General features: G+C 38.4%; 4 protein-coding genes across 6 annotated transcripts; 2 read left to right on the forward strand and 2 right to left on the reverse strand.

Moving 5' to 3' along the window:
- Positions 1–18,591: 18,591 nt before the first annotated feature.
- LOC149817878 (flavanone 3-dioxygenase F3H2-like) lies at positions 18,592–21,537 on the reverse strand. The gene is made up of 2 exons (XM_089984959.1): positions 20,707–21,537; positions 18,592–19,033 (listed from the first exon to the last, which is right to left on the reverse strand). The coding sequence occupies exons 1-2, from the start codon at positions 21,535–21,537 to the stop codon at positions 18,728–18,730; spliced, it is 1,137 nt and encodes a 378-aa protein (XP_089841085.1). The 3' UTR covers positions 18,592–18,727.
- Positions 21,538–35,529: 13,992 nt separating this feature from the next.
- LOC149817879 (uncharacterized) lies at positions 35,530–40,979 on the reverse strand. Its single transcript, XM_089984422.1, has 6 exons — positions 40,846–40,979; positions 40,632–40,682; positions 40,497–40,548; positions 39,491–39,549; positions 36,296–36,341; positions 35,530–35,873 (listed from the first exon to the last, which is right to left on the reverse strand). The coding sequence occupies exons 1-6, from the start codon at positions 40,936–40,938 to the stop codon at positions 35,746–35,748; spliced, it is 429 nt and encodes a 142-aa protein (XP_089840548.1). The 5' UTR covers positions 40,939–40,979; the 3' UTR covers positions 35,530–35,745.
- A 1,297-nt stretch (positions 40,980–42,276) lies between these two features.
- On the forward strand, positions 42,277–50,642 carry LOC149817880 (uncharacterized). 3 transcript variants are annotated; one of them, XM_089984223.1, is made up of 7 exons: positions 42,277–42,437; positions 45,141–45,269; positions 45,433–45,483; positions 45,567–45,618; positions 46,564–46,622; positions 49,831–49,876; positions 50,299–50,642. In XM_089984223.1, exons 2-7 carry the CDS (start codon positions 45,177–45,179, stop codon positions 50,424–50,426), a joined length of 429 nt encoding a protein of 142 aa, XP_089840349.1. In that variant the 5' UTR covers positions 42,277–42,437; positions 45,141–45,176; the 3' UTR covers positions 50,427–50,642. The 3 variants fall into 3 exon arrangements, with proteins under 3 accessions (XP_089840349.1, XP_089840350.1, XP_089840351.1); XM_089984224.1 differs by having other exon boundaries at positions 45,145–45,269; XM_089984225.1 differs by having other exon boundaries at positions 42,307–42,407.
- Positions 50,643–51,592: 950 nt separating this feature from the next.
- On the forward strand, positions 51,593–59,225 carry LOC149817881 (endoplasmin homolog). Its single transcript, XM_089986105.1, has 14 exons — positions 51,593–51,609; positions 53,193–53,346; positions 53,445–53,525; positions 53,867–53,978; positions 54,072–54,198; positions 54,299–54,437; positions 55,344–55,461; positions 55,573–55,760; positions 55,848–56,060; positions 56,375–56,540; positions 56,637–56,778; positions 56,881–57,031; positions 57,896–58,300; positions 58,724–59,225. Exons 1-14 carry the CDS (start codon positions 51,593–51,595, stop codon positions 58,976–58,978), a joined length of 2,268 nt encoding a protein of 755 aa, XP_089842231.1. The 3' UTR covers positions 58,979–59,225.
- Positions 59,226–59,497: the final 272 nt, after the last annotated feature.

Genomic DNA, 59,497 nt, shown 5'->3' on the forward strand with positions numbered 1-59,497 from the left:
AAAGGTTCTCTTAGAGAAAGATGGTCCCCCTCAATTTCTGTTTCATCATATCCTTCCTCTGTATCATTGTGAGGAGGTGGCATCTCCTCCACAAAATCCTGAATAGTCGGTGCATCAAGGGGATCTAAGTCAACAAGATCATCTTTACTGGACTCAGATTACTCAGACTTATCAATGTCTTCAATGGTCTGATCTTCTAAGAAGACAACATCTCGACTTCTGACCACCTTCTTATCAATAAGGTCATAGAGTCTGTAGCCAAATTCTTCATGTCCATAGCCAAGAAATATGCATTGTTTGGCCTTTGAATTAAGCTTGAACCTCTCTTCCTTTGGAACAAGAACAAAAGCTCTGTAGCCGAACACTCTTAAGTGTCCTTAGGAAGGTTCTTTCCCTGTCCAAACTTTCTCTGGAACATCTCCCTTCAGGGGAATAAAAAGAGACAAGTTGATAAGATCAACTGCTGTCCTCATTGCTTCACCCCAGAAAGATCTTAACAATTTAGAGTATGACAACAAACATTTGACTCTCTTAAGAATGGTGCGATTCATTCTCTCAGCAACCCCATTCTGTTGATGTGTCATCCTTACAATTCTTTCACGCTTGATGCCATGATTGGTGTAATACTGATCAAATGGCTTAATGTATTTGCCACCATTATTCGAGCGAACACACTTCAACTGCCTGCCAGTTTCTCTTTCAATCGTGGCCTGAAAATACTTGAATACATCTAGAACTTGGTCTTTACTTCTCAGTGTATAAACCCAAACTTTCATAGAGTGATCATCAATAAAAGTCACAAAGTACAATGCACCACCAAGTGTCTTGACCTTCAAGGGTCCGCATACATCAGAATGTACAAGATCTAAAACATGAGATTTTCTAGATGCAATGCTTCTATGAAAAGAAACTATGTTCTGTTTACCATGGAAATAATGAACACAAGGTTCCAAAGATATACCTTCAGCCCCTGCTAGAAGCCCTTTCTTGACAAGGACTTGCAGCCCCTTCTCACTCATATGCTCGAGCCTTTTATGCCATAATTTTATGGACGAGTCAATTTTCATAGCATTCACAACACTCTTGTTGATCTTCGCTTGTAAAGTGTAAATGGAACATGTCTTTGTTCTTCTTGCTACCACCAAGACACCCTTGGTTAACTTCCACCTTCCATCACTGAAGGTGTTATTGCAGCCCTCATCATCCAACTTTCCGATAGAGATTAGATTCAGCCGGATGTCTGGTACATGCCTCACATCTTTCAACAATAATTTGCAACCAACGTTTGTTTTCAAGCAAATGTCGCCTATGCCAACAATCTTCGACACATCTTCATTTCCCATTCAGACATTTCTGAAATTACCTTGCGAGTAGGAAGTGAAGAAATCAACCCGTGAGGTAACATGAAAAAAAGCTCAAGAGTCAATAACCCAATCAGTCTCTTGACCGATCAGATTGATGCTAGTGCCATCACAGATAACCATGAGCTCTCCATCTGTGACTGCGGCTGTGGCACTCTGCTTTTCTTTTTAGCTTTTCTCTTTGCTCTGCTCCTTGAACTTCAACTTCCTACACTCCCACTTCATATGCCCTTTTTTGTGGCAATAATAACACTCGACATTTTTCTTTGAGCTCAAGTGTGAGTGGCCTTTGGATTTGCCATTGTAGTGCAGAGCATTGCTCTTACTTCTACTTCTCCCCCGGTTTTCAATTACAAGCGTCTCGGAGGTAGAAGGACCTGATGACTTTCTCTTGGTCTCTTCATTCAACAGACTGCTGGTAACTTGGGTCATCGTTACCGTTTTATCAGGTGCAAAGTTACTGACTGTGACCACTAAGGTTTTCCAACTCTGAGAAAAGGAACTAAGGAGCACCAAAGCTTGCAACTCATTATCAAAAGTGATTGTCATTGTGGCCAATTGATTCACAATGCTTTTGATTTCATTCAAATGCTCTGCAATAGAGCCGCCCTCTTTATACTTGAGGTTCACAAGCTTTCGAAATAGAAATGCCTTATTCACTGCCATTTTTCTGTCGTAAAGGCTTTCTAGTTTGGTTCAAAGATCATGCACTACAGTTCATGTGGATACATGATGAAAGACACTGTCATCTATCTACTGCCGAATGAAATCGACTGTCTTTCGGTCTAGCTTTCTCCATTCATCGTCTTTCATCTCTTCTGGTTTGCCGCTGACACCCTCAATAAGTCAATCCAAATCTTTACAAACTAAGAGGTCTTGCATTTTAGTTTTCCATATCATCCAGTTTGTGCCATTTAAACTGATCATACGCCTGACATTATTCTCCATGACTCACACACAAATATATGACAAATTGAAACTATAAACCGAAGCTCTGATACCAGATGATGGGGTTAAAATGGATGTACCGGGTCCCCCCTCCCCCCACCGTGAATCGATGAAAACAATAAAGCAATGACAATGGAAGAAATAAAACCAAACCAACAACGGAAACAAAACTGCACACAACGATTTACGTGGTTCCCTCAAGATGAGGTACGTCCACGGCGATCGATAGGTCAACACCTTCCACTATCTTCAAACAAAGATTACAAAGTGGCCAAAAGACATAAGCCTTACAAACACACTAAGGTGTAACAAAATGAATAAAAGAGGATATACCTCACTGAAGAATAAAGAACAAAGAACAAAGAACAAATGATCTGAAGAACCAGCTCCACAAAGCTGTCCTGATATATGTGCAACAATACTTCTTGCTTTGTTCTCTCCACACCCTTTTAGTGTCCTAAAAGAGGTTTTCTCTCTCTTTTGCTTTTTGCTCTGCTATGCTATAGACACTGATTTCTCTCTCATCCATCCCTTATATAGAGGATGAGACCCGCATTAAATGCGGAAGACTAAACGTCTTGCACAACTTACGATGTGCCTAAGCTTCTTATCACAAATCGCTATTCAGCGATAACCACAAATCGCTATCCAGCTGAAGGCACTCACCACAAATCATCATCGACAAATCACTGATCCTCAAACTCTGAAAAACTGAATCGTCATTCAGCTGAGAGGACTTCTACAAATTACTATCCAGCAAATACGAAAAATGTCCTCAAAAAAATCTGGCGTCGTGCTTGGTATTCTGCAGCGATACTGAATGTGCATCGAACCAATGGATCCCACAAAGAAGGGAAACCCAACAAATTGACCCACAACGGCCTCACTTACAACAATATAAACAAAAATACAAACACTTGGCAAACTAAGCAAGTTTAAAAAATACAGAACTACACAGATTATGGGCCCAACTTAACTTATGCATAACTCCCTTAATAGATCACATCTAAGGCTACAATTTGGTGTAAAATTACACTGTAATACAATAGCCACACACCAAAAATGAAGCCAAGATCATACATAGATAGGGAGATACAGACGCACAGAGTTTGTCAAAAAACAAGATTGTACAGTACTATAGAAAACATAGTATGCAAACCAAGTGCAGTGCCACCTCAAGCTTTATTCTACAGATATTAAACTATCACCAGACAGAAGCGCTCATCGGATGCATGCGTGGATTGTGCAAATTAGCCTCGCAAAGTCTGGACAATAGCACAGTAAACAGAATCATATGACAGGATGCCAGAAAATACCTTGGATCTGCTAGAAAACGGAGAGATCAGGTGTCAAGGCTAACATCAAACTTCTAGAGCACAAATTTATCTTTCCACAAAATTAAAGGTCGCCTCAAAACTCGATATGAGCACCAAGATATGCTCATTTCTACCTCTGCTCTGAAATGCAACTCTGTTCTGCTGAAAAATGAGACTGGAAAGATCTAGACAATTTCGGGCTACTAAGACCTCAGTTGAGCAAGAGATTGCTCAGGTAGATTCTAGACACCTCAAATACCACAGATCAAGCTAGAGATTGTTCGGAAATAAGATATGATGGCCAGAATGTTCGGATTGCGGAAATAACTAGCCGAACGAATGAATCTTGTGAAGAACTCACTCAAAAGCACGATCCACACTAGATCTCATATGAATTTCTGAGCTAGGCACTTGGATATATAAATAAGAGCATGATCTATAGATTTACAACATATCTATGGTCAGAAATTACTGAAATTAAGATCTAATGGGCAGATCTTACCTTCTTCTTAGTCAGCGGCTAGTAGATCACTCCTCCTTGGGGTCGATCTTCATGATCTCCACGAATTGAGTTCAATTATGGTTCAGATCACCCTTGATTCATCTTAATTAATCTCTATAGTAGATGTGGAATAGATCAGCAATAACAGTGCCTCACCTCGAGCAAATTGTTGCCCAAAAGATCCAATTGGATGTAACTAATTGGATGTTGGCTACATGGATTCAAATTCTGATGCTTACCAAATCTGGCTAAACAAAGTGAGATTTGGTTGAATATCAGGTAAAATCCGATCCATTAACCTCTCTACTTGGGACAAAGGAGATTGGAACTCATAATAGGGAGGATATATAATTGATACCAGAACCAAATCCATTTGTTCAAATGTTTTGACTGCACCCGGGTGATTCCAAGCTGTGGGCTCGGACCAGGATGCTAACGTGGGTCATAGTGTGGCATGCATTGGTTACTGACTTCAGATTAATCATGAGTAGGGAGGGATGGCGGTAGATCGAGGTGAGGATGAGGGACAAGGTCTCTTTCGCTCTCGCCCCATCTCAAAATCCTGCCTTCCATCTCTGCCTTCATTCATTTTATCATGGGTTTTGATTTTAACCTCCATTCCAGTTTCATGTCCTTCCTCTCCAATCCAAACAGAGCGAGGCAAGGCGGAGCAGAGCAAGAAGGGGTGGGGGCAGAGAAAAGCGGAAGTCCATCCCCGCCTGTATCCTAAACGAGTTTTGATTTTAACCTCCATTCCCATTTCATGCCCTCCACTCCGATCCAAACGAAGAGAGTCGGGGCGGAGCCCCGTATCCCTGGTCCCCTGCCATCCATAACTTGGTTAGAACTTAGAACGCAGAGAAACACAAGAAACCTTCAAACCCCACGGCCACCACAAATATCAGTGTGAGAGAGAGAGCGAGAGAGAGAGATAGATAGATAGATAGATAGAGAGAGAGAGAGATTCTCGTCCAAAATTGGATTTGCTGCTGCTCTCTTGCTTCTTTATTTGCCTCTTCTCCTCTTTGAAATAAGGTAAGATTTGCAGTTTTTGCATTGTTGGTTTGTTGGGTGAGTCCTTTTGGTGCTTACTGTTGTATAATCAGATTTTATCTTGACTATCACACAACCTTTCTTAGAATATCATCTCTCTCTCTCTCTCTCTCTCTCTCTCACAGACACACACACACACATTCATCTTCTTCAATCCTGCAATATGTGATAAAGATTAAAGATGGATTTTGGTGTATGGGTGCGTGCTTGCTGTGTGTGTGCTGAGAGATTTTAGGGCTTATTTTTACCTTCAAGCAGAAGATTGTAACTACGTGCAACCACCCACGAGTGGGATGGTATCGTACCTTTCAGATGATGATACCAGAATTCTATAATTTCGACCACTTGATCTGATTACTGCTTATGCTAGTTAGAATTCGGGGCAGTTGTGGATTTTTTTTGGGTGTCTCCAATGGTTTTCGAACAAATTCTTAGAACCCCATATCTGAGGATTAATCGGTTCTTTGATATAGGAGAAAATCAATCAACTCCACTTGGTTTATAGTGTGGACGTGGGACTATATGATATTTTATGGACTAATCCATGTCTGAATTTCTGATACCTATCACCAACTATCACCTTTGATCCTTGCTCTTTATTCTTCTTGAGGATTTAGGCATTTGGACACTCATCTGAGATTTGCCCGTTGATTTAGCAGTTGACATAGACGAGTGAATCAACGGGCAAAGCTCAGATGAGTCTCCAAATGCCTAAATCCTCAAGAAGAATAAAAAACAAGGATCAAAGGTGATAGTTGGTGATGGGTATCAGAAATTCAAACATGGATTAGTCCATAAAGCATCATATAGTCCCACGTCCACACTATAAACCAAGTGGAGTAGATTGATTTTCTCCTATATCAAAGAACCGATTAATCCTCAGATATGGGGTTCTAAGAATTTGTTCGAAAACTATTGGAGACACCCAAAAAAAATCCACAACTGCCCCAAATTTTGACTAGCATAAGCAGTAATCAGTTCAAATGGTCGAAATTATAGAATTCTGGTATCATCATCTGAAGGATACGATACCATCCCACTCGTGGGTGGTTGCACGTAATTACAATCTTCTGCTTGAAGGTAAAAATAAGCCCTCAAATCTCTCAGCACACACATAGCAAGCACGCACCCATACACCAACATCCATCTTTAACCTTTATCACATATTGCAGGATTGAAGAAGATGAAGGTGTGTGTGTGTGTGTGAGAGAGAGAGAGATCAGGTGTCGAGGCTAACATCAAACTTCTAGAGCACAAATTTATCTTTCCACAAAATTAAAGATCACCTCAAAACTCGATATGAGCACCAAGATATGCTCATTTCTACCTCTGCTCTGAAATGCAACTCTGTTCTGCTGAAAAATGAGACTGGAAAGATCTAGACAATTTCGGGCTACTAAGACCTCAGTTGAGCAAGAGATTGCTCAGGTAGATTCTAGACACCTCAAATACCACAGATCAAGCTAGAGATTGTTCGGAAATAAGATATGATGGCCAGAATGTTTGGATTGCGGAAATAACTAGCCGAACGAATGAATCTTGTGAAGAACTCACTCAAAAGCTTGATCCACACTAGATCTCATATGAATTTCTGAGCTAGGCACTTGGATATATAAATAAGAGCATGATCTATAGATTTACAGCATATCTATGGTCAGAAATTACTGAAATTAAGATCTAATGGGCAGATCTTACCTTCTTCTTAGTCAGCGGCTAGTAGATCACTCCTCCTTGGGGTCGATCTTCATGATCTCCACGAATTGAGTTCAATTATGGTTCAGATCACCCTTGATTCATCTTAATTAATCTCTATAGTAGATGTGGAATAGATCAGCAATAACAGTGCCTCACCTCGAGCAAATTGTTGCCCAAAAGATCCAATTGGATGTAACTAATTGGATGTTGGCTACATGGATTCAAATTCTGATGCTTACCAAATCTGGCTAAACAAAGTGAGATTTGGTTGAATATCAGGTAAAATCCGATCCATTAACCTCTCTACTTGGGACAAAGGAGATTGGAACTCATAATAGGGAGGATATATAATTGATACCAGAACCAAATCCATTTGTTCAAATGTTTTGACTGCACCCAGGTGATTCCAGGCTGTGGGCTCGGACCAGGATGCTAATGTGGGTCATAGTGTGGCATGCATTGGTTACTGACTTCAGATTAATCATGAGTAGGGAGGGATGGCGGTAGACCGAGGTGAGGGTGAGGGACAAGGTCTCCTCCGCTCTCGCCCCATCTCAAAATCCTGCCTTCCATCTCTGCCTTCATTCATTTTATCATGGGTTTTGATTTTAACCTCCATTCCAGTTTCATGTCCTTCCTCTCTAATCCAAACAGAGCGAGGCAAGGCGGAGTGGAGCAAGAAGGAGTGGGGGCAGAGAAAAGAGGAAGTCCATCCCTGCCTGTATCCTACACGGGTTTTAATTTTAACCTTCATTCCCATTTCATGCCCTCCACTCCGATCCAAACGAAGAGAGCCGGGGCGGAGCCCCGTATCCCTGGTCCCCTGCCATCCGTAACTTGGTTAGAACTTAGAACGCAGAGAAACGCAAGAAACCTTCAAATTCCACGGCCACCACAAATATCAGAGCGAGATATATATATATATATATATATATATATATATATATATATATATATATATATATAGAGAGAGAGAGAGAGAGAGAGAGAGAGAGAGAGAGAGAGAGATTCTCGTCCAAAATTGGATTTGCTGCTGCTCTCTTGCTTCTTTATTTGCCTCTTCTCCTCTTTGAAATAAGGTAAGATTTGCAGTTTTTGCATTGTTGGTTTGTTGGGTGAGTCCTTTTGGTGCTTACTGTTGTATAATCAGATTTTATCTTGACTATCACACAACCTTTCTTAGAATATCATCTCTCTCTCTCTCTCTCTCTCTCACACACAGACACACACACACACCTTCATCTTCTTCAATCCTGCAATATGTGATAAAGATTAAAGATGGATTTTGGTGTATGGGTGCGTGCTTGCTGTGTGTGTGCTGAGAGATTTTAGGGCTTATTTTTACCTTCAAGCAGAAGATTGTAACTACGTGCAACCACCCACGAGTGGGATGGTATCGTACCTTTCAGATGATGATACCAGAATTCTATAATTTCGACCACTTGAACTGATTACTGCTTATGCTAGTCAGAATTCAGGGCAGTTGTGGATTTTTTTTGGGTGTCTCCAATGGTTTTCGAACAAATTCTTAGAACCCCATATCTGAGGATTAATCGGTTCTTTGATATAGGAGAAAATCAATCAACTCCACTTGGTTTATTGTGTGGACGTGGGACTATATGATGCTTTATGGACTAATCCATGTTTGAATTTCTGATACCTATCACCAACTATCACCTTTGATCCTTGCTCTTTATTCTTCTTGAGTTTGAGGATCAGCGATTTGTCGATGACGATTTGTGGTGAGTGCCTTCAGCTGGATAGCGATTTGTGGTTATCGCTGAATAGCGATTTGTGATAAGAAGCTTCAGGCACATCGTAAGTTGTGCAAGACGTTTAGTCTTTCACATTTAATGCGGGTCTCATCCTCTATATAAGGGATGGATGAGAGAGAAATCAGTGTCTATAGCATAGCAGAGCAAAAAGCAAAAGAAAGGGAAAACCTCTTTTAGGACACTAAAAGGGTGTGGAGAGAACAAAGCAAGAAGTATTGTTGCACATATTTCAGGACAACTTCGTGGAGCTGGTTCTTCAGATCATTTGTTCTTTGTTCTTTGTTCTTTGTTCTTTGTTCTTCAGTGAGGTATATCCTCTTTTGTTCATTTTGTTACACCTTAGTGTGTTTGTAAGGCTTATGCCTTTTGGCCACTTTGTAATCTTTGTTTGAAGATAGTGGAAGGTGTTGACCTATCGGTCGCTGTGGACGTACCTCATCTTGAGGGAACCACGTAAATCGTTGTGTGCTGTTTTGTTTCCGCTGTTGGTTTGGTTTTATTTCTTCCACTGTCATTGCTTTATTGTTTTCATCGATTTACGCTGGGGGGGGGACCCGGTACGTCCATTTTAACCCCATCATCTGGTATCAGAGCTTTGGTTTCCAGTGTCAGTTCGTCATATATTTGTGTGTGAGTCATGGAGAATAATGTCGGGCGTATAATCAGTTTGAATGGCACAAACTGGATGATATGGAAAACTAAAATGCAAGACCTCTTAGTTTGTAAAGATTTGGATGGACTTATTGAGGGTGTCAGCGGCAAACCAGAAGAGATGAAAGACGGTGAATGGAGAAAGCTAGACCGAAAGACAGTCGATTTCATTCGGCAGTAGATAGATGACAGTGTCTTTCATCATGTATCCACATGAACTTTGGTGCATGATCTTTGGACCAAACTAGAAAGCCTTTACGACAGAAAAATGGTAGTGAATAAGGCATTTCTATTTTGAAAGCTTGTGAACCTCAAGTATAAAGAGGGCGGCTCTATTGCAGAGCATTTGAATGAGATCAAAAGCATTGTGAATCAATTGACCACAATGAAAATCACTTTTGATGATGAGTTGCAAGCTTTGCTGCTCCTTAGTTCCCTTCCTCAGAGTTGGGAAACCTTAGTGGTCGCAGTCAGTAACTCTGCACCTGATAGAACGGTAACGTTGACCTATGTTACCAGTAGTCTGTTGAATGAAGAGACCAGGAGAAAGTCATCAGGTCCTTCTACTTCCGAGACACTTGTAATTGAAAACCGGGGGAGAAGTAGAAGTAAGAGCAATACTCCGCACTACAATGGCAAATCCAAAGGCCACTCACACTTGAGCTCAAAGAAAGACGTCAAGTGTTATTATTGCCACAAAAAGGGCATATGAAGTGGAAGTGCAGGAAGTTGAAGTTCAAGGAGCAAAGCAAAGAGAAAAGCTAAAAAGAAAAGCAGAGTGCCATAACCGCAGTCACAGATGGAGAGCTCATGGTTATCTGTGATGGCACTAGCATCAATCTGATCGGTCAAGAGACTGATTGGGTTATTGACTCTTGAGCTTTTTTTCATGTTACCTCACGGGCTGATTTCTTCACTTCCTACTTGCAAGGTAATTTCAGAAATGTCTGAATGGGAAATGAAGATGTGTCAAAGATTGTTGGCATAGGCGACATTTGCTTGGAAACAAACGTTGGCTGCAAATTATTGTTGAAAGATGTGAGGCATGTATCAGACATCCGACTGAATTTGATCTCTGTCGGAAAGTTGGATGATGAGGGCTACAATAACACCTTCAGTGATGGAAGGTGGAAGTTAACCAAGGGTTCATTGGTGGTAGCAAGAAGAACAAAGGGATGTTCCATTTACACTTTGCAAGCGAAGATCAACAAGAGTGTTGTGAATGCTATCGAGATTGACTCGTCTATAAAATTATGGCATAAAAGGCTCGAACATATGAGTGAGAAGGGGCTGGAAGTCTTGGTCAAGAAAGGGCTTCTAGCAGGGGCTGAAGGTATATATTTGGAACCTTGTGTTCATTATTTCCATGGTAAACAGAACAAAGTTTCTTTTCATAGAAGCGTTTCATCTAGAAAATCTCCTGTTTTAGATCTTGTACATTCTGATGTATGCGGACCTTTGAAGGTCAAGACACTTGGTGGTGCATTGTACTTTGTGACTTTCATTGATGATCACTCTATGAAAGTTTGGGCTTATACACTGAGAAGTAAAGACCAAGTTCTAGATGTATTCAAGTATTTTCAGGCCACGATTGAAAGAGAAACTGGCAGGCAGTTGAAGTGTGTTCGCTCGAATAATGGTGGCAAATACATTAGGCCATTTGATCAGTATTACACCAATCATGGCATCAAGCATGAAAGAATTGTAAGGATGACACATCAACAGAATGAGGTTGTTGAGAGAATGAATCGCACCATTCTTAAGAGAGTCAAATGTTTGTTGTCACACTCTAAATTGTCAAGATCTTTCTGGGGTGAAGCAATGAGGACAACAGTTAATCTTATCAACTTGTCTCTTTCTATTCCCCTGAAGGGAGATGTTCCAGAGAAAGTTTGGACATGGAAAGAACCTTCCTATGGACACTTAAGAGTGTTCGGCTACAGAGCTTTTGTTCTTGTTCCAAAGGAAGAGAGGTTCAAGCTTAATTCAAAGGCCAAACAATGCATATTTCTTGGCTATGGACATGAAGAATTTGGCTACAGACTCTATGACCCTATTGATAAGAAGGTGGTCAGAAGTCGAGATGTTGTCTTCTTGGAAGATCAGATCATTGAAGACATTGATAAGTCTGAGCAATCTGAGTCCAGTAAAGATGATCTTGTTGACTTAGATCCCCTTGATGCACCGACTATTCAGAATTTCGTGGAGGAGATGCCACCTCCTCACAATGATACAGAGGAAGGATATGATGAGACAAAAATTGAGGGGGATCGTCTTTCTCTAAGAGAACCTTTACATTGCAAGCACTGAACGATCAGACGACCCTGCTGATCTCGGGCAATCCGTTGTCATTGCATTTATCGCAGGTCTCCCTCTTTTTTCTTCTTGCGAGAACCGTTTCTCCTATTCGAACAAGGGAGAGCCAACACCCCAAGAGTCACTTCCTCAGACTCCGATAAGGAGGTCTACCACAGAGAAACAATCATCTAGGAAATACTCATCAAATGAGTATGTGATGATTATAGATCACGGTGAGCCGAAAACTTTTGAAGAAGTTTTGGAGGACGAAAATCAAACTGAGTGGCTTAAGACAATGAAAGAGGAAATAAATTCATTGTATGAGAATCACACCTTTGATCTGGTAAAGACATCTAAAAGAAAGAAGGTGTTGAAGAACAAGTGAGTCTTTAGGCAAAAGACTGATGGGAACGACTCAACCCAGATTCAAGGCACGACTTATCATGAATGGTTTTGCTCAGAAAAAGGGAGTTGACTTTGATGAGATATTCTCACCAGTTGTGAAGATATTCTCTATTCAAGCTGTGCTAGGTATAGCTGCACGCATAAACTTAGAAGTTGAGCAGCTTGATATGAAGACTGTATTTTTGCATCTTGACTTGAAAGAAGAAATTTATATGGAGCAACCTGAGGGCTTCATTAACAAGAGCAAATAACACCTAGTTTGCAAGCTGAAAAAGAGCTTGTATGGATTGAAACATGCACCAAGGCAGTGGTACAAGAAATCTGATTCTTTCATGACTGAGCATGGATATTCAAGAACCTCCACAGACCATTGTGTGTTTGTGAAAAAAATTTCCGATGGTAATTTCACTATTCTCTTGCTTTATGTGGATGATATGCTGATTGTGGGCGAAGACATCAGCAGGATAATCAAGCTAAAGTTGGAGCTGGGTGAGACCTTTGCCATGAAGGATTTAGGTACAACAAAACAGATTCTTGGGATGAAAATCATTCGTGACAGTTCACATGGGTTGATCTGGTTATCTCAAGAGAAGTATATCAGAAAGGTTCTTGAGAGGTTCAACATGGACAAAGCAAAGCATGTTAATTGTCCACTTGCAGGTCATTTCAAACTTAGCTCAAGTCAATGTCCTGCAAATGATGAAGAAAAAATCGAGATGCAAAAAATTGCATATGCTTTGACTGTAAGTTCATTAATGTATGCTATGGTCTGTACTCGACCAGACATAGCTCATGCTGTTGAAGTTGTTAGTTGATTTCAGTCAAATCAATGGAAGGAACTCTGGGCAGTAGTGAAATAGATTCTGAGGTATCTTCAGGGAACTTCGAAGTTGAGCCTGTGTTTTGGAAAGGGTGAACATATTCTTGATGGGTTCACAGATTCTGATATGGTTGGTGATGTAGACAGTAGAAAGTCTACTTCTGGGTATTTGATTACTTTTGCAGAGAGAGCAGTCGCATGGCAGTCAAAATTACAGAAATGTGTAGTTCTCTCCACTACAGAAGTTGAGTTCATCACCATTACAGAAGCCAGTAAGGAATTGTTGTGGATGAAGAAAATCTTGCAAGAGTTGGGCTTGAAGCAAGAAGAGTATGTTCTTCATTGTGATAGCCAGAGTGTGATTCACTTGAGTAAGAATTCCTCGCTTCATTAAAGATCAAAATATATCGATGTTCGATACCACTGGATTCGAGATGAGTTGAATAAAAAATTACTGCAACTGGAGAAAGTGCATACTGATGACAATACATCAGATATGTTGACCAAGTCATTGCCCAAGGACAAGCATGAGAAGTGTCGATTCCTAACAGGAATGAAAGAAGCTTCCACATAAGTCGGGAAGGGGGAGAATTGTTGGGTTTTCCTCTTTTGTGGGATCCATTGGTTAGATGCACATTCAGTATCTCAGCAGAATACCAAGCACGATGCTTGATCTTCTTGATGAAATTTTTTGTATTCGCTGGATAGCGATTTGTAGAAGTCCTCTCAGATGAATGATGATTCAACTGTTCAAAGTTTGAGGATCAACGATTTGTCGATGACGATTTGTGGTGAGTGCCTTCAGCTGCATAGCGATTTGTGGTTATCGCTGGATAGCGATTTGTGGTTATCGCTGGATAGCGATTTATGGTTATCGCTGGATAGCGATTTATGGTTATCGCTGGATAGCGATTTGTGATAAGGTGCTTCAGGCACATCGTAAGTTGTGTAAGATGTTTAGTCTTCCACATTTAATGTGGGTCTCATCCTTTATATAAGGGATGGATGAGAGAGAAATCAGTGTGTGTGTAGCGCAGTAGAGCAAAAAGTAGAAGAGAGAGAAAAACACTTTTAGGGCACCGAAAGGGTGTTGAGAGAACAAAGCAAGAAGTGCTGCTGCACTTCTTTTAGGACAACTTCGTGGAGCTGGTTCTTCAAATCATTCGTTCTTTGTTCTTAAGTGAGGTATATCCTCTTTTGTTCATTTTGTTACACCTTAGTGTATTTGTAAGGCTTATGCCTTTTAGCCACTATGTAATCTTTGTTTAAAGATAGTGAAAGGTGTTGACCTATCGGTCGCCGTGGACGTACCTCATCTTGAAGTAACCACGTAAATTGTTGTGTGTTGTTTTGTTTCCGCTGTTGGTTTGGTTTTAGTTCTTCCACTGTCATTGCTTTATTGTTTCCATCGATTCACACTAGGGGGGGGGGACCCGGTACGTCCGTTTTAACCCTATCATAATTTTCTCAAAGGGTCTGTAGTTGCGATGAATCATCCTATTGAGTGCTTAAGAGCACTAAGGAGCAAAATAGTTGTTAAAAGAACCAGGTGAGATGCTTGGGTCTTGAAGCTACATACAAGTTGTCTAAGGACAACTGATCTTTTAGATTGTGATTTGGACCTACCTAGTTGGGCTCACCACTATCTATCCATGCTCGGGTGCAATTTCTCCAGGTTATATATATATATATATATATATATATATATATATATATATATATATATATATATATATATATATATATATATATATATATGTTGGCTACTAATAAAGGTACAGAACTAATGAGTAGAAATCACTTTTTTCTTCAAAATTTTCTGACTTTCTGTAGATCAAATGTTACGGATGTGATCTACATGGTTTGTTTAGTAGAAAACTTGTTTTGAATCATGTGATTATGACAAGTGATTAGGTTTTTAAAGGGGTCAAAAAATCAATGGCCCACAATGTACCAACAATTCATAACTTTAAAGATCACATTTTTACATCAGAAAAGCACGATCCAAGGCTTAATCCTTAGTAAACAAACCATGTTGAACACATTTATGTGGTTAGATTGTTTCAACCAAGATTTGCCCTACTATTTTATCGATGACTTTTTTTTTATATAACTCAAAGAAACCGCACCTGGCTCGCGCTCTGGCTCAGCCTACCATACCTATGGTCATCATGCCGGCAACTTAAAACTTTGAGGCTGTGGCTATTGGATTTTAGTGATTGTTGAATCCATGGCCGCGAGATGGGCAATTAAATATCAGGGTCTTAAATGTGATGGCCGGATTGTTAAGTGGCCTTTTATGTTGACAACCACTATTGAGAGCGAGTGACCAGTAATTTGGACATAATGATAATTTACAAAAAGCCACGTAACTTTTTATGTATTTATGGATTAGTAACATTACCACTAGGGATGCACAACCAACCGAGCCGGCTCGAAGCTCGTCTGTGCTTTAAATGAGCCGAGCTTGAACATGATTCTAAGGCTCAAACGAGCAAACAAGCCGAGCTCGATAAAGCTTGGTAAGCTCGATAAGGCTCAAATACAGTATATATATATATATATATATATATATATATATATATATATATATATATAAAATTCTATTCAACAAGTTAATTATTGTTAGTGTAATGGGTAGGCCGTTGGAAACGAGATGAGCAGCTTGCCTTCTTGGCTTAGAAATTTAGCTTGGTGAACTGAGCTATAAGCCGTCTTGTTCATCTCAGATTGTATTCGATCATTTTACATACTATATATTTATATATTATATATTTTATGCTTATATTATATATATTATATATTTAATATGCATATTATATATGTATTATACATGTATTTTATATTATCAAGCTTTAAAAAAATACTTAAAAGACAATTCTTTTAGAAAATTAATGAGACAGCTCGTAAAGGTCAGCTCGAGCTTATGAGCTGAGCCCGAGCAGGGGTGTACCCTTAACAAGTCAAGCCGAACAGCCCAAACTCAGCTCGATCATTCGGCTTGTTTACCAGCTCTAACTTCATAGATATACAGACATTCAGATCAATCCAACTCCCTTTCGAACGAGGTATCTTAGATCCGACTACCTCTGACCCATTAATTTATATATCCCTAGTTATGCTACATGCCTGGTACCAATGTTATAAAATCTGGGTTGGATCTTCTGAGTTTGGCTGATCCGATCCAATGCCTCAACATGTCTGATAGAATTCATTTACCTTAAATATCAGTCCTGCTACGTTTTAGGAGTTAAAAGGAAAAGATATGCTTGTGATGGTTATGGACAATGTTGTCAGTATCGGGCAGAAAATTGACACAACACTAACCTGAATCGGCTATTTTTTAATAAGTGTAAAAAAATACTTAAAAAAAATATTAATATTCTTTAATGGTTTTAACATGTGTATTGACATGAAATATCTTTTGATTATTTTTTAGCCGATTCAGAACGATTCACTTGAGAATCCGGACTGATTCACCTGAATCGTTGGCCAAACTATTCAGGGCCGATACCGATACTGACAACATTGATTGTGGATAATTTAACCATTTGGGGACTTAAAGAGTAGACTATGATCACTCTCTTAAAAATAAAAATTAAAAAGAAAATGAAACATCAAAAATTTGAAGTTTTCTATCTTACAGATTTGGACTTTGAAAACATAAACTATCCTATGAGGGTTTCCAATATCGTAAAACACCCAAGGAGAAAAACAAGAATTAAACACCTTTTATTTTAATTAACGGCTCCATTCAAAAAGATTTTTAATTTAGGTTTCTACATATGCACGTGGAAAACTATTTTTTATTTTTTCTGCATATTTTATCATGATTTTTTATTTTATCAAATTTAAATTATAAAGTTTTTTTTTAAAAGAAAGAAGTGAATATCATCCATGACTGCATTGCTGCCAAGGTAAAACCCTCATTTTATAGCTGAACTATTCTGTTTTTCTTAATTTATAAAATTGGTTATTTTGTTTAAATCAACATATGTTCATATGATTTTTCAGCCTATTTATTAGGGGTCACTTACTATTTTATGATTATCAAATCTTTTGACACACTTTTCTATTTATATTAAGGGGCTTAAATGTTTGTTTTTAATATTTTCCTAGTTTGTGCCTTTAAGCTAAAAAAGCAAATTCAATCCTATGTTTCAGGTTTTCTCTTCATTCATTCCAAATTGAACCCCCAATAAAATTTTTTACTTGAATTAAATTTTACAAGAATTCCTGCTACAGTCTTGAGTTGTTCCAAATGATATCTTGCAGTGCAGCAAAAATTCTTGGTCTCTCTCAATTAAAAAATATAGTCTGAATTGGTGTAATTTCATAGCAGTATTAGCTCTAACAGTAGACTTAACTTATATTTTGCATATTCATTATTACTATGGGTAGTTCCTACAAAGGATGGGAGTAATGATGTATACAATACTTGAATTAGCGATGTAAATGCTACATAGTTTGTTATCCTTTCGGTCCAATCAGGATTGGGGACTGAACCCAACTCCAATCTGGCTAGAAACCCCTATTTTTTGGACAACATTTTGCCTGTAAACATAATCAGATCTACAGATACCGTGTAATACAGAAGATAAGCCTTGGAGACGGGTTCATATTTTTCAAACGGAGTAATTTACAAAATGCCACCTAACTTATTGACTATTTACAAAAAGCTGCCCCTCATATAGGGGTGTAACTGGGTTGGGTATACGCGACCCAACCCAATGTCCCAAACCGATTGTTCCTGACCTGAACCGATATTGGTGGACCCGTGGGTTTGGTTCAGGTTCAAAATTTAGACCCATAGTGAAAATGGGTCGGGTCAATTGGGCATTGTAAATGAAGACCTGCCTTCCATCTTAAGTTGTCATGACTTAACTCCTAGCTAAACCGTACCATTCTATAAGAAAAATGCAGCATGCTGTCCCAAAGGGGGCTGGCTGGGGATTCTAAGCTTACCAGTAATCACCCAATGTTACTTCCATCTCTGATCTCTGGATGCTCTTTCTAATTCCTTTCTTTTAGTTTTTTTATTAAATCTGTTAATGTCATTATTAATTATTCATTTTTACACAGTAAATCAGAATGCTACACCATGTTAGGAGGCATGCATGCGCGATTGTAGTGTCTTCCTGGACAACCACCAACCAAACCCTGGGATACGCGCCCATGGCATTAGGGATGAAGCTAAGGGGAGACCTACCCAGTGGGCAGGAGGGAATACCAAGGGTTTTACACTAGAAGATACTAGGGAAAAGATGACATTCTTAAGAAACATGGCGTTCCCCATGCATCATATAAGAAAAAACAAACATTAAACCAATCACCTTATGCATTGTATGCTTTTAGGGGGGTGTTTGTTGTACTCTACTCAAGGGAAGCTTAGTTCTTTTTAAAGGGTCAATTTGAAAAGTAAAGTGATTCTTTGCCCCGAGAGGTATGAACCCATTTTGAGAGGGAAAGCTGCATTTTTGCATTTATTATGTGGGTCCTAGGATATATTTTTCATAGACATGTTTGTTTCATCCTTTGCAGGAAATAAACCCTAATGAAAGAGATCCTCTTTCGTAAGAAAGGGCATGAAACAAACGCAACCTTAGATTTGCAGTTGAGCTTACTAGTTTGTGTTTATATTTGGAGCACTGCATGAAGATGGCTACGCTACCTGGCTGGGGATCATTGAATCAGCTTTTGGATACAAGAGCTATATCAATTATAGACATGTAAACAAGAAACTTCACCAGAGAAACTGTAAGAAATAAAAGAACCATCTGATCTGACACATTTTACTACAAACTTTGGAAATTAACAAAGTGGCACCACATTACGAAAAGAGAGTGAAATATATTACCGTTTCCGGCAGTAGTTATTAGTAATTTCCTATAAACTGCTCTGGCTTAGATAAGTATTTCTTCTATTTTTTTGGGCTTGGTGATGATGTCCATGGCCTGTGTCTGATCTTTCTCAAGTTTGGCAATTTTCTTGAGATTGGCAAGCTCGAGATCAAGGCTCATCTTCCTTCTGTACATCTCTGCAAAGGTGATCGGCTCCTCCATTATGGACTTCTCTCCCTCTTTCAGCTTCAATGGATACATGATTGCTTCCGGCGCCGGGTTCTGGAACGTAGCGATAGACAAGCGGCTGCGGTTCGAGTTCACGACTGCCTGGTGGTCGGCATTCAGGAACCTCCCATTGCTAAGATACTGCAATCAAACCCAACCTTGCTTAGGTTCTAAAACTAAGATACAGAAAATGAACTAGTGATCATCATGGACTAATCCACGAAGGACGTAGTGTGCTACCAGTATAGAGATGTCAGTTCGGCGGATCAGGTGCAATCTAATTGCACAATGTAGTGTGCCGCTGCACCTGATCGGCCCTCCGTCTTCCATTGGGCCCCCACAGCTGATCAGGTGCAATCACACTGCACATTGTAAATGTGATGCTGCACTTAAGCACCCACCATGTGATGTTGAGTCCTACAGCTGACGCGCTGCATGAAAAAGATGGAGGGTGGTGAGGTGCAGCAGCACATTATAAATGTGCAATCTGATTGCTCATGATCCAGCCTCCAGCTGACAGGCTGTACCCTAGAGATGAAGGGCAATCTAATTGATTCTTTTGAAAAAATTTCATTAAGATCATATTGAACTTGAAGAATGTAAATTTTCTAAAAGTATGATACTGTCAAGATGCAGAAATAAAAATGTGAAATGTTTAAAAAAGCCAATGAAATGAATTTTCCGTCATCTTGTCATGAATTTTAACTTCTAAGAGAGAGAGAGAGGTTGTGCCATGTGTTTTATTTTTTTATTTTTTTTCTTAGTTTTTTCGCTTTTTTTGCTTTCCCTCACTTCCCCCTCGCTTTCGAAACAATTCCTGGTTCGCTTTAAAGTTATTTCATGCTTTTCGCTTTCTAAAATTTTAAAAGTACCTCGCTTTCCGCTCTTGCTTCCTTAATTGGCAACTCTAGTCTAACCTAATTCAAATAAATTAAATTCCAATGTGGTTGCATTTTTTACATGTAAAAAACTTGTTTGTAATCTTATTTTATCGGATCCATGCTGCCACATTTATATTTTGAATCTGGATTCAACCTTAACTTACCGGATATGATTGACAGAGTTACATCAGCCTCAGTTTTCATGCACGATCGCCAGTGATACTTAAGCTGATTCCATCATGTGACAAAAAATCAAACCCATACCCACATCCAATTATAATCACATATGGTTTTGGCTTACCGAATGCAACTGAACGGAGTCAAGTTTGGTCAGATACAGGATAAAATCCGATTCATTAAAATCCCTACATCCATCCGACACTTGTAAGTGTAGCACAGATCATGTAATATGCCAATTATATGTTTCCTCTGTGTTTTGCCATCTCCAGCGCCCCTTGATGTCATCAACAGAAGCAGCTGTTGATCACCAGGATGGACGGTGGTTAGGCCAGAGCTTGGAGGAAATGTGTTTTATCACATCACTTGATCTGTTCTGTCTATAAATCCCAATGGACCTAAACATTTGTTCACTTGCATTTTGAAGCCCATGTCCAACTTCACGGATCCGATGCCACTGACATTGGGCGCCACTAATGGAGCGTTTAAAATATTAAAAACCCAGAAAAGCAAAAGGTAAACGATCAAACCAATCAAGGGCTTAACCGGACCCACTCAATTAAAAACCCACCTGGTTTCGATACCTAATCCTAATTATATTGCGTCAAGAAAATGAATCTTAAACCCGACCCATATAATAAGCCAAACGTCTCTCTCTCTCTCTCTCTCTTTATATATATATATATATATATATATATATATATATATATATATATATATAGAGAGAGAGAGAGAGAGAGAGAGAGAGAGGCTCACATGGCCATGGTCACCAATGTTGACGACGAAGGCGCCCTTGACGGGCTGGACAGTGATCCAGGTCTTTCCGCCGTCCCGGGTGGCCTGCAGCCCGCCAACCTCGTCCTGCAGCAGCAGCGTGATCGTCCCCGGGTCGGTGTGTCGCTTCAGCCCCAGCGTTAGGTCTGGCTGGGGGCAGGGCGGGTAATAGTTCACCACCACCTTCTGGTCCATGTCCAGGCACGCCTCCTTGAGTGCGTCCGGGTGCAGCCCCAGCGCCTCCGACAGCACCGCTAGCATGCGGCAGGCCAGCCCCATGAGCGCCTCGCTGTACCGCTCCGCCACCTCTGGCCACCCCTCGGGAACGTCCGGCCACCGCGAGTAGTCCCTCCCGGGCACCGGGTACGTGAAGAACGTGACGATCTCGCGCCAGTCCTGTACGGCCTCTCCCTGAAGGTGGCTGCTCACGACGAAGCCGCCGCGCTTCCCGCCGGACATGTCGAACCGGAGCTTCTCCTCCGGGGGGAGGCGGAAGAACCGGCCCGCCATCTCGGTCATGGCCGAGACGAGCGCCGGCTCGACCCCGTGGTCCACCACCTGGAACACCCCCCACTCCTCGCACGCCCTCACGATGGCGTCCCGGACGGCGGACCGGTCGTCCTGGTCCGAGTCGAGCCCGGCGAGCGAGATGACGGGCACGTCGGCGCTGAAGTCGTTGTATGCCACCTTGGGCCGCTCGTCCTCGTCGCGGATGAACGTCGGCCTGAGCGTCGTCTCGTCGTTAAGCGTCGGTAGGAACGGCCTCGGCTTCTCTGATGAGGGCCGTTCCTCCACTGCCACTGCGGGAGCCATTCTCTCTCTCTCTCTCTAACTTTCTCTAGTCACTCTTGGTTCACTCTAACACTGGCTGGATTGTTGGGGACGATGGTCACCGAGAGGGTTGTTCACCTAACCCAAGCGTGAGAGCTATGAACGGTGGAGGGTAGCTGAGGAGAGAGAAAGAAGTGAGAGAACATGGAAAGGGTCATGGTTTTTGTTAAAATAGCTAAGATGACCCTGGTGAGTGCACATTCGCTACGGCCGTGATTCCTCCGAGAGCTGATGTGACATCGACACCCATGACCAACTTTCGTAGGCTAAAAGGTGTATAAAATCACTAGTTGGCCTGCCCGGTGACTCGGACAAAAACTGTTTCGGATTTAAATTGTGACTCGGGCCAGTCAACTCGGAAAACTCAGAGCCCAAGTTTTTTGGGGGGCAATGAAGAGGCCTTGACGACACTAGATGGGTGGTCAGGATTTTATTCCTATGAGCATCAGTTGAGGACAAGGAGCATGGTGATTTTCTTGGGGCAAGGATTTCATTACTGTTGGGACATCGACTGTAAGTACGACATGCTTAGTCAGCGAAATTATGTTTTCGATCTCTAGGGTAGAGGTGTCAACAGGTTGGGATTGGTTCGGACTCAGGTGGAACCAAACCTGACCCCTATTTTTTGGGTATGGTATCAAGTTTGCACCTAGATCTAATTGGACTCACTATAAGAGAAACCATACCCAAACCTGATAAGAACTACATGAACTCGGATCAGGTATAAAATTTTACAAACTATATCCGGATCCATGTATTAATCGGACCTTCGGATCTAGACCCATCTTAATCGGGTCTTCTTATTTATCACCATACCCGGACCCTATAGGGTTTGGTACAGGTCGGGTCCGGTAAACTCGACCCATTGACACCCCTACTCCAAGGTGGTTTTGCATCATTGATGGAAAAAAAAAAAACTTAATAAGGATGAGCATTGGGTAAATTTTCAAAAAATGCAGGGGCTTTCAGTTTATCATGTTTGGATTGGTTTCCTACTTCTCCTTTTAAATGGCCTTTTGGTTTTTAAAAAAAAAAATTTAAATGGTCTTTTATTTTTACAAATAATGATATGCATGAGCTAGAAGCCCAAAATGTATGGGCTGGATACCCAACAAAGCCTATAATTTGGATTGGGTTAGTACTCTTCTTGTCAGAACAAAGTAACAAAAGCAAACCTAAATGGATTGAGTGGATCATTTCAGACCGAGTCACAGCCAAGTGAACCCGCGATCATTTCAGACCGAGTCACAGCCAAGTGGACTGAGTCGCCAAATTGGCCGGTCTAAACCGACCAGTTTTGCCAACTATGGTGACAATGACAATCACAGATTCAGCATGGTCGATTTGATAGGAAAATTTCGATGAAATACAAATTTTTTATCATAAATATTAGTGATTCTGTGGCCGTTGATTTTGAATCGGATCGATCTTTACTAAACAACCCACGTAATCTTAGTCTCAAATTTAATGGAAACTACTTGTAAGAATAAGATTTCAAAGTTGGTATGATAATGGGGGCTAGGTTAGAGGGTGACTCGGTTCGAGATAGCAGCTTGCTCGACTCATGATGACCGAGACGATTGGACTTGGAAAAATGTCCGTTAGAATGGCAATTTCGTATATTATGAAAAAGGCAGGGTGGGCTTGGATGGTTGGATGCTTGAAGGTTTACGTCTCTGTGACATTTTGAACGGTGGGTCGCTGCGCTGGTTGAGGTCGCTCGCACGTGGTTTCCTCCAACCTGATTTTGGATAAAAATAATGTTGAAAATTCAGTGTTTTTGCACCGGATGTCAAATCCCCCAAAAAAATTTGAGTGAAGGATTTGGCATCCGACCCTTGATCCACCGGGATGAGCGGTAGATATTGAACATCACTGTCAATGGTGATTTTGTATATCAGCTGATCTCATCTCCCCACTTCCCTCCTCCGTGCTCATCATTTGGTGTGGGACTTCACTTGTTCCTCAAATAAACCTCAGTTCTGATGGGACCAGTCATATTGAGCCGAGCTCTCCCATTGGTGGGACTCACTGATCCTGGAGAAATGCCACCTGACATGTCTAACATGCGTTTGTCCAGTGAAGCAAACACGATCTCATTCTTTCCTTTTTTTTTACAACAAAAGAACCTTCACCAAGAACCGGGTCACTAGCGGGCCCGCCTCCTGACAAGGTTAAGGACACGACCACCCCACCCAGCTTTACGTGCCCCAACTGTGTAAAAGCAACACAGCAGCCTCATGTGACAGTGGGGTTCGACCCTGGGCCTTCAGCTTAACACAAGACCCTGCTTACTGCATGGGATACCACCTCAGTGTTCTAAACAAAAATGACCTATATTAAGGCTTATGAAAACATCAAATTCAATAATTTACTAGTTGACTCTCATTAAATTAACCATGTTGAAGTCAGATTTAATTAAAACACATTGCAACGATGAGATCCCAAGATGGGTGTGACGATAATTGATTTTAAATATTTTTTTCATTTATTTAAAAAAACAACCAATTCAGGGTGAAGTGTATCAATTTTCTGCCGATATGATGTGTATCAACCGATACAGGCCAATATGCACCGATACTGATCACATTAGATTGGACCACCATTGGGTTGCCTGCATGGCCGGCCGGGTGGTTGTAAAGGTGTTGAGTTGAAGACCCCGGATCAAACCCCGCAAGTGCACAAGTGTGTCCATAGCTTTCAGAGGTGGATTACGAAAGGCAGGGTGGTCGTGAGGCCCCACAGGTTTTCCCTTGCTTGGTCAAGGGTTCCTCGTCATAAAAAAAAAATGTTAGGGTTGACTGGATCCCTTTCTAATGGTCAAGGTTGTTAAATGCGATGAGGCGAAGCGAGGCGTTGAGCCTGCGCTTCGCCTCTGAGGCGTACGCCTCAGGTACTGAGGCGTATGCCTCTCACAACTGGAATGGAAGTGAAGCGGTGGGAGGGGAGGCAGTAAGAGAAGGACCACCCGCCCAGCTGGTACGGAAGCGAGGGATATGCCGGTCGTCCGGTGGTCGGAGAAGACTGAGCAGCAGCTGCAGCACAGCAACTCCGGTGGTCGGTGGTCACAACTGGCCGGAGGTTGATGAGGGGCGCATCACAGCAACGCCTCAGTACCTTGAGCGTGCGCCTCGCCTCTGAGGCGTACGCCTCTCACAACACTGCTGATGGTCACGCCCTTGGATGGTGTCCTTCCATATCACCCATTGCCGTAAGGGGCTCCATACACTTGGTTAAGTGGGTCAACTTAAGGCTTTCAAGTATAAAGAGGTCATGAATTCGATACTCAGGGTGTGCATCTGTTGCTGCAAGTTGCGACTCCGGTCGACTATCCCCTAGGCTCGTATGGGAAATTCGAACCTCTCCATGTTACATTAAAAAAAACATTGTTTTTGCATTTTCAGCTGTTCATTTTTTAGGTTATACACTCGAAATACCGTTTATATACAACATGAATGACACCCAAAGAAAGTTTATGGGACCCATTTAAGAGGCAAAACTATCTAGCGTGTAAGGAATGCACAATGACCAGAGCTAGCACGGGCTCAGCCTTTTTAAGTTCAGCTCAAACTCATTCGAAAAAATAAATGAGTCGAGCTCCAACAAGGGTTGAGGTTCGGTACACCTAAATGAGCCAAGCTTGATCAGGCAGTCCAGCTCAATAAGTCCAATTAAGCTTGTTCATATAGTTATATAAAAAATAGATTCTAAATATATATTTTTTTACCTTAATGGATAAGTCATTGGTCATCTTTGAAAGTAGCATGGGTTTAAATCACACCTTTTTTTCTTCTCTTTTAAAGAAGGATTTTACACAAATTTTAAAAAGGTTTTTAAATTAAAGGTGTTAAAAAGTTTTTTTTTTAAATAAAGGTGTTTAGCTCTAATTTTTGTTCGGCTTGCTTGCGGCGAGCTAAGCCCGCCCAAGCTCTGCTCGAACGTGGCTCCTGTGCCTCCCTACTACCATGGCTTTTATTCTAGTTGGTGCAAGTCCTAGGGTTAGGGTTGGAACCTATGTCACAAAAGAAAACTTTGAATTCATTGATACATCATGAAACAACCAAATTTTGTCAAAAAATACGGGTGGACCCGGTGAACCAAGAGCCACTCGAGCAACATCACCTGTGGGTTTTGAACTTGTGACATCTCGTCAACTTGGTGACATTCACAAGTTGCCCCTACCAGACAAGCAGAACACGGCGACGCAAAAAGATGGATGCTCTCCATATGTTTTTGACATTAAAAAAAAATCCTAAATGTTGTTGAAAAATGCTAGAGTATTTGACAAGCATGATATGCTCTAATATATCCTATGTCACAAAGATATGCATAAGACTTGAGACGCGACACGAGTAAAATGCACACATTAAAAAGATTTTGAAAAAAGGGATACGATGGCAAGGATTCTTTAAATTTTTAATCCATAAAAAATTGTTTTTTTGATATTTTAACACAAAAAACACACATTTTAGTGAATTGTTAATAAAAAATAAAATTATTAAAGTAATATCCATGTGTGTGCGCATCCATGTCATTTTGTTTAGAGCATGTCCAATTGTATCTAGGGGTGTCAACAGGTTGGGTTTACCCAGACAAGACCCGAACCAAACCATATAGGGTTCGGGTATGGTGATAAATAAGAAGACTCGGGTTCGGACCGAAGGTCCGATTAATACATGGACCCGAGTATAGTTTGTGAAATTTTATACCAGACCCAGACCCAGCCCGAGTTTCGATTAAGACCCACAAATTTTCAATGTAAAAATGATAAATATGTTTTTTATAAGGTATGGTCCTGGTTTGGTTCATGTAGTTCTTATCGGGGCCGGGTATGGTTTTTCTTATAGTGAACCCGATTAAACATGGGTCCGCACCTGATACCATACCCAAAAACCAGGTCCAAGTCTGGTTTCACCTGGGTTCAAACCAAACCCGACCAGTTGACACCCACCAAGGACTTGTTACCAAAATGGCATGGCCCTGTGAAAAAGAGTATGACAGACATTTTCAATTTAACATATTATTTTAATTTATAATAGTTTTAATTGTAATTTTGTCATTTTTATTTTAAACATATTGAGATATTTTAAAGCAAATACATGAAATTATTCACAAAAGTTTTGCTTGCGAAGAAAGATAACAAGGGTGCATTTGAATTAAGGGTGAAAGCGGATTAGGTAGATTGAGACATCCAACCTGAATTTGACATGTTATTTTCAAATTTGGATACTTAAAGTGAGATCCAATCGTGCACTGAACACTTTAAGTATGATCTAATTTGAATTCGGATCACTCTTTTCAAAAGAGTTTGGGTCATTAGAGGGAAACCCATGCACCCATAAGAGACTTGAGAGCATTTTGAGATTTAATTCTTGCGCAAGGAAGAAGCCTTTGTGGTTTTCTCGTGTAAGAGTGCATTTTCACACAATTTTCATTCAAATGAGATAAGGTAAAAAAATCTTCGTTCTTTGCTTCATTTGTGTATGATTGAAGTTGGAGGGAATGCTCATTTCTTTTTTTATGTTTTTAGAAGATATTACTTTTAGTTTTTACCCTTAATCTCATTTTTCGTTTCCTTAGAACTCGAAATTTGTTTCTAAGTGTGTTATTTAGCATTGTCTTACATCTTCGTAGTGATTAAATTTAATCATCCATGCCCTAGGAGGTTGATGGAGGGTGTAGGCCTTGGGGGATGCCTCTCAAAGAATCTTGCATTGAAATATTGTGCATCAATTGACTTGGAGATGTGTTTGAAAAGAATGACGACATGTAACTTTTGTAGTTTTGTAATGCATGGAGGATTGTATAGATTTAAATGACATGTTTTGGGGCATAGCAACTCTATTGTGAAATTAAGTACACATCACATTCTTTTTTATATTCATGTTGATCTTCTTACTAGTCTTATAGAAGATAATAAAAAAAAAACATTAATACGTGCAACATTTGTGAGAGATAAATTGTCACAAGTCATTGAACGATACAGCAAACGAAGAAAATCATTGAGCTAAAGTTTGATACTGAAAATGACTTTTATATATACACATGTTTCTGAACTCTAGCTTGTATGTCTTTCTCTTTAGCATGGCAATCTGTAACTTTAACTTTTGTAATGAGTCATGAAAACCTTAGGGTTGTCAACAGGTTACATATGGGTCGGGTTCGTGAACAACCTGGATATGTATTTAAGGATTTGGCCCGAAAAGACAAAGTCCAGTAAAAGGTGGAATCAGATTTGGGAGTTTATAAACAGACTCAGCTTGTCGGCCAGGCAACTATTTCTGCATTTCTGAAAATTAGGTAAGCTTAGACCACATGGACATGGTTAGTGGGGTGGTTGTGAAGGTGCTGAGATGAAGATACCCGATCAAACCTCAATCACACAGGGGGCGGGGGCGGGGGCGGGGGGGGGGGGGGGTGGGGGGGGGGGGGGGGGTGGGGGGGGGGGGTGGTGGTGGTGTTGTAGCTTTCAAGAGGTGGGCCACGTAAGGCATGGTGGTCATGAGGCCCCACCTGGGGTTCTCCTTGCCTCAGGGAGGGATCCTCATCATCAAAAAACAGAAAAAAAAAATTAGGCAAGCTTGCACAGATAAGCTCAAGACCAAGCCTAGCCACCCTAACAATTTCTAATTAATTTGGTTCCAGATGAAAATGAAGAATGTCGGTGTAATGTATCACAGGATACAAATGGGTCAGATCTGGGATGGAAGTTTTGCAAATTTTGGTTGTTCCACATAGAACTCTTCGACATATCTAGTTGTAACCGTTTGCATCCATTCACAGTCCGCACTTGAAGGGTATGAGACTCTCTCTCTCTCTCTCTCATACTATACCATTAAAAACACATTTTCAACTTTTTAATAGTGTTAATGTTCTCCATAAGTTTATATATTGTTTATTATTGTATATATACTGATATTTTCTCAATACATATAACTAAAATTTGAAAGTATCTAAAATTTGAAAGTATCGCAAGATTTTTCTCACTTCCAACACTTATATAGTTTGCATAATAAGAGCAAGTTTGAAAGCAAGAAAAACTCTCATAGTAAAAGAAAATGTTGCTTATTAGAAGTTTTGACATGATATTTTTTCTAAAATGAAAAATTCTCACTTGTTTGGATAGCATGAGAAAAATAAAATAAAAAATCTTAAAAAAATGAGAATAAAGGAGGGGGTGATGGTAGAGCTTCTCCGACACATTTTTTTGAGAGGTGGGTAATGGTGGGCGGTGGTAGTAGTGGTGGTGAGATGAATGTGTTGGATTTAAAATCCATCAAAAAACTAAAATGATCGATATTCATGTTCACGCTAAATCGTTGAAAGAAAGACTGAAACCAAATCTTGATGTTGAAGCGTACTTGAATTCATTAGCGCTTTGGTAGATCATTGATTGATCTTTCAAAATCTGTATATACAGTCATTTTCCTTTCTTTGAACCTTATGAGAGTGACTTACTTTTTTTTATGAAAATCTTAAAGAGAAAAGGCTATAATATATGGTTTGAGGACCATAACCTAATTTGACTCCAATTGAGAGTTTGTCTCCAATTCAGCCCATCATAGAGTTTGAGACAAACAGAACATGTCTCTTCATATAATAAGACCATATCATATGAGACATCATATGACCCAACCTCATTAGATCAGGTAAACTGGGCTTGAATCATAGACAAACTACAATTTGTGATTGTCATATGTAGGCCCACATGATTTTTGCCAACAATCTCCCACTTGGGCCACATATGTTACCTTGATTCCGGCGACCCCTGTCCCTATATTTACAAAAAAGAAGAGAAACAACCCTTTTTTAATTGAGTCTGTCTGCAACAAAAAAATTTCTGTTATCCTTAGTTTTTTTTTCTGTTTTGAGTAGACCCCCAATCAAGATCTGCATCCATTTTCTACTAAAGAGAAAAGTATAACAAAGACCCCATCTGGGATCTACGTTAGATTTCAGAGAGACATCAATTTTTTTTAAGAAGGTTGTCGGCATCGAATGACCTCGATACATTAAAAAAAGAGAGAAAGAAACAAAAAAACAAAAAATCAAAAATCAAACAAAAGATCTTTTTTTAGAGGGTCGCCATTAATCGTCAACCTCTCTTCTCTGGTTTTCTTTTTATAAGGTCGCCGGCATTGGGCGACCTTGGTAAATAAAAAACAACAAAAAAAGGAAAAAATACAATGGGTCGCCAAAATCAAGCGATTGTTGTTCTTAAAAAGAAATAAAAAAAATAAGTGGAAGAAGAAGAACATAGACCCTGAATCGGGGCCTATGTCAGATAACATTTGGTCATAAAAAAATCAAAAAAAGAAAGTTTTTTTTATTAAACAGGATTTTTTTTAAGGGGTCGCCTGTAAACGACGACCTCCCTTTACTAAAAATCTTTACAGAAGACCGCCGACATCCGATGACCTCACTACAAAAAAAAAAACAAAAAAAAAGATTACCTATTTTTTTTTCGCCACCATCACCTCCTATTTTTTCGACGATCCAACCAGCAGACCGAACAACATCTTCCTCATCAACTGAAATCCTTGTTTTCCAGCGATCCAACCTGCAGACCGAACAACATCTTCCTCGCTAACTGAAAACCTGCAGACTGAACGACATCTTCCAACAAGCAAAGCGAATGACATCTTCCTCTCTGACTGAAACCCATGTTTTTCGATGATCCAACCGGCAGACCGAACAACATCTTCCTTGCCGACTGAAAACCATGTTTTCCAGTAATCCAATCAGCAGAACCAATGGCATCTTCCTCGTCGACTGAAATGTTTTTTTGAAAAGGGGATTACCAGTTTTTTTCTTTCGTCGTCGACTCATCACTACAGCCAACATCCCTAGTTTTTTTGGCAACCCAATCGGCAAGCTGATCAGACTGGATGCTTGGCATCGTCACAACATTTTTACAGCACCAAACCACCAAAAGCTTCTAGTTTCTCGAATCATCATGCGTTTTATATGGTTTTACAGGTGAAATTATGACTAAGCCTCTGATCTTTTCCAAAAATTTTGGTCATATCCCTACCAGGTGATATTACCATTTGCCCGAGGTCTTTTTCAGTATTACTGGTCCAGCCTCTGATTCATTAAATTATGCTTTCATCCCTGCTTTTTATTTTATTGTTCGTTCTATCTTTCTACAATAAATTTACTATAATGCCCTTGCACTTTATTATTTTTGACATTTGTATCCCTAAATAACGAAAGAGGTTCTTGTTTTTTTGGTAATTCTAGAAAGGGACCTAAACTCTAAAATATTATGCAGAATAGGATTAAGTTTTTTATTTTTTTGCAGAAAACCCCCTGATTTTTTTTTAAGTCCTATTTTTTATAATATTTTTTGTGTAGTACTCTTCTCTGACTTTTTTGAAATTATAGAAAAGTGCTCAGAGATTGCAAGTTGACTCATTTTTATTGAAAGTCAAGAACTTGATTGTCGTACATTTTTTTGATACTTGCATGAAATAATAAGTTTGATTTCATGAATTTGCTGATTATAAAAGTTATGATTTAAGAGTTTATAACTAATATTCTCTTAATTATCTACTTGTTGAATGTTGGACTTATATTTATCATATTTTTTCATCATAAAATACCTAAATTCAGAAAAATAACAAGTAGGGTTTGTGGAACCGAATTAACCAAAACTGACAAACGTAATAGCACTAATTTCCATGTTTGGAAGAGGAGGATTCCTCTTGTTTTAACTTTAGAGGGTATTGAAAATACCCTCACTACTTAAATGAGGGACCCTGGTGCCGAAGCTACCGAAGAGGACAAATCCACTTTTCTAAAATATAAAAAAGCATGTTTGCTAGAACCATCATGCTCACCTATATGGATGATTATCTTATTAGGGTGTACGAAGATTACCCTATAGCTAAGTCTATGTTTGATGTCATTTCAAAAAAGTATGATACTACTTCTGAAACACACGTTCAATTACTCCTAGAGCAATATAATTCGTGTTAAAAGAAAGAAAATGATAATGTCAGTTATCAAGTGAACAAAATGAATGTTATGGCAAAGAACCCAACGATAGTTGAGAATGTAATCCCTAACCATATGCAGATATCCACTATTATGAATAATCTCCTATCTTCATGGAAGATGGTGCAAACTGCTCTTAGACTGAACTCGAAAAATCTAACCTTGGAAGAGCCTTATGCTCAACTGAAAATTGAGCAGCAACATATGCAATAAGATAGAAAAAGCACATTACACTTCGCGAAGGATGCTCCCAATCACAGTTATAGCCCTTCTAGACGTCTACATTTTAAGAAAAAAAAATTAAAAGTAATAACAAAGTTAATAAGAGGACAGGTCCAACATTCCGCAAGCCACAAGGAATGCCTCCCTGGTCAAGTGTTTTAAGTGTGGAAAACCTGAACACTTCAAGAAAGATTGTTGGAGCTGGACAAACAACAACAATGACAGAAACAACAAAAATGACCAGCAAAAGGAGAGGCAAGATATAATTTGTGTGATATCATAATGCTCTTATGTGTACCAAACTCTTTATAGATGGTAGGTGGACTCTGAGGCAACACGTCATATAGCAATAAACAAGGATGGAATGGTGGACATGATCGAGTATAAGTCTGGTGAACATCGAGTGTACATGGGCAACAACACCTACTCTGATGTTATGGTGTCGAGATTTATCGCATTGAAACCTCTAAAAATAATGTTTTGCTGTCAAATGTTCTATTTGTACAGTCCATAAGACGTAATTTAGTATTTTTTCGACCTTGATTGCCAAGGGTTTTGAAGTCAAATTTTTACTAGAGAAGGTTACTATGAGAAAATATGGTTGAGTCTTGTTTGATGGGTTTTTGATAAACATCATGGATTGTTTAAAATTGATGATTCTAGTATGAATAAAATTTCTTTGATTTATGCTTATATTGACATTGTCTTTAATGTGAATGTAAATGTCTGACATCAAAGACTGTTATGTCTACTTAGATAACTATTATGTCTATCTGTCGGGAGAACTGTGTTACGCTTTAGACATAGATGACATGAAAGATAACTTATCATATGGTGAGGCAATAAACTCATGTGAGTCAACTGGGTAAAAGTTATGGACGAGAAAATTGAGTCTATTGAAAAAAAATCAGGTCTGAAAATTGATTGATTTACTTGAGAAAAGGAAAGTCATTGGATGTAAATGAATTTTAAAAAAAGAAATTCAAGTCCGATGGTAGTATTGATAAATTTAAAGCAAGGTTAGTTACTAAAGGTTTTTCTCATAAAGAATGATTAGATTATGTTGACACATATTCACCTGTTGCAAAATTCATCTTGATAAGAATAATTCTCACTATTGTAGCTCACTATGACCTAGATTTGCATTAAATGGATGTTAAAACCATGTTTCTTAATAATGAGCTTAAGAAAATCATTCTCATGGAGCAACCTGAAGGCTATATAATAAAAAGCAAAGAAGATAAAGTATATAGGTTGAAAAAATCCCTATACGGATTCAAGCAATCACCATGTCAGTGGTACTTAAAGTTTCATAAGGCAATTATGTCATTAAGGTTTCTAGCAAATAAATTTGACCACTGTATTTATGTCTCAAAAAGTGAGAGTAAATTTGTTACTCTCACCATACATGGATGACATTCTTTTGACTGAAAATGACAATGATATGATTGTCAAAACCAAGTCATAGACAAATTCTCAGTTCGAAATGAAAGACATGAGAGAAGCATCCTATGTTCTTCGAATTAAAATCACTCGAGATAAAAACTCTAAACTTTTAAACTTGAGTCAAGAAAAGTATCTAAATTATATACTCAAGAAATTTAAAATGAGTGATTGCAAGCCTTTTAGAACATCTGTGGTAAAAGGTATCAAATTGAGTAAAAATGATAGTCCTGGTGATGGATAAGAAAGACTGAATGTCCCTTATGCACAAGTTGTTAAAAACTTGATGTATGTTATGTTATGCACAAGTCCTAATATTGGCTTTGTTGTTGGCATCGTTAGTCGCTACCAAAATAATTATGGTTGGCCTCACTGGCAAGCAATAAAAGGAATATTTTGATATTTAAAAGAAATTATAAAACTTGAAATTATGTTTTCAAGCTGATGATGTAGAATTAACTGAGTATTCTGATGCTAACTTTACAGGCAGCAAAGATGATAGTAAATCCACTTATGTATATGTTTTTCTCCTCGAAGGATGAGTAGTTTTCTGGTCTCGTAAAAAACAAGGTTGTGCGGCTGAGCATACTAAAAAAGCAAAATATATTGCATGCAATGCAGCTGCCATATTTGTCATTTGAATAAGTTGCTTCATTAATGATTTGAAGCAAGACATAACCAATGGGCCAATCTAAATTTATTGTGATAACCAGGATGCGATCTCTCTTATGAAGAGTGGAGCAGACAATTCTCAAAGTAAACATACAATGGTAAAGTACCATTATATTCATGATATGATTAAAATTTATGAAATCAAAATCAACAACTTACCTCCATGATCCTTTAACAAAGGGCATATCAGAGAAAATGTTTTCAAAACATATGTCCTGTATAGGATTAAGATATGTCTAATAAGACATATGGTTGGATGAGTAACTAAAGTACATAACTCATTCCAGAAATATAGATGAAAGAGAAATACTCCAACAATGAGAGGTAAAATCCTGCATCATGATTAGTTTCACATCGATAAGTGGAAGATGTTGGTCATACATGACCATGGTGGCCATGTTTCACAAAGAGTTTCTTGAGTTAAGGAGAGAAGTCAGTCGTCCCTCTCTCCAACTTGTGAAATTATCCGTTAAAGGGCCTTGTCTACATGAAACATGTTTCATCTGGATAAAGTCAAAGCAATGAATTTGTTACCGATTTTTTCTCTTCAAGTCCCACGTACGCTGGGTAATGGCTACCCAGGAGGGTGAAACCACCAACAACTATCTCTCTCTTAAATAAGGGAGAGGGCTTACTCAAGAAGCACAACTAACCTGTGAAAGTATATCATCTCCTGAAGGACATTTACAACTTTATCTTCACCTTCACTATTCTCACCTTCATCTGCACGTATCTAGAACATTGATTCTTCAGGGTGGTGGTGATGGAGCTTCTCTAGCATCATTTTTCAAAAAGTGAGTGATGGTGGGTGGTAGTGATAGTGGTGAAATATATGGTGGTGATGGATGGTGAAAAATCATAGGGAGGACCATTTTTCCAGAGGTGGGTGGCGAGGAGTGGTTGGCACCATTTTCTCTTGGTAGGAAACATTCATCCACCTCTATCCATGAAAGAATGTTTCATATTCAAAAGTCTACTTTTAAAAAAAAAAAACTCTTTAGAGAAAAAGTTAAAAAAATCATACGGATTTTTCATTTTATTTCACTTTTCCTAACGTGCTCTAAATGGTGATCATGAATAGTGGCATTATGGGGGTAAGAAGGCAAAGTGGATTGTGCCAGATTTCCCCAGTGCTGGTTTGCCAAGAACCCAGTCATAAAATTTTGTAATTTATTGCAATATTTCCAAAGGCTGATATAATACACAAAAAAAAACATGTTATTTTCATCATATACCAACACAACAAAAATAGCTTTGAGGTATTTTCATATTTTCTATATTTTATATGCATATATACCAATATTTTCAAAAAACAAATCCTAAAAAACCAAAAACTTTTAAATTTCACAAGATTATTCCAAATCTTGCCGATATTTTCTTGCAAGAAGAGGACCTGTACAAAAAACAACAGGACAACACTGTATAAGTTGAACGCTAGCTACATCAGTTTTCGGAAGAGACTCAGTTGGACAATGTAATCTAGATTGTGGATCGCTCAAATTCCAGTCATCAAAGGAGGAAAATGTGTCATTTATCTTCATGGAAATGAATATGTTACTTGCGCTCGTGCACACACAGAGGCAGGTAACAGCCAATCAGACCATCAGTATCAGCCTCCACCACCACGAACCACAGACATAAAGGAGAAAGCAGTAGAGCAACTGCTGTGTTTATTACAAAGTATCAACAGTAACAGTAGTGTCAAGCCACAAGCAAATCATAATGAACCACAAACAGCATAAACTGTTGAATGCATCACACCAGGTTTTTTTTTCTTTTTAATTCTGTCAAACACTTGTATAAACACTCTAGTGCATATTGGTGCACAAAACTGCCTTGATGAAACACAGAAAATCACAGGGTCGTAGGGTTTCTAGACTTCTCCATTTTGTCGCCTCTAGAAGAGTTTGGTATCGAGGAAGCTGAGAATACGGCATGGTATGATGAGGCAGCAAGTTGTGCTACTGCTGGCACGGCACCACCTGCATAAACCAAGCAAGCACCAAAATCCTAAGAACTAAACACTATTATTGGCTGAAACCACTTTTAATCAGACAGCATACATTGATGACAAAAGCAAGGACAATGAATACGGCACAAGGGGAAGCTCTTCAAAAAGTTACAAATTCTTACCGGGCACATGTACCCTGATTAGTTCCATACTTGATGGTCAAACACATTGCCTATATGCGTGTGTACATGTACATTTTCAAAGACCAACATGCCGAATCAAGGTGGACGTATCAGCATCTAATTCACTAAAGTGTGCATTTTGCCAAATTAAAAGCATGAACCTCTGAACCTTTTTTATTGTTCTCGAGTAAAACATATATTTTTCACATGAAATTTTGTATAAAAACGAACACAAGACAGGATGACCAACTGAACTATGAAGGGGACTAACCTGCCAATCCAGCACATGTTGAAGAAAAGATTATCACAGGTGGAGCCTGCATCCACAGATGAAGAAACATCATTAGAACTTTTTTATAATGATTTTGAGGCCAGATAAACGTGAATCAGTGTCAAAGAAAGAAACACCAATACAACCATGAGTAGAGATCGTCAAAAATTTTGGACACGGGGACACGGCTATATATATATATATATATATATATATATATATATATATATATATATATATATATATATATATATATATATATATAAGATTGTAAATTTTAAAGCAAAAATAAAAAAGTAATTCTATTGAAGTAACAATACAAACTTACCAAAATATAACACATAAAGAAGCTTGTGAGTGTGATAACAACAAAACTTATCATAAATTTGCCTCATCGTCTGAATTAGAGGGAAGAAGAAGAACAGGATCCGGACCCGATCCGAGTCCAAATTAATTTTAATAAATAGACAAAAATAGACTCGGTCAAAGTTGACCGAGTCCAAAATGTGGATGGACTCGGCCCGGTGCGTTGACCGAGTCCGACACTTAGTTGACTGTGTCCGCACCTGTGTTGGGGCATGTCGACACGGGTGCGTCGACCTTTTAGCCGAGTCTGTGTGACTTACCGTGCATGTAATAATTCAGGTAAAGCTATCAAGCCTCACCCAACAATGAACCAATAGTATTAGAGTTTGGATTCAGGATCTACTAACATAGGTCTGATTAGCTAATCAAGTCAAATCCACAAGCTATGAATAATACGTAGGATTTGGTTCTGGACCTGGATTGAAAACTTATAAACCAGAGCCAAGATCGAGCCAAGTTCTGAATAAGATCCTGCAACTTTTGCATATAAACATATTTTAAGAAACAGATATTTTACTTGATTAACTGGGTCTGTCCATGTCACATAAATCCATACCGGTTTATGTCCTTGCCTAAGCCAGGTTAAACCAGATTTGGCATCAGTACCTCAAAGTCATACACGACTGGATCCACCTGGATTTAACCCAATGATAGCCCAGTTTTGTACAGGCAGCAAAGCAAATCTGAGTTCTTGATATTAGTTTTGTCAGGTCTCTCTTTACTTCTTTATTTGAACCAAATTTTAGTTATTCTTTACCTTAGAACAAGGAAAGTAATAGCAATATTATGTGTAGTAATAACAAAGTACTTCAGATTGTTCAAATTCTTCAAATTTTCAATGAACACGATCTCTATACATGGAGGACAAATGAGTACTGAATTTAATCAGAAAGGGCATGTAAATAACTGTCATAAGTTGCAATATTTCATGATATAGCTGGAGTAGGTAAGGACAATGCTAAAGAATTTGAGTTGGGGGATACCACCTAGTAAATCTAGGTGTAAAGACCTTAGCTGCTCACATTAATACAATTAGTGCCCTTCGCTTTCACAAATGGAATACTCATCCCACACATAAAAGGTTCTCAATCTAAGCCAATATTATTTTGAGAGAATTAGTGATCAGGGATGTTCTAAAGCCTAAAACTGTGAATCTGTTATAAATCATGCTATCAGACTACTCTTGCATCTTGCTCTTCATGTCCTCCAACGATCAAGCCAGAGTTCTCCAGGCACAAGAATCCTATAGCAGCAAGATAACCACAATTACAGGTTGACTATCTAGTAGGATATATCAGCTTACACTTGGGAAGTCAACAAGCAAAAAATGTAGACCGCAGATAGTAGAAATGCTGCTTCAGAAGCTGTCCACTTCTGAAATTGAAAGGAATCGATAAGGAATCATGATGCTTGCTTTTAGGAATGCAATCCCCATTAAACAGGAATCATGGTTCCTGGATACAGGAATCAAAACTCCTAGGATGATAAGCCTTGTAAATTAGTTATGGTAAAGAATATTTTGCATTGCAATGGATGTTATATAATAGCACCTTGGTATCCCAAGAAAGCTTGCCATTCATAAATGTCATCCCGGTTTACAGTGCTGCATATTTCATGTATATTTTTAGAGAATTTCTAATATAATTTATTGGCTTTATCAATTGCCAAATTCCCATTCAATGTCCATGCAAATTAGATGAACACACACACACACACACAGAGATCCCAGGTGGTGACAAAGAGCATCTATCGAGACCAGCATAGACAGGAAGCATACGCTGAAGTCGTACCCTATGGCTGATGCTGAATGTGGCCAAAGAACCCATGTCTAATGCCAGACTTGGAAAGCCAAAGTCCTAGCCTACATGATGCTGAATGTAAACCCAAAGGGCCCATGTCTAATGCCCAAAGGTGGAACTCCTAGTGATGAAGCCTAGCTAGAATATACAAACCTGTCTGCCAGACATCCTATGATGAAAGCTGGATTTGGAAGTTATGACCCTGAGAAGTAAGGTTGCAGTCATTCCTAGAGACGTCACCTCTAGCAAGGAAGGGTCTAATGAGTAAATTTATGTGGTTTTCGAGTGATAATCTGTTGGATCACTGTAAACCAAGAACACTGATTTCACATAAATGAAACAAAGGATGATAATCATTATGTAGCAAATCTATTTGCTAAAGATGACAGCAGTGAAGACTCTGAGCCAGGAGATGAAGGTGATCAAGCAAACATGTCTTCAGCCATCACCTCAGCATGATTTATATAGGAGGGGGGGGGGGAGATTTTAGTCTAGTAAATCATTATGATTAGATCATTGAATGTGAGACCGTGTCATTGTGTCACATCTAGTAACTTTGTTGTGGATCCTTCATTGAAGCAAAAAATATATCCTAAAACCCAGTAAAAAAATGAAACAAACCAAGCCACCAGCTAAACAAAACAACAAGGCAAGAACCATCAAACCAAGATGAGATAATTATTGTAGATATCTTCACTGAAAACTAGCTCATAACTGACTGATTTTTTATGAGAAAATTGAAAATGTTTAAAAGTTGTTACACCATGAAGGGGACCATCAAACATGGCATATGAGGGAAAATGTGTAATCCTGCATATTCTTTTGTACTTTCTACATATCTCCACATTATCCTAATATCCTATGGTGCTCTTCTTCTGCCCATTCAAGTATGCCAAGGTTTCTCATTCACAATATCCCCTTTACCAGTACAAGACAGTACTCTTCTTTTGGCTATAAAACTGTAATGCGAAAACATCAAAACTAAGGCAAGAAATTTGAAACTTGTAAAATAGCAAAGTAAACCACTTACACCAATAAAGAAGTGCAACCACATGGGCCCTTTTATCCATCTTCTAACAATAGGCATTGCTGCAAATAAAAATAAGAATAATACATCAAAGGTCAAAGAGTAAAAAAAAGCCATGAATAGCTAAATGTATACTGTGATCCGTGCCTAAGAGCACCAAGACTACAGGCTTTTCTACACAACTCATAACAGTGACAAAAATGCATTCAATTCAAAAACCTACATTCAACCTATCAAAATCAAATTGAGAGAGCAAATGAAGATATTAGAGGGAAAAAACCTTTGGCTTTTGGGCTAGCTAAAAACAATATCATTTTCATTTAATTTCATTGACCAAACAAACCCAACCAATATGAATAACTGATGAGACATTATATCATTGCCAGCATATTCATAGAATAATACAAGTATGAAAAAAGAAAAAAAAAATCCGATATATTATGTTGCACAACTTTGTGATTGAAGGCAGAATTTTTCATAACAGGACATGAAACAGATTGTTTTACATGTAACAGATCACCTAAAATGGTTATTCAAGGACCTTTGCCTTCAAAATTAGATGATTGCAACAGAGAGCATTTTCATAATAATCTATAAGACCAAGATCTTATAGATAGAATTTGCATGCTTTCATTTCATCTCCAAGTGTCCAATTAAGGTTCTCACTATGCCAGAGGAAATTGGGCCAAGGGTTTCTTCTTGTCAAAGTGATCCAAGCAACCCTTATTCCACAAACTATTATATAATACAAAGGAAATTGAGCAAGGAACCCAAGTTGGCATAGCATTCTAGATTGAGCAGTTACCAAAAAAATATGATATAAATTGAGGAACCAAACCAGATTAGGTGTTTAACATTAACTCAATGAAATTAATTCTCCAGTAGGACCAAAAAATGTGGACGTGTCAACATTTTTCTAAACATTGACCAGCATGGTGTAAAATGTAATAACTACAAAAGAAACAGTGGTTAACCAATTAAAAATATATAAAAAAAAATCACCAAATACCATGATTAAATCCATAAAATGCACTTGCCGTCCCTCCAACAGCTGAACCGATCTGCATTTCACAGTTTGCATTAGATAACAAAAATAATGCCAAAGAATAATCACTCAAACAGAAAAAAGGACTTCTTTAAATACCATAGAGAAACTATCTCTCACAAATGGTGCAACGGTCCAACTACTGGTTTCCTGGAATAATTAAAAAGGCAAATAAGAATGTGAATCAGAAGTCAAAATTTCCTCTTCCTAAGCTTCAAAGAAAAAAATGAAAATGGAGGCATCAAACCCAATGCGGGAATGATAAAAGGAAAGAATAGAGAATAAAAAATTTATGGAAGTGAAGGGAACCAACCATGTCTTTGGAAAGCGGTCCCGCACAGTGTGGGCATCTTAAGCCAGTAGGAGTTGAACCTGCTTTGCTGAATTTGATTTCTGAATCACCCATAGTCACCTTCTCTATGCTACTCTCACATTAATCTACCTATCAAAAACTAGCACCACGTGACAAAACAAAATAAAATTAAATAAAAGACCGCATATGTCTATTAAAACTTTTGGGAGCTAATTTTTGCCTACCACAAAAATGAAAATGCTAAGTGAATCATAATCAGAATCAATTTGTTGAATTTATATCAATCACACATCCAAAATGATTTTTCAAACCAGATAGGAAAGATTTGGGAAGCAGCTAAGAAATATAAAATGAGAGTAAAAATAAAACAAATAGCTAATCTTAAATACGAAATTATGAGAATAGAGAAAAATAAAAGATAGTCACCTCAGGATTTTGTTTTGTTCTGCTCAGTTGCTTTTTCTAAACAAATATCTATTCATGTCATATGTTATACAACAGGGAAGTATATCTCTAAATACCCATTTTCAATTTGCACCATATCCACATAGATGCCGTTTTGAAAAAAAAAAGTTCCACAAACATAGACAAATTGCATATCCTAGAGACTTATCCATATCACACAACTTGGACCAACTCAAGCATGAAACATCATTTTACTAACCAGATTGAAAGATCAGGAATTAGAGGAGAAAATAATCCCATTACACAAAAGGTAAGTCAAATCAACAAACTAAAAGGAAAGAGTATATGAAAACATAAAAATGTAAACACATATTAATATGCACTGGAACATTATGCACAATTTAATGCATGACAGTTGCCATGTGGTCCACTCAATTCATGCAATTAACCTACTCAACAAATGCCCCATTGATCAAAATGCTAAAACAGACAAAAAATGAAAAGAATGCTTTAAGAACATGCCACATGTATCAGAATGTGATAGTTGGATTCTTAAAGTTGCACCATCTCAACTGAGGAATCTGAAACATGCTGTAACTAGGATTGCTGTTTTGTTTGCTTTATGATGGACACAAACCCCATCAGATGCACAGAAACACTTGCTCAAGTTGAAAGGCTCAGGCTAGTGTTATTAAAAGCGCGCCTCAAGGTGCAAAAAGCATGCCTCGCCTCAAGGCGCGGGGCTTTGTGCCTTGAGGCGCAGGCATAAGGCGCAAAAGCCCTGAGGCGCACGCCTCATATGCCTTGAGGCGTACGCCTCAGGGTGAAGCGCGCCTCAGGGCAGGGTGAGGCGCGCCTCCCTTGTTTTGGTCTTGAGGCGTACGCCTCAGGGTGAGGCGCGCCTCAGGGCAGGGTGAGGCGCGCCTCCCTTGTTTTGGTCAAATGGGGGTCAAAGCCCCCATTTGACCAAAAAATAGGGTTATTTTGTCGGGGCCCCCTCGTTATCTCGTCTCTCTCCCACCTCCCTGCTTGTCTCCCACCTCTCGTCTCCCCCTTTTCTCACTCTATGCTCTCTCCCACCTCTCGCTCGTCTCCCACCTCTCGCTCGTCTATCAACCTGAGAAGAAGAAGAAATAGAAGACGAAGACTGCTCCTCTGTCAGCCTCGTCTATGAACCTCTCTCCTCTGTCAGCCTCTTCGCTCCTATGTTATTGCATGCATACCTATGTGACAGTTTATAGATTCAACGAGATTTCAATAGAAAAAAGTTACAGTTTATAGATTTCAACAAGATTTCAATAGATAAAGGTTGATTCAAGCTTTTTGCAGCATGGTTAGCAAACTCGGTGAGTCAGCTCGTGACTTGCTTGAGTTGGATCGGATCGATCCTTAACTGAGTTAAAAAACAATATCTTAGTTAGGGACTAAACTCGTCGAGTTTGCTAACCCCAAGGTGTTTTGCAGCTGATATATTACGATGACAGAAGTTGGAGAAATAGAGCATGTGTATTGTGATGAGTCTCTAGACATAAGTTAGATTCTTTAGCAAATTCAGCCGATGCAAAACAAATGACACGATATACTTTTAATATTGATTTTCACTTATTAGATATACATATAAATATATCAAAACCACAGGCTTTAGATGCTTCATAGATGTATACATGTTATTTTCATCTAAATAATTGATGCAATTGTGATTGCTGCATATTTGGTAGAGTGTTTTAAGTTGTTGATACACATTTGAGTATTTGGGTCTTTTTCCTTTGTTGTTGAATGATTCAGAATGTTCTTTTATTTGGATTTTGATAACACTTATGCTTCGGTTTTGCGTCAGTTAACTTCATTGCTTGCTGAAATTGGATTGAATACAGAAGAGGCCCATGCTTTCGTTACTACATATGGAGACAGACATTGGAAGCTAGAGGTTTTAAGTTGAGTAAGAGTAAGGCTGAATATATGGAGCAACGAAGTAGTGATGGGAGTGTAGTGAAGCTTGGTGAGCAAGAAATACCGGTGAATGATTATTTCAAATATTTGGGATCCATCATTCAAAAGTATGGAGAAATTGATGGAGATGTAAATCATAGGATAAAGGTTGGGTGGATGAAATGGAAAAGTGCAACTGGAGTGTTGTGCGATCGTAGAATGCCATTGCGGTTGAAGGAAAAGTTTTATAGGACGACTATTAGACCCGCTTTACTATATGGTACGGAATGTTGGGCTGCCAAGAGACATCATATTCAAAAAATGAGTGTAGCTGAGATGCGGATGCTTAGATGGATGTGTGGAAATACAATAAAAGATAAGATTCGGAACGAGGAGATACGTAAGAAGGTAGGTGTTGCACCCATTGAAAATAAGATGCGAGAGAATCGTTTACGGTGGTTTGGACATATGCGGCGAAGGCCTAATGATGCTCCAGTTAGAAGGTTGGAGAAATGGGAAAATATATTAGTTAAAAGAGGTCGGGGTAGGCCTAAGAAGACTTGGATGGAGACGATAGGAAAGGATATGAATGCTTTGAACCTCACCGAGGACATGGCATTAAATAGAAATGATTGGAGGAAAATGATTCATGTGGAAGACCCAAAATGAATTTCTTTTTTGGTTCATATCGCTGACCCCAATTGTTTTGGGATGAAAGCGTAGTTGTTGTTGTTGTTGTTGTTGTTGTTTTTTTCCTGCAAATGCGGCAAGAGATTAATTTAATTGAAGAGAATTTTGGTTTCTAATGTTTGAAAAACAACATAAATAAGATCTCATGCTGTGAGAGAATTTTGGTTTCTTATATACTTATGTAGATCAAGTTGTTACATTAATGTTACTTTTACTATTTTACATGTTAATCTCATATTTTTTCAGATTTTTTAGTTCTTGTTGGTTGTTGCTTCATCAATAAAGCACTTTTTATTTATTTATAATTTTAGATATTTTTTTTAGTTTTTTTTAAGTTTTCAAAAAAAATATTTTTGAGGCTTACACTTTACCCCTCAAGGCTTACGCCTCGCCTCAGAGGCCTCAACGCTTTTCACAACACTGTGAGATGGTGCAACTTTAAGAATCTAACTATCACATTCTGAGACATGTGGCATGTTCTTAAAGCATTCTTTTCGTTTTTTGTCTGTTTTAGCATTTTGAGCAGTGGGGCATTTGTTGAGTAGTTTAATTGCATGAATGTAGTGGACCACATGGCAATTGTCATGCATTAAATTATGCATAATGTTCCCGTGCATATTAATATGTGTTTACATTTTTATGTTTTCATATACACTTTCCTTTTAGTTTGTTGATTTGACTTACCTTTTGTGTAATGGGATTATTTTCTCCTCTAATTCCTGATCTTTCAATCTAGTTAGTAAAATGATGTTTCATGCTTGAGTTGGTCCAAGTTGTGTGATATGGATAAGTCTCTAGGATATGCAATTTGTCTATGTTTGTGGAACTTTTTTTTTTCAAAACGGCATCTATTGTGGATATGGTGCAAATCTAAAATGGGTATTTAGAGATATACTTCCCTGTTGTATAACATATGACATGAATAGATATTTGTTTAGAAAAAGCAACTGAGCAGAACAAAACAAAATTCTGAGGTGACTATCTTTTATTTTTCTCTATTCTCATAATTTCGTATTTAAGATTAGCTATTTGTTTTATTTTTACTCTCATTTTATATTTCTTAGCTGCTTCCCAAATCTTTCCTATCTGGTTTGAAAAATCATTTTGGATGTGTGATTGATATAAATTCAACAGATTGATTCTGATTATGATTCACTTAGCATTTTCATTTTTGTGGTAGGCAAAAATTAGCTCCCAAAAGTTTTAATAGGCATATGCGGTCTTTTATTTTATTTTGTTTTGTTTTGTCACGTGGTGCTAGTTTTTGATAGGTAGATTAATGTGAGAGTAGCATAGAGAAGGTGACTATGGGTGATTCAGAAATCAAATTCAGCAAAGCAGGTTCAACTCCTACTGGCTTAAGATGCCCACACTGTGCGGGACCGCTTTCCAAAGACATGGTTGGTTCCCTTCACTTCCATAAATTTTTTATTCTCTATTCTTTCCTTTTATCATTCCCGCATTGGGTTTGATGCCTCCATTTTCATTTTTTTCTTTGAAGCTTAGGAAGAGGAAATTTTGACTTCTGATTCACATTCTTATTTGCCTTTTTAATTATTCCAGGAAACCAGTAGTTGGACCGTTGCACCATTTGTGAGAGATAGTTTCTCTATGGTATTTAAAGAAGTCCTTTTTTCTGTTTGAGTGATTATTCTTTGGCATCATTTTTGTTATCTAATGCAAACTGTGAAATGCAGATCGGTTCAGCTGTTGGAGGGACGGCAAGTGCATTTTATGGATTTAATCATGGTATTTGGTGATTTTTTTTTATATATTTTTAATTGGTTAACCACTGTTTCTTTTGTAGTTATTACATTTTACACCATGCTGGTCAATGTTTAGAAAAATGTTGACACGTCCACATTTTCTGGTCTTACTGGAGAATTAATTTCATTGAGTTAATGTTAAACACCTAATCTGGTTTGGTTCCTCAATTTATATCATATTTTTTTGGTAACTGCTCAATCTAGAATGCTATGCCAACTTGGGTTGCTTGCTCAATTTCCTTTGTATTATATAATAGTTTGTGGAATAAGTGTTGTTTGGATCACTTTGACAAGAAGAAACCCTTGGCCCAATTTCCTCTGGCATAGTGAGAACCTTAATTGGACACTTGGAGATGAAATGAAAGCATGCAAATTCTATCTATAAGATCTTGGTCTTATAGATTATTATGAAAATGCTCTCTGTTGCAATCATCTAATTTTGAAGGCAAGGGTCCTTGAATAACCATTTTAGGTGATCTGTTACATGTAAAACAATCTGTTTCATGTCCTGTTATGAAAAATTCTGCCTTCAATCACAAAGTTGTGCAACATAATATATCAGAATTTTTTTTCTTTTTTCATACTTGTATTATTCTATGAATATGCTGGCAATGATATAATGTCTCATCAGTTATTCATATTGGTTGGGTTTGTTTGGTCAATGAAATTAAATGAAAATGATATTGTTTTTAGCTAGCCCAAAAGCCAAAGGTTTTTTCCCTCTAATATCTTCATTTGCTCTCTCAATTTGATTTTGATAGGTTGAATGTAGGTTTTAAATTAAATGCATTTTTGTCACTGTTATGAGTTGTGGAGAAAAGCCTGTAGTCTTGGTGCTCTTAGGCACGGATCACAGTATACATTTAGCTATTCATGGCTTTTTTTTACTCTTTGACCTTTGATGTATTATTCTTATTTTTATTTGCAGCAATGCCTATTGTTAGAAGATGGATAAAAGGGCCCATGTGGTTGCACTTCTTTATTGGTGTAAGTGGTTTACTACTTCACATGTTTTTAATCTCATACGTGGCTGTCTTAATGCTTGGATTTACTTTGCTATTTTACAAGTTTCAAATTTCTTGCCTTAGTTTTGATGTTTTCGCATTACAGTTTTATAGCCAAAAGAAGAGTACTGTCTTGTACTGGTAAAGGGGATATTGTGAATGAGAAACCTTGGCATACTTGAATGGGCAGAAGAAGAGCACCATAGGATATTAGGATAATGTGGAGATATGTAGAAAGTACAAAAGAATATGCAGGATTACACATTTTCCCTCATATGCCATGTTTGATGGTCCCCTTCATGGTGTAACAACTTTTAAACATTTTCAATTTTCTCATAAAAAATCAGTCAGTTATGAGCTAGTTTTCAGTGAAGATATCTACAATAATTATCTCATCTTGGTTTGATGGTTCTTGCCTTGTTGTTTTGTTTAGCTGGTGGCTTGGTTTGTTTCATTTTTTTACTGGGTTTTAGGATATATTTTTTGCTTCAATGAAGGATCCACAACAAGGTTACTAGATGTGACACAATGACACGGTCTCACATTCAATGATCTAATCATAATGATTTACTAGACTAAAATCTCCCCCCCCCCTCCTATATAAATCATGCTGAGGTGATGGCTGAAGACATGTTTGCTTGATCACCTTCATCTCCTGGCTCAGAGTCTTCACTGCTGTCATCTTTAGCAAATAGATTTGCTACATAATGATTATCATCCTTTGTTTCATTTATGTGAAATCAGTGTTCTTGGTTTACAGTGATCCAACAGATTATCACTCGAAAACCACATAAATTTACTCATTAGACCCTTCCTTGCTAGAGGTGACGTCTCTAGAAATGACTGCAACCTTACTTCTCAGGGTCATAACTTCCAAATCCAGCTTTCATCATAGGATGTCTGGCAGACAGGTTTGTATATTCTAGCTAGGCTTCATCACTAGGAGTTCCACCTTTGGGCATTAGACATGGGCCCTTTGGGTTTACATTCAGCATCATGTAGGCTAGGACTTTGGCTTTCCAAGTCTGGCATTAGACATGGGTTCTTTGGCCACATTCAGCATCAGCCATAGGGTACGACTTCAGCGTATGCTTCCTGTCTATGCTGGTCTCGATAGATGCTCTTTGTCACCACCTGGGATCTCTGTGTGTGTGTGTGTGTGTTCATCTAATTTGCATGGACATTGAATGGGAATTTGGCAATTGATAAAGCCAATAAATTATATTAGAAATTCTCTAAAAATATACATGAAATATGCAGCACTGTAAACCGGGATGACATTTATGAATGGCAAGCTTTCTTGGGATACCAAGGTGCTATTATATAACATCCATTGCAATGCAAAATATTCTTTACCATAACTAATTTACAAGGCTTATCATCCTAGGAGTTTTGATTCCTGTATCCAGGAACCATGATTCCTGTTTAATGGGGATTGCATTCCTAAAAGCAAGCATCATGATTCCTTATCGATTCCTTTCAATTTCAGAAGTGGACAGCTTCTGAAGCAGCATTTCTACTATCTGCGGTCTACATTTTTTGCTTGTTGACTTCCCAAGTGTAAGCTGATATATCCTACTAGATAGTCAACCTGTAATTGTGGTTATCTTGCTGCTATAGGATTCTTGTGCCTGGAGAACTCTGGCTTGATCGTTGGAGGACATGAAGAGCAAGATGCAAGAGTAGTCTGATAGCATGATTTATAACAGATTCACAGTTTTAGGCTTTAGAACATCCCTGATCACTAATTCTCTCAAAATAATATTGGCTTAGATTGAGAACCTTTTATGTGTGGGATGAGTATTCCATTTGTGAAAGCGAAGGGCACTAATTGTATTAATGTGAGCAGCTAAGGTCTTTACACCTAGATTTACTAGGTGGTATCCCCCAACTCAAATTCTTTAGCATTGTCCTTACCTACTCCAGCTATATCATGAAATATTGCAACTTATGACAGTTATTTACATGCCCTTTCTGATTAAATTCAGTACTCATTTGTCCTCCATGTATAGAGATCGTGTTCATTGAAAATTTGAAGAATTTGAACAATCTGAAGTACTTTGTTATTACTACACATAATATTGCTATTACTTTCCTTGTTCTAAGGTAAAGAATAACTAAAATTTGGTTCAAATAAAGAAGTAAAGAGAGACCTGACAAAACTAATATCAAGAACTCAGATTTGCTTTGCTGCCTGTACAAAACTGGGCTATCATTGGGTTAAATCCAGGTGGATCCAGTCGTGTATGACTTTGAGGTACTGATGCCAAATCTGGTTTAACCTGGCTTAGGCAAGGACATAAACCGGTATGGATTTATGTGACATGGACAGACCCAGTTAATCAAGTAAAATATCTGTTTCTTAAAATATGTTTATATGCAAAAGTTGCAGGATCTTATTCAGAACTTGGCTCGATCTTGGCTCTGGTTTATAAGTTTTCAATCCAGGTCCAGAACCAAATCCTACGTATTATTCATAGCTTGTGGATTTGACTTGATTAGCTAATCAGACCTATGTTAGTAGATCCTGAATCCAAACTCTAATACTATTGGTTCATTGTTGGGTGAGGCTTGATAGCTTTACCTGAATTATTACATGCACGGTAAGTCACACAGACTCGGCTAAAAGGTCGACGCACCCGTGTCGACATGCCCCAACACAGGTGCGGACACAGTCAACTAAGTGTCGGACTCGGTCAACGCACCGGGCCGAGTCCATCCACATTTTGGACTCGGTCAACTTTGACCGAGTCTATTTTTGTCTATTTATTAAAATTAATTTGGACTCGGATCGGGTCCGGATCCTGTTCTTCTTCTTCCCTCTAATTCAGACGATGAGGCAAATTTATGATAAGTTTTGTTGTTATCACACTCACAAGCTTCTTTATGTGTTATATTTTGGTAAGTTTGTATTGTTACTTCAATAGAATTACTTTTTTATTTTTGCTTTAAAATTTACAATCTTATATATATATATATATATATATATATATATATATATATATATATATATATATATATATATATATATATATATATATATATATAGCCGTGTCCCCGTGTCCAAAATTTTTGACGATCTCTACTCATGGTTGTATTGGTGTTTCTTTCTTTGACACTGATTCACGTTTATCTGGCCTCAAAATCATTATAAAAAAGTTCTAATGATGTTTCTTCATCTGTGGATGCAGGCTCCACCTGTGATAATCTTTTCTTCAACATGTGCTGGATTGGCAGGTTAGTCCCCTTCATAGTTCAGTTGGTCATCCTGTCTTGTGTTCGTTTTTATACAAAATTTCATGTGAAAAATATATGTTTTACTCGAGAACAATAAAAAAGGTTCAGAGGTTCATGCTTTTAATTTGGCAAAATGCACACTTTAGTGAATTAGATGCTGATACGTCCACCTTGATTCGGCATGTTGGTCTTTGAAAATGTACATGTACACACGCATATAGGCAATGTGTTTGACCATCAAGTATGGAACTAATCAGGGTACATGTGCCCGGTAAGAATTTGTAACTTTTTGAAGAGCTTCCCCTTGTGCCGTATTCATTGTCCTTGCTTTTGTCATCAATGTATGCTGTCTGATTAAAAGTGGTTTCAGCCAATAATAGTGTTTAGTTCTTAGGATTTTGGTGCTTGCTTGGTTTATGCAGGTGGTGCCGTGCCAGCAGTAGCACAACTTGCTGCCTCATCATACCATGCCGTATTCTCAGCTTCCTCGATACCAAACTCTTCTAGAGGCGACAAAATGGAGAAGTCTAGAAACCCTACGACCCTGTGATTTTCTGTGTTTCATCAAGGCAGTTTTGTGCACCAATATGCACTAGAGTGTTTATACAAGTGTTTGACAGAATTAAAAAGAAAAAAAAACCTGGTGTGATGCATTCAACAGTTTATGCTGTTTGTGGTTCATTATGATTTGCTTGTGGCTTGACACTACTGTTACTGTTGATACTTTGTAATAAACACAGCAGTTGCTCTACTGCTTTCTCCTTTATGTCTGTGGTTCGTGGTGGTGGAGGCTGATACTGATGGTCTGATTGGCTGTTACCTGCCTCTGTGTGTGCACGAGCGCAAGTAACATATTCATTTCCATGAAGATAAATGACACATTTTCCTCCTTTGATGACTGGAATTTGAGCGATCCACAATCTAGATTACATTGTCCAACTGAGTCTCTTCCGAAAACTGATGTAGCTAGCGTTCAACTTATACAGTGCTGTCCTGTTGTTTTTTGTACAGGTCCTCTTCTTGCAAGAAAATATCGTCTAGATTTGGAATAATCTTGTGAAATTTAAAAGTTTTTGGTTTTTTAGGATTTGTTTTTTGAAAATATTGGTATATATGCATATAAAATATAGAAAATATGAAAATACCTCAAAGCTATTTTTGTTGTGTTGGTATATGATGAAAATAACATGTTTTTTTTGTGTATTATATCAGCCTTTGGAAATATTGCAATAAATTACAAAATTTTATGACTGGGTTCTTGGCAAACCAGCACTGGGAAAATCTGGCACAATCCACTTTGCCTTCTTACCCCCACAATGCCACTATTCATGATCACCATTTAGGGCACGTGAAAAATCCGTATGATTTTTTCAACATTTTCTCGCAAGAGTTTTTTTTTTAAAAAAAACGTAGACTTTTGAATATGAAACATTCTTTCATGGATAGAGGTGGATGAATGTTTCCTACCAAGAGAAAATGGTGCCAACCACTCCTCGCCACCCACCTCTCGAAAAATGGTCCTCCCTATGATTTTTCACCATCCATCACCACCATATATTTCACCACTATCACTACCACCCACCATCACTCACTTTTTGAAAAATGATGCTAGAGAAGCTCCATCACCACCCCCCTGAAGAATCAATGTTCTAGATACGTGCAGATGAAGGTGAGAATAGTGAAGGTGAAGATAAAGTTGTAAACGTCCTTCAGGAGATGATATACTTTCACAGGTTAGTTGTGCTTCTTGAGTAAGCCCTCTCCCTTATTTAAGAGAGAGATAGTTGTTGGTGGTTTCACCCTCCTGGGTAGCCATTACCCAGTGTACGTGGGACTTGCCGATTTTTTCTCTTTAGAGAAAAAATCGGTAACAAATTCATTGCTTTGACTTTATCCAGATGAAACACGTTCAAACATGTTTCATGTACATAAGTCCCTTTAACGGATAATTTCACAAGTTGGAGAGAGGGACGGCCGACTTCTCTCCTTAACTCAAGAAACTCTTTGTGAAACATGGCCACCATGGTCATGTATGACCAACATCTTTCACTTATCGATGTGAAACTAATCATGATGCAGGATTTTACCTCTCATTGTTGGAGTATTTCTCTTTCATCTATATTTCTGGAATGAGTTATGTACTTTAGTTACTCATCCAACCATATGTCTTATTAGACATATCTTAATCCTATACAGGACATATGTTTTGAAAACATTTTCTCTGATATGCCCTTTCTTAAAGGATCATGGAGGTAAGTTGCTGATTTTGATTTCATAAATTTTAATCATATCATGAATATAATGGTACTTTACCATTGTATGTTTACTTTGAGAATTGTCTGCTCCACTCTTCATAAGAGAGATCGCATCCTGGTTATCACAATAAATTTAGATTGGCCCATTGGTTATGTTCTGCTTCAAATCATTAATGAAACAACTTATTCAAATGACAAATATGGCAGCTGCATTGCATGCAATATATTTTGCTTTTTGAGTATGCTCAGTCACACAACCTTGTTTCTTACGAGACCAGAAAACTACTCATCCTTCGAGGAGAAAAACATATACATAAGTGGATTTACTATTATCTTTGCTGCCTGTAAAGTTAGCATCAGAATACTCAGTTAATTCTACATCATCAGCTTGAAAACATAATTTCAAGTTTTATAATCTCTTTTAAATATCAAAATATCCCTTTTATTGCTTGTGAGTGAGGCCAACCAGGATTATTTTGGTAGCGACTAACGATGCCAACAACAAAGCCGATATAAGGACTTGTGCATAACATAACATACATCAACTTTTTAACTTGTGCATAAGGGACATTCAGTCTTTCTTGTCCATCACCAGGACTATCATTTTTACTCAATTTGATACCTTTTACCACATATGTTCTAAAAGGCTTGCAATCACTCATTTTAAATTTTTTGAGTATATAATTTAGATACTTTTCTGGACTCAAGTTTAAAAGTTTAGAGTTTTTATCTCGAGTGATTTTAATTCAAAGAACATAGGATGCTTCTCTCATGTCTTTCATTTCGAACTGAGAATTTATCTATGACTTGGTTTTGACAATCATATCATTGTCATTTTCAGTCAAAAGAATGTCATTCATGTATGGTGAGAATAACAAATTTACTCTCACTTTTTCAGACATAGACACAGTGGTCAAATTTATTTGCTAGAAACAAATTTACTCTCACTTTTTCAGACATAGACACAGTGGTCAAATTTATTTGTAAGATTAGAGGGTCAGACAAGTATTGAAGATCTGCTTTTTGGGTGATTGAGGTTCTTGTTGGTTGTTTCCTTTCAGGGAGTCGGAGTCTATCTCCCGGAAAACCTTACGAAGCAATGCGGAGAAATTTGAGTTTCAGGCTGAGGTCTCGAGGCTTATGGACATTATCATCAACTCCCTCTACAGTAACAAAGACATTTTCTTGAGGGAACTCATCTCCAATGCTTCTGATGTGAGTGTCAACTATCTTGCTGCTTTGGTTCTGTGCTTTATTTTGTTTTTCGAGAAATGGGTTTTCTGACTTTTATGAGTGATGCATGTTTGGATTAGGCACTGGACAAGATCAGGTTCCTTTCCCTCACAGACAAAGAGATTTTGGGTGAGGGTGACAACGCGAAACTCGAGATCCAGGTTAGCCTTGCAATTATTTTATGATGAGGACAGAATATTGAGATGACAAAGTTTGATATATTAATTTGAATCAGAATTATGTCATGGAAATATGAAAGGATAGAGCAATAATTCAAAAAAATGATAATTTTTTTTACTTGCATCTTTTAAATCTGGGAGTAAATGATCAATTTCTGTGATTGCATCTTTGAAATATGGGAAAATACTAATAGTTTGGGTGCATTTGCAACTTATCTTTCTTGACATCTTGAATAACAAGCAAGCCCGTTCACGAATAAGAATCGATGAAGGATCTGGTTGTCTTATGATGTTTAACCTTTATATTTCTTGACTACATGTAGATTAAGTTGGACAAAGAGAAAAAAGTGTTGTCTATTCGTGACCGAGGCATTGGAATGACAAAAGAGGATCTCATCAAGAACCTGGGTACCATAGCTAAGTCAGGGACTTCAGGTACTTTCTGTGGTGCTGTAAATTTGAATCAATTTTAAATGTTCAGTGTCTGGTGAACTCTTGATGAAGTTTGATTTTGCCATTTTATTGCAGCTTTTGTGGAGAAAGTTCAGAGTGGAGGTGATTTGAATCTGATTGGACAGTTTGGAGTTGGGTTTTACTCTGTCTACCTCGTTGCTGATTATGTTGAAGTCATTAGCAAGCATAATGATGATAATCAGTAAGTATTGATTTTTAAATTGAAGACTTTCCATAGTTATTTTGTATTTTTTGATTTTATACATTTCTTATTCCATTTGGGCTTTCTCTCTCTTTTCCAGGTATGTGTGGGAATCAAAAGCTGATGGATCATTTGCAATCTCGGAGGATTCATGGAATGAACCACTTGGTCGTGGGACAGAGATTAGGCTGCACCTCAAGGAAGAGGCAGGCGAATACTTGCAGGAGGAAAAATTAAAAGTGGGTGCTTTGATTACTTAGTTTGTAATTAAAGGCTTATTGTTAATCTTTTTATGTGTTATTCTTCAATGCCATGATGTGTGGGATTAGCAGTATGTCATTCGTGACTGATAGTGAGGTTTAACATTTAAAGCGACATTGAATTTTACTGTATTATGTGGTATATGACTGTGCTTTGCACCATGCACCTAAACTGCTGCATGGCATTCGTAGCAATTACTGAGTACACTTGTAAACCTATTCTAAGTTCTGTACGGTACATTTCATGACTTTATTCTGCCTTTTTGCCATGAGATGTTCAGTTTTTTTTGGACTGGGTCTTATGTGATTTATAAATATATAAATGCTTAAGTGTTTGTACCACTGTCATTTGGTTTCTTTACTTTTTGAAAATAGCTAGCTCGTGTTCATCATACTGCTTCAAGACACCCTAAATTCTGTACATTATATAAAATATTGTCATGATGCCTTCACATCATGAAATGATTGTTTATACTGGATTGGGCCCTATGTATTTTATAGTAATGTATCTAGGTGCTCATATCACTATCTCTTGGTTTCTATATTGCAAATAATTTCAGTTATCGTGCTTGTTTCCTTTGACAGAGGCTGGTTAGGATCTCTCTCTGGTGCTTAAATGTTGGGTATTTACGAGAATCCAGTTTATTTGGCTGGCTTCAATCTGGTTTATCACAGATAGCATGCATTTGGTTCAACCAATTTATGTAGGCAAAAGTCTTTACAGACCTGAGATGTTGCTTGGCATTGCTTACCCATTGGCTTTGCATTGTATATGAGAACAGATGAATTTAATTTTCTTTTTGTGTTCAATATTGAGTTTTTAGTTCTTATTTGTGGCTTCCGTACAACTCAATTTTTGGTGATGATGTCTTCATATGGTGGCAGGAGCTTGTAAAGAAATACTCTGAATTCATAAACTTCCCTATATACCTTTGGGCAAGCAAAGAGGTTGATGTAGAAGTTCCAGCAGATGAAGACGAGTCCACTGATGAAGAAGAAACAAGTATGACAAGTTCTCCATATTCTGCATCAAGTCTTTTGCTGCAGTTTGGATTTTTAGTCATTCATCATAGTGGATTTTCTTTCTAATCTGATCACTTTTTCAATGTGACAGCTGAGAGCAGCAGCTCAGAGGATGAAGAAGTTGAAGAGGAAGATGCTGAAAAGAAGCCAAAGACAAAAAAAGTGAAGGAAACAACTTATGAATGGGAGCGTTTGAATGATGTCAAAGCTATATGGCTACGGAGTCCAAAGGAGGTGTCTGATGAAGAATATGCAAAATTCTATCAATCCATTGCAAAGGTGGATCAATCTACACATTGAAAGTTTTCTGAGTCATGCCCTGGAAAGTTGCATTTGATTCTAATCATATTCTCTTTGTTTAACCAGGACTTTAGTGAGGAGAAGCCATTAGCATGGAGCCATTTTACTGCTGAGGGTGATGTCGAGTTCAAGGCTGTGCTATTTGTTCCTCCTAAGGCTCCTCATGACCTATACGAGAGCTACTACAACAACAAGTCAAACTTGAAGCTATATGTTCGTCGTGTGTTCATCTCTGATGAATTTGATGAACTTCTACCAAAGTACCTGAACTTCTTGAAGGTAATTATATGCTGTAATATCAGTTTTCAACTGCTTAGAGCTTGTGTAACCCAATCAGGGATAGGAAATGTCTTGCATTGGGTCATATCCATCACTGAATTTTGATGGTGTCTCCTTGCACTTACTGCATTGCCTGATCATTTCCAGTCCTGAGCCAAGATGACTAAATACCAAAAGTGCTCTTCTCAGGATTCAGGCCTACTTTGCGGTCATCAAGTCTCTCAGATTTATATTATTATATAACTTGTTTGAGTGCATTTTAGCTCTGATTCTGCCACGGAGATCTGAATTTCTTATCCATTTGTATTTCACAGGGCCTTGTTGATTCCGACACTTTACCGCTCAATGTTTCACGTGAAATGCTTCAACAGCACAGCAGCTTGAAAACTATCAAGAAGAAACTTATCCGCAAAGCTCTTGATATGATCCGTCGGATTGCAGATGAGGATCCTGATGAGTCCAATGACAAGGATAAAACAGGTTAGAGTCTGAAGTGCTGCTGAGATTTAATGGACACTATGCTATTATCTATATCATACGTATCTGAGGTTGGACCATTTTTTTTTCCGTTACCAGATGCTGCAGCAGAATCTGAGAATAATGAGAAAAAGGGCCAGTATGCCAAGTTCTGGAAAGAGTTTGGCAAGTCTATTAAACTTGGCATCATCGAAGATGCATCTAACAGGAACAGACTTGCAAAACTTCTTAGATTTGAAAGGTAACTGTTCAAATTCTTGCTTTCATTGCCCTAATAAATAATCTTTTTGTGCATATTTTGAATTATAGATAACTGATACACTTCCCCTCATCCTGGTTACAGTACAAAGTCTGAAGGCAAGCTTGTTTCACTAGATCAGTACATATCGAGAATGAAAGCAGGGCAGAAGGACATTTTCTACCTAACAGGAGCCAACAAGGAACAGCTAGAGAAGTCACCGTTCCTTGAGAGGCTCACAAGGAAAGGCTATGAGGTATTGCTGCAAAACTATATCACATAGGTGTGGGTGCAGATACGGGTGCGGATGCGGCACTTTAAAAAAAACTTAGGTGTGGGGGTGCGGAGAGGGTATATATATAATTTTTAACAGTTTTAAGTTAACACTAATGAAATAAAAACAATTATCATATCATCAATTCATCATGCACAAATTCATGCAATAAATCAAATTAATAATCTACAAATGCTATTTCTCATCAATAAAAATTAGCACCACACTAGTGCGGAGGTGTGTGTGTGTGTATATATATATATACTTGTATGTGTATGCATTTATGTATATATATATATATATATAAAATTGAAATTCGTTAGGGTTAACTGAATCTACTTTTGGATAGAAAAGGACCTCAGTGTGGTTGACTTCACCTGACATAAAGGAAGCTGTGTCCAAGTGTCGCACCCCCGTGAGTGCGGATGCGACGTAGGTGCAGTGCTCTGTTAGAAGAGTCCGCGTTACATAGCTGCAAAGGTTGTGTTCAGATTTTTTTTTTGTTTTTTCCCAAAAGTCGGGGGAATTGTAACCTACTTTTGAAAATCATAAACTGGGAATGGGCTTCATAACTATGCTTTAAGTTGAAAGACTTTTTGGTCTTGTTAAGGAAAAAGCTGCACATACATTGCCATTTTACATTTAGGAACAGAAGATTATTACTACCCCTTCTGTTTGTTTCTTTACTTTGAAAGCAGCTTTTTGACATATTGAAAATTCCATTTTATCCTGGGTAGATGGAAGTAACTTTGTTTCACAAGCTATATTTGCTTCTTGATTTGATATCCAGAAGCCATCAGCTTGCATATCATTATGGTTGCATTCACTTATTCCATTTGTTTGTAGGTTATCTACTTCACTGATCCAGTGGATGAATACCTGATGCAATACTTGATGGACTACGAGGACAAGAAATTCCAGAATGTGTCCAAGGAGGGCCTGAAACTAGGAAAAGAATCGAAGGACAAGGATCTCAAGGAATCTTTCAAAGAGTTGACCAAGTGGTGGAAGGATGCTCTTTCAAGTGAGGGTGTTGACAGTATAAAGATCAGCAACCGATTGGATCAGACCCCTTGTGTGGTGGTTACATCTAAGTACGGTTGGAGTGCCAACATGGAGAAGATCATGCAGTCACAGACTCTTTCGGATGCCAGTAGGCAGGCATATATGCCTGGCAAGAGGGTACTTGAGATCAACCCCAGGCATCCCATTATCAAGGAACTGAGGGAGAGAGTTGTCAAGGATCCGGAGGTATGGTTTTAGGCTTGATATTTAATCCTTTTGAATAGTATTTGTGCCCCTAGCTGCAAGGCCATGGGGTTTATTTTTGAAATGTCGCTAAAGATCAATAATAACTAGCACAGTGCATTGGTAAAGGCAGCTTTTGGCCAATACTGGTCTGGGCATCTGTATGATTGAATCGACAGGTGTGAGATGAGTTACTATCACACGTTTTAATCATAAGTGATCGAAACCACAAGAAATGGTGTCCACTAGTTCAGTTGCTGTCACTGACTGATGGACATTCATTCAGTTGCTGCTTATTGTACTTTAAGAATTCATCCCTTTTGTTTGTTTTGCTGAGAGATGATGGTTTTGTTTTCACTGCTTGATTTTTTGTTTTACTTGGTTGGGATTGTGGTCGGTCTCACTTATTGTAACTTGGAACTGTAGGATGAGGGTGTGAAACAGACTGCTCGTCTCATGTACCAGACTGCGCTGATGGAGAGTGGTTTCATGCTTAGTGATCCAAAAGATTTTGCTTCCAGCATCTACGGTTCAGTGAAAGCGAGTCTTAATATCAGCCCAGATGCCTCTGTAGAAGAGGAAGATGATGTTGAGGAAGAGGTGGAGGCTGATCCCAAGGAGGAAAAGCCAAAGAGTGATGAAGATGTTAAAGAACCAGAAGATGTCAAGGATGAGTTGTAGTTTGTTAGCAGAGTGGTTGTTTCTGCTCGGTAATTTTGATAGTCCATGAAATCTTTGAACCATAAGTCCGAGTGTAGGCTAGGTTTTAACCCAACAACTGTACGAGTGCCCTTGTCGGCCAAGAATTTTCATGGTGGTTTTGATTGGATTTACTCGAAGTAAACTTTCTCACGGTTAGTTCTCTTGCTTGTTTACTTCCACAAAATTATCTCTGTGCAATCATTAAGCTACAGCAACTTATGCTAAATCTTGCTCAATGCTTTGCTGTCATCTTATGTTTCCTTCTCTGTTTTCTCCCTTGGTTGCAGTTGATCTTCCTCTGTTTGTTTAATTACAAAATGCCATTATGTTGTATAAATATGACCAACATACAACTTTAATTGTTTAAAGTATTTTGGTTAAAATGTTTCAGCCTGTTTTTCCTTCTTCCCTTTTAACTTGACCAAATTCAGGGGCCCAAAGATCCAGCTGTGAGTTTTTATCAAGTCTCTTCCTAGTTCCTAGCCACCTTTTTTCGAT

The sequence above is a fragment of the Nuphar pumila genome, chromosome 13 (assembly GCF_984573655.1).
Source record: "Nuphar pumila chromosome 13, dmNupPumi1.hap1.1, whole genome shotgun sequence".
Taxonomy (NCBI): Eukaryota; Viridiplantae; Streptophyta; class Magnoliopsida; order Nymphaeales; family Nymphaeaceae; genus Nuphar; species Nuphar pumila.

What these genes read in the sequence shown, in the direction of transcription:
- LOC149817878 (XM_089984959.1), bottom strand. Translation starts at nt 21,537, where the DNA reads ATGGCTCCCGCAGTGGCAGTGGAGGAACGGCCCTCATCAGAGAAGCCG. An exon ending in ACATTGGTGACCATGGCCAT is followed by an intron (nt 19,034 to 20,706) that starts GTGAGCCTCTCT and finishes GTTTGATTGCAG; the next exon opens with TATCTTAGCAATGGGAGGTT.
- LOC149817879 (XM_089984422.1), bottom strand. Translation starts at nt 40,938, where the DNA reads ATGGGTGATTCAGAAATCAAATTCAGCAAAGCAGGTTCAACTCCTACT. An exon ending in GACCGCTTTCCAAAGACATG is followed by an intron (nt 40,683 to 40,845) that starts GTTGGTTCCCTT and finishes TAATTATTCCAG; the next exon opens with GAAACCAGTAGTTGGACCGT. An exon ending in GGTTGCACTTCTTTATTGGT is followed by an intron (nt 36,342 to 39,490) that starts GTAAGTGGTTTA and finishes CTGTGGATGCAG; the next exon opens with GCTCCACCTGTGATAATCTT.
- LOC149817880 (XM_089984223.1), top strand. Translation starts at nt 45,177, where the DNA reads ATGGGTGATTCAGAAATCAAATTCAGCAAAGCAGGTTCAACTCCTACT. An exon ending in TGAGAGATAGTTTCTCTATG is followed by an intron (nt 45,484 to 45,566) that starts GTATTTAAAGAA and finishes TGTGAAATGCAG; the next exon opens with ATCGGTTCAGCTGTTGGAGG. An exon ending in AACATGTGCTGGATTGGCAG is followed by an intron (nt 49,877 to 50,298) that starts GTTAGTCCCCTT and finishes TGGTTTATGCAG; the next exon opens with GTGGTGCCGTGCCAGCAGTA.
- LOC149817881 (XM_089986105.1), top strand. An exon ending in TGCAGGAGGAAAAATTAAAA is followed by an intron (nt 54,438 to 55,343) that starts GTGGGTGCTTTG and finishes ATATGGTGGCAG; the next exon opens with GAGCTTGTAAAGAAATACTC. An exon ending in AAACTTCTTAGATTTGAAAG is followed by an intron (nt 56,779 to 56,880) that starts GTAACTGTTCAA and finishes TCCTGGTTACAG; the next exon opens with TACAAAGTCTGAAGGCAAGC.